General features: G+C 51.9%; 1 pseudogene; it reads left to right on the top strand.

The window, feature by feature from the left end:
* The first annotated feature begins 14,524 nt into the window (after nt 1-14,524).
* On the top strand, nt 14,525-35,669 carry LOC141996207 (butyrophilin subfamily 1 member A1-like; annotated as a pseudogene).
* Nucleotides 35,670-60,959: the final 25,290 nt, after the last annotated feature.

The raw sequence follows: 60,959 nt of genomic DNA, 5'->3' as shown, positions 1-60,959 counted from the left end.
GAGGAAAAGGAGGCGGGTGGGCTGACCACACGAGACAGAATAAAGATGCACAGCAGCGCATGGGGAATACAGCCACTGAGCCCACAACCTCTCACAGGCAAAGCAACCGCTCTTCCATGTGAGCTAATTCCCCACCTTTGGCTGTGTGGCTAGGTACCAGCCAGAAAAGGAAGGGCTCCAGGGTCTCAAACTCCAAACCTTGCTTGTTGTAATCCCATGAGATATTCTGACCAGACTACGCCAGAGAGAGGGAGCTAGATGACGGTGTCATCTCCACTGGTTCCAACTGAATCCCAAACACCACCTGGGATGTGTGACTAAGGGCTTGTCTCCACTGCAAACACTACTGTAGCACAGCTGTGTGCCTCCATGGAGACACCCCCGTGCCAACGGAAGGCCATCGCCGGCTGCGGAGAGCTGGGGGACGGAAGAATTCTCTCCTGGACCGAGCACCGTCTCCGGGTCGGGGCGCGGGGAGAGGAGGGACGTCTGTTGGCTCCGCTAGGCTGCGCAGGGGTGTGGATTTCACCCTTGAATGATGTCGTTCTGTCGACCTCATTTTCTAGTGTAGCCAGGCCGAAGTAAGACACCTCCACCCCCAGCCTCTCTTTTCCCTTCCGTATCGCTTTTTCTTTCTCCTCTCCCTCTCCTTCTGCTTCTGTTCAATCAACATTTGACTCAGCTGGCCAAGACTGCATGTTTTGCAACACTGCTGTAAGCCTGTGACCAGAACGACAGCTAAATGCCATGTCCCAAGCAGCCTGAGGTGAAACAAGTTTGCCAGGTCTCGGAGTGGCTGGAAGGCCTTGTGCTAGGCTTGTGTTTCTCTGGCAGTGAAGCTGCAAGAGAAGGTCAACACCAGAGCCAGAAGCTGCATCTTCTATCTTTGCTGTTCTTTTCTTTCCCCATTTGGGTGTGTGTTTGCCTTATCTTGCCACCTAGGAAATGGGATTGGACTTTTACAAGAAAGACCACAACATTGACAGCTCCAGCCCATCTCAGCGAACCTCTTCTATTTCCCCAGAAGGACAGCTCTTACCATCTTAAATACCATCTAAGAGACTGTCACATAAGGAACTTTCCTTCTAAAAACTCTCCCAGCTAAAGAGAAAGGGCACAAGGGACGCTGTAGAAAGAAAAGTCTTATTGAATATTTTACATTTCTATTGCTTTATCTCTTTCTCTTTTTTCCTCTGTATTTTAATAAAACACTAACAAGGATTTTAGAGGGGTGTTTGCCTTGGGAGTAAGCAGGCTGAAGTCTCTAAATACCAAACTGCAAGCCTTGTTTCACCTGTTTAATGTTGGACAGTGACAGGGTGACGTTAACACCTTTGTCTCTCTTTGAGCCCCTTGATTCTCTTTAAATTACCACCAAAGTTCCCACCCCCTGTGTGAGTGGCATGGGGGACTCAGCGTCTTTTCTCCTTTCTCCCCTCTAGGATGTCAGAAGCACCATAGACAGGTGCCTGGCTCCTTCCCTTCACACCTCATTATTCTGGCCACAGGCTGAGACAAAACAACTATCCCAGGGCACAACTGCAAAGTGGGGAAGGTGACTCGTGGGGTCGGAATCTCCTTTGGTTTACTACGAACCTGGGGTTCCTGCATTTCCTCCAAAACTAAAGCGGTTTTCTTAATCGCTTCTCTGCTAAGGCTGCGTCTACACTCCCCTTGTGTCGGTAGAACGTATGTGGCTCAGGGGTGTGAATAAGCCACGCCCCGAGTGACACAAGTTACACCGACCTAAGCGCCGGTGTGGACAGTGCTATGGTGCTGGGAGAGCTTCTCCTGCCAACATGGCTATGGCTGCTCGTTGAGGGTGGAGAGCTCCCTCCGGTCGGCTTCCAGCGGCTCCACTAGAGACTGCCACTGTAAACTCCCCAGTGCAGCCACAGCCTTCGGGCAGGGACGATGCCCCGGGACTCCGGGGACACAGTCCGGGCCTGTCACCTCCAGGGCACTGGGGTTCTCTTCTGATGACGATTCAGAGACTGGTAAGGAATGAACGTGTCATGAGGGAGTGAATCTTGGTCCAGATGCAGGTGGTCAGATGTCCACAGAACAAAGACCAGCAGGAACATTGGAATCTATTGGTCACTGAAGCATGGAGGCCGAGGAGTGAATTGCCCACGGGGACTGAACTCCCGTCCTGTCCCCAGAGCTGGTCTCAGTCAATCAGGGCTGAAGCACATTGACGGGACACCTCGGGGAAGCTTGCCCAGCCATTGCTGGGGCTGTAGCTATTCTGTGGCTGGCTACAAAGAGATTCATTCTCCAGGCCCCTCAATTCAGCATTTTTCAGTGGCAAGAAATTCACAGTAAAATACAAAAATAAAATAAATCATGATTATTGGGAAAAAAACCTGTTTCTTTCTTGATGTGAAAAAGGAAAATTCCAGCAGCTGGAGGACACGTCTCCTGACCTGGAAATCAGACCTGGTTATTGGTGCCAACAAACCAGTGATCTGAAGGAGACTCTGAGGAAAATCAAAGGTCCCGAGAAGGGAGCTAGATGGGGAAACTGAGGCACGCGTCTGGGACTTTCGGAAGTGACAGGTTCTGACCAATTAGTTGCATTAGATGCGAACATAAAACTGAAACAAATCAGAGTGAACCAATAAACCATAATTCCTGACTCAGGGGAAGAGGCTGGGGCGGGGGGGTTGGGGGGTGGAGAGCAGTGTTTCAAGGCAACAAAAATAAGTGGGGGCCCCGCCTGCACCCCGCTCCCCTCTGCCTCTTAGCCCGATGCCCTGCTCTTGCTCTGCCTCTTCCCATCCCCCCTCCGCCTCTTCCCCCAAAACCTGCGCCCCACCCCCCCTCGGCCTTTTCCCCCGCGGCCCCGTCTTCTCGTGCCTCTTCCTGTCCTGCTCCACCTCCTTCCCCAAGGACCCCACGGCCCCCCGCTCACCGAAGACAGAGAAAAGGGACGGGTGCCTGGCCCCATGGCCCCCCGGTAGCCCCCCTTAGGGGAAAGGGGCAGAGAGGAGCAAGCAGGGGGTGAGTGGAGTCTTGGGGGAAGAGGCGGAGAGGAGCGAGGGGCAGGTAGGGGGACCTCGGGGGCCAGAGGAGTGAACAGTGGGTGGGCGGGGCCTCGGGGGAAGAGGATGACCGGGGGTGGGGCCTCTGTGGCAGGGCCATGCTCTAGGTGCCGGTGGCCCCCCAACTTCTCGGGGTCATCGCAAACCCAGGATGAAGGTGACACAGGGCCTGGTTCCTGTTTGGGCGAAGATTCCATCACACCTCTCCCTTCCTGGCAGTGTGAAGGGGCTGGACGGGGCATAAAGCCCTCCAGACACGGCCGGAGACAGGGAAAGGGCCGTCAATGCGGAAGAGAATCGGGCCCAGAGTTAGACAAGGGGTGCAGAGAATATTCTGGATTCTGGTCATTGCACTTCGCCCTTGCTCGAAATGCTTCCTGTATTTTCTCCATTTCACTCCCTGACTCTCGATCTCTGCCCCTTTCCCCGTTTCGTCCTCAGAATTAGCACGTTCAGCCAGTTAATCGCAGCAATCCCGCCATAACACGGCAGCCTGAAATCTCAGCTCTCCCCCGCCCCTCGCACGAGACCTGCTGCCAGCTGAACTGGAGAAAGAATGGGGAACGTCTCTGGCGAAGGGTGTGAAACAGACCCCCGGAAAAGGTGAGTTTTCACAGGGATTTCCTCAAATTAGGAGAAACTTGGAGTCCCAGTTAGTGCCCAGAAAACCCTTCAGGGATCAAACAAACCAGAGGCCCAGCCCACCCCGATCTGGGCTCCACGTGGGAGTGAGCAGGGGGCTGCTGAGACACACAGAGACTGCTGGGCACGCACGGACTGTGGCTGGGGAGGGGGCTGCCAGACCTCCCTCGGGTGACCAGACAGCAAGTGTGAAAAATCGGGACGGGGTGGGAGGTAATCGGAGCCTATATAAGAAAAAGACCCAAAAATCGGGACTGTGCCTCTAAAATCGGGACCTCTGGCCACCCTAGACCTCCCCCACAGACTGCCACTGAGGGAGGAGGGGGCAGATGCACAGACCTGCAGTGACCACACGGATTGTGAGGTTTGCTCCCCTCCTGTCTCCAGTGGAGCTGAGGTTTCTCCCTGAGCCTGCTGAGCCCTGTGGCCCTTCCCAGCCACGCCCGTGGGAGCAGAAAACACCGAGAGACCAGGCCGGGGAGGTCATATGGTTTATTGGACCAGCTTCTGTTGGGGAGAGAGACCAGGGCCTGAGGACGAGCTCTGCGGAGCTCGAAGGCTGGTCTCTCCCCAGCAGAAGTTGGAGAATGAAAGAGATCCCCTCCCCGCCTTGTCTCTCTAATCTCCTGGCACCGACCTTGCAAACAGAGAACTCTGAGGCAGTTCAGTGCTTCCGACCGAGCACCCGGAGCCCGTATGTAACACGGACGTTGCATTCATTCAAACAGTGCCTAGCGCAGCTCGGGGACGGGCTTCAAGCTGCTGCCAGCCACAGCCCCTTCTGTGCCCCAAACCGGGGGCGACTGTACCTACCGGCCAGACCCCTCTCTTCCAGAACGGAGGTGCCCTTTGGTCTCTCAGCCCGGCGCTCTCACACAACCACAGCAGCTCCAGTCACCAGGTCCCCTCTTGGCGCAGTGGGAGCGGGCAGCAGGACAGAGCAGGCAGGCCACCGAGGGGGAACTGTACTCCGGGAAGCCGTGACTCTGTCAAGGATTTAGGTGTCATACCGGGCGAGCCGCTCAACATCCGCTCCCGGTGCGATGCTGTGGGGAACAGGGCCAAAGCCATCGGTGATGACGGGGGGATTTTCTTGGTTTTTCAATGGTTTGCATGCCACGTGTGGGACTCAGTTTCCCTGGGTGCTGTTTGTTTAACGAGGTGGCACTGGTGGGAGAGGTCGTTTGTTGTTACAGAGGACCAGCGGTGATCTCGCCTGTCAGTTGGGCCCTCAGGCAAAGGTCTGGAGAATGGATACCCCAGCGACTGGTGAGCGGGAGGCCCAGCTTGGAAGTCACAGCCAGGTCGGGCCAGTAGTAGGACAGTGGGCTGAGGAGAGAAGACCCGGTGACTGCTTCCAGCCTGGGGGAAAGAAAAGAGGGAGGAGAGGAGAGGCTGAGATAGAGGAGACCCAGGCAGCCTGTTCACCTGGGACAGAAGACAAAGGACACAGGCTTGTGGGAAGCTGATATCGGACGCTTAGCTGGAAGGAGGGGGCTTCTGGACTGGGGAGAGAAAACAGCCAGAGCCCACACGGGTGCAGGAGAGACCTAGATGGACTGTGCTGAGGGAGGTTAGGCCTGAGGCCCTGAGAGTTTGCTGTGCTGTGTTCAGATGCTCAATAAACCCCTCTCTTTTACGCTGGCTGAGAGTCACGGCAGTCTCGGGATCGGGGTTGCGTTCTTCCCTCTGGGAGTAGAGGCCCCAGGGGTCCAGAGTGAGGGGACTCCCTGAGGGGACCCACGGCAGACAGGCATGCTCAAGGCTCAGAGAAGAGGGGTTCCAGGAGGCGGAAGGGCCTACGGCTTAACCCTCGAGAGAGTGGATTTCCGAGAAGGGCTGTCACACTGAAGGAGGTTCCTCCCAAGGACTGTACGAGGCTGAGAGAGAGCACAAGTCCTGTGAGTCCGTGACGCCATCCATGGATAGATAAACAGAGGATGGAACGGGAGGTGATTCAGCAGTGGGGAGACTGACACTGGAATACCGCATCCCGTTCTGGTGTCCACATTTCAAAAATAACGTTAAAAAAAACTGGAGAGGGTGCAGAAAAGAGCCATATTTGAGGGATGGAGAAGACTTATAAGGAGGGATTGAAAAACTCAGTCTGTTTAGTTTTCAAAAAGATGGAGAGGTGAGCTGATGGCAGCCTGCAGTGCCTTCGCTGAGAGAAAACAGCAAGTATTTAAAGGGCTCTTTAGTCTTGCAAAGAAAGGCAGAACAAGAACCAATGGCTGGAAGCAGAAATCAGAAAAATTCTCCTTAGAACAAGGCAGAGATTTGTAAGAGGGAGGGCGACTCATCACTGGAACAAACTGCCAAGAGAAGTGATGGATTCTCCATCTCTTGATGTCTTCCAGTGAAGACTAGATGCCTTTCGGGAAGGTGCTTTCATCAAAAAGCAGCTCTTGTGATACACGGGAGGGCTGGGAGATACAGGGCGTCATATTAGATGCTCCAATGGTCCCTTCTGGCCTTAAATCGACTAATTTATGAAAAATTGGTGTTTTATTGTATAGCCGGCTCCACCCCCGACTCACCAGTCATTGAGTGCGGAGATCCGGGGGCAACAACTCCAAGCTCCACAGAGGCTGGGCAGGGGCAGGACATCAGCTTGGAGGGGAGGGGAGGGGGGGCAGTGACATCACAAAGGCCTTTTGCAGGACCTCAGCCCATTGGGCAAAGGTGGTGGGGAGGGGGTGACCTCACAAAGAGACCCCGACATCAGCGGGGCAGGGCCGAGGTGCAGGGCCAGGGCAGTCGCTGAGACCCCCCCGGCTTTGCAGCCGCACGTCTCCTTCGCCAGGTCTCCCCTCGAGGACGGGGAGAGAATTAGGATTCAAGTCGTGAGCATGAGGAGGAGCCTCTGTGGAGTTTCTCCTTTTCCACCACTGATTGTGCCAGAAAACGAACTTCCTTTGACAAGGTCGGAGGCTGCGAGAGGTTTGGAACCTGTTGGGTCTGATGCACCTGCTGCAGGCAGAATTCTCGGCACAGAAAACACTGGCTTAAGGGGGCAGAATGTGATTTCCTACCGAGCACTTTGACGCTTGGAATCACTGGGGACCTTGGGGTTTATCCTTTTTGGTTTCCCTTTTCCTCTTTCCTCCCTCCTTTCTCCTCTTCTCTTGCTTCTTTTTTCCCTGTTTCCCTCTCTCTACCAAGGAGGGGTGAATGTGGAGGGTGGGCGGGGAGGGGGTTGCTCTTATCGCGGGAGGTCCTCACAAAGAGGTGGGTCTGGATCTGAGAGCGATCCGCTCTGATGGTGACCTGGGCCGTCCTGTGGGACCTCTGGTGAGACCTCTCAGCCGCCCGCACCTCAGCGTCTCAGTGCTGGTTGGCCAAGCGGGGGGCTATCGACAGCGAGGAGACTCAGGTCCTTTAGGTCTCGTTTCAAATCAGGCAAATAAGTCACCATCAATGCAATGTATGGGATTATTCTTGCTGCTTCAGGGGTGGAAGGAGGCAGGGTCTTGGGGGAAGGGGTGGAGTGGGGCGGGGTCTGGGGCGGAGGGGGGGTTTGCCCCGGGCCCACACCTCCCTCGTGACGGCCTTGGCAGCAGTATTGGTCCCACCCCGCGGCAGGGCCGGGCTGGAGCCAGGTACGGCCAGGGCAGGGGAGGGCAGGGCAGGGGGTGGGGGAAAGCTGGGCGGGCGGGAGCCAGGGGAGGTACCTCTCTCCAAGCCAGACCTCGTAACCTGAGATCCAGAGAGGGGTGGGGCTCAGGGCACACCCCTCCCATCGGCCTTTCCCGTTGGTTAGCGTCGGTGTGGAGATGCCTCGCACGCTGAGTTTTGTGGGTCCTACTTTCAGGCACCTCCTTCTTCCTGTAAGCGGGGGAATAGTCCCGCTCTTGTGGGGAACTTTCCGAGCTTCTGCACGACCCCGGTGAAGTGGGCTAGCGAAAGGATCTGAGTCCTCGCTCCCACTTCCTTTACCCAGTGGCCTCCCTGCCCTCGAGGACTCCCCTTCCGCTCTCCTGTCTGGCAGAGTCCTCGTAACCCCAACAAGGCTGGGCGCAGGAGTCCTGGGGGGCTCGACCCCCAACCCTGTGGTAGTCACCTAGGACAGGGGCTAGGGTGTCCCCACTCCGGGGTACTCTCTGCACTGGGCACTTCTCTGACCCACTGACCACTACATACAATTTAAAGCAAATGCAAGTTATTTAATCAACAATTAATTTTAAAAAGAATAAGGGAAAATGGGAAAGGTGAAAGGAAACACATCACCCCGCTCTGTGGCAGGGAACATCACAAACAGCGTCTCTGGAACGTCAGGGCAGTTCACAGCCTGCTCCTTGTAGGTCCCAGGCCCCTTCTCTGGCCCTGGCCGTGCTGCAGAGATGCTGTGGGTTGGACACTCGCTCTGGTGGTGGCCACACGCTCTCAGGCTCGAAGTGGCAGGACCCTTCTGCCCAGTGTCGCCCCCGCCCTGTCGGGGTTACAATCCAAGCCTGGCCTGCAGAGCCTCTGGGCTGAGAAGTCTCCCTGTGCGGGGCCCACTCCCCAGGGTCCCCCTTGCTCTCCCCAGCTGCTCACCACACCCAGCTCCGGACGGCTCCCGCCCCAGCCCCACCACTCGGTCTCTGCCCGGCTGCTGCTCTGCCTCCCGCTCCCTGGGCTGCTTCTCTGGCCCCTCGGGCTCTGGTTGCTCCCAGGACAGGTCTGCTGTCTCTGGGCTGCTTTACTGGCCCCTCTGGATCGGCACAGCTCTTCCCCCCAGCTCAGCTCGGGCCCCTGCTTTCTCCTTAGCTCGGCCCCACTCTGTCTGTCTGACCCAGGCAACTCCAGCTCACATGGAGGACGGGACTCCCCTGGCCTCCTGACTCCCTCATTAGCCTGCCCGCCCTGTCATTCAGGCTGACCTGGAGCGTTGGCCTCTCCCCATTGTTCCTGGGGACTATCAGTCTCAGGGTCCTGGTTTCCCATTGACCCTTCCCCCTTTTAGGACTGGGAGCTAGCCAACCAAAACACCCCCACTGACTGTTAGTAAGGGGGCAACAGTCCCCTTACATTTAGGCCGTAGCTGTGGGGGGGTTGAGGATCGGCAGCATCTCAGTGTCAGATTTAGGTAGCTAAAGTGAAAGTAGCAGCCAAGCCCACCTCAATATTTTTGTGGAGCTAGCCCCTGGTGCCTAACCTGTTTTGAACAACCCACTAGGCCCCCATCTGTGTTGTCAGGTGCCCGATCCCAGACCTACATTATTTTAAACAGATGCTTTTGAAAAACGTACCAAAAGTCTAACGGGCTCTAAAAATCAGCTGAATACATTCCGGGCCTACAAGCACTAAAATACCTTCCTCAAACCAGTGTATGGGGCTTTGAACGGTATCACGACATGGCAGGGGCTGACAGTCAGTGCTAACTGTGTGAAGGCCCATTTTTCATGATTCTTGCTAAAGCCAGTCAGCAAATGTCGTCTAGGAGTAAGTGCTGTAATTATGGGGAAGAAAAATCTGCATTTTTCACACCTAACAGAAGTGGAATAACTGCATTCAAAGATAAAACGATGAAAAACTTGAAAGGCCACAAGCCCACTCAGTCCTACTACTTGTTCAGCCAGTCGCTCAGACAAACAGGTTTGTTGACATTTGCAGGAGCTCATGTTGCCCACTTCTCGTTTACAGTGTCACCTAAAAGGGAGACCAGGCATTCACAGGGCACTGTTGTAGCTGGCATCGCAGCATATTGACAGCCCAGATGTGCTGAAGAATCATACGTCCCTTCACGTTTCAACCACCATTCCAGAGGTCATGCGTCCGCGTTGATGACAGATTGAGATGTCACCAGCGGAAGGTTGATTTTCTTGTTCGGTGGTTTGGATCTTGTTGTTTCCACATTGGCGTGTTGCTCTTTTCAGACTTCTGAAAGCATGCGCCACACCTCATCCCGCTCAAATTTTGGAGTCCAATTTCAGACTCTTAATTCTTGGGTCAAGTCCTGTGGCTATCTTTAGAAATCTCACATTGGTCCTTCTTTGCCTTTTGTCAGATCTGCAGTGAAAGTGTTCTTAAAACGAACACCACGTGTTGGGTCATCATCCGAGATGGCTAGGATATGAAATCTGTGGCAGAGTGCAGGAAAAACAGAGCAGGAGACAGACAATTCTCCCCCAAGGAGCTGAGTCACCGATTTAATTAACACATTACTTTTTTTTAACGAGTGTCATCAGCATGGAAGCATGTCCTCTGGAATGGTGGCAAAGGCATGCAGGGGCATACGAATGTTTAGCATCCCTGGCACATAACTACCATGCAATGCTGGCTGCAAAAGTGCCATGCGAACGCCTCTTCTCAACGTCCGGTGGCCTTGTAGGCGCTAAACCTTTACACTGTTTTCCTTTTGAGTGCAGTTCTGGAACAAAACAAAAAATCTACATTTGTAAGTTGCCAGGAGCTCCTGCTCCCTCCATGGCCCCGCCCCTGCCCCCCCTCTTTCCCTCAAGGCCCTGCCCCCCAGCCAAGCTGGAAGCCGGAGCAGGGCTGGGGAGCCACAGACCCCCCGTGTGCCCAGGCTGGGCGGGCCTGAGAACAGCCCCCAGCCCATATCCCTATCCTCCATCCCCCGGCCCAGGGCAGGTGGAGGGTCTGCAGCTCCCCACAGCTGTCTGCACGGCTCTTCCCCCGACCTAGTTCCAGATGGGGCCGGGCCTCAGAGCCACAGCTGGGTTATGGTAAGAGCCCCCCCCGGGCAGCTGGTGACTCAGGAGGGTGCTCGAACCATGGGGCTATGCTGATGTGAGGCGTTCTCTGTCTCTCCAGTTAAAGCTGCGCTGGAGACACAGGCCTGGACGCTGGTCAGTGCTGTAACCCCCCGGCAAGCGGGTCCTACTCATGTTTATGTTCCCTCTCTCAGGCTCTGGCCCAGATCACTCTTTGAAGGAGAGGGAGAGAGCACAAGAAAACACACGCATGAGACTGACGCTATCGGAGGGTGGTTAGCATACCCACCCACAAGGTGGGAGACCAGAGTCCAGTCCCCCTGCTCCAATTCAGCTTTAATTATTGATCCAGAGGGCAACAGCTTCACTAGGACAGACTGACGGGGCCTCACAGCACAGTATCCCATAGCTTAGTGCTCAGAGCACGCTCCTGAAAAGAGCGGATCCCTGTCCAAATCCCTTCTCACCCTCAGGCAGAGGGGGGCTGTCACCTGGGTCGCTCACATCCCAGGTGAGTGCTCTAACCAGGGGGCTACAAAGGTGGGAGGGACGTGTCGTTTCCCCTGGCTTCTTGCAAACCCAGCAGATGCGGGTATATCCAAAGAGGGTTCCTGGCTGTGGCTGGCACCTCCCATTGTCAGCGTAGGCAGGTCCATGCGTAGCGTGCTGGCTTTTGTGAGTCACATTCCAGGGTTGTGTTTACGCTTCACTTTTATCAGTACAACTTTTGTGTCGGTCAAGAGTTTGAAAAAAACACACCCTGGGCCAACGAAAGTTTTACTGACGAAAAGCGCCTAAATCTTTCTGAACCTAGCCCTAAGTCTAGGAGCAAAGAGGACCAGGGAATTGTAGACTCACGTTTTAGTGGGTTTCTCTCACCAACTGAACGTCAGATTGTGATAGGGGGGCTGTTTGTCAAAGGGGGCCACGCTCATAGATCCAGTGTGGAGGTCGCACACTTCCTCACACAGAGGTAGTGGGTATCGAAGGTCGAGAAAGGCTGAGCCTCCCCAAACAGCCTTGCATGGCCCCACTGACGCTCCACCCGCAGGCCTCTTCCTGCTTCCTGGTGCTGTGCTGTGGGGGGCTCTTCCCCCCATGGCCAGGGCCCCAGGCTGGGGCTAGTGGGGGCCGGCCTGTGCTTGGTGCTGGTGCGGGGGCATCCTGCCTGCCCTCCCACCCAGCACTCCGGGGCTGAGGGGGTGCTCTGGGGCTAAGGGGAGGTGCCCACCTGGTGCTCCAGGGCTGGAGGAGGGGGACCATGTTGCCTGCCCAACTGCCCGTGCTCTGGGACTGGGGTAGGGGGGCCACGCCACCCACCCCACTGCCTGGTGCTCCGGGGCTGCGGGAGCAGGGCTGCGCCACCCGCCTGGCTCTCTGGGGCTGGGGGCACTCAGGCAGCCCGGGGGTGGGGGGAGGTGGTGGTGGCCGTGCAGGGTGGGGCTCTGGGCTCTGGTGGGAGGGGAAGAGCCTGAGGCAGAAGGGATGGGCCAGGCCAGGGGCTAGCGTCCCCAAGCCCAGGTTCCACCCGCCCCCCATGCCGTCACACACGTGTCTGGCCTCCCTGTGGGATCAAATAATTGCAACCGTGGGGTCTCAGGATCCCTGGCAGGGCTGAGCAAATATCAACCCGCAGGCAGGGTAGAACAAGCAGTCTGTAGCCTCCGAGCCTCCTGCCCGTGGCCGACAGTAACAGTTCGGGTTCCTGACCTTCTGGGCTGGGCAGAACAAATAGTCAGTTCATCGCCCCCGGGGGGGCAAAACAAACAAACAAACAAACAGTCTGTGGCCCCTGAGCATCCTGGCTGGAGGAGGCAACCACCGTTGGGGTTCTGGCCCTCTGGGCCGGGCAGAACAAACAGTAGCCAAACGTAGCGGGAAGTGAGGGAGTGGCAGGGTCACCCGGGCCCATCCAGCTCCACCGGGTGCCGACCCAGGGCCCGATGAAGCCAGGGAATTGCACGTTAAGGGATGAACCATCAGCTCCTACTACGTTCCCTGGGTCTCTTCCTACCCCAGGGCGCTTCTCATACACCTCTCGGCTTGCCGCAGCTCAGCATCCCTGTCAACCTCTGCGCTTGCCTGGCCGCTCACAGTGCAGTCCGGGTCTCAGGTTCCCACTGCTTGGGGAGCCTCCGGCCTCTCTGCAGGAGCTTGCAACACACGTCCTTCCTCCTCCTCAGCCGGCCCAGGCTGGGCTGGGCCGCCTCCTTTTATCTGTCGCTTCCACTGGGAGCGGGTGCAGCAAGGCTGAGGGGACGTGGCCTTCTGAGGCCTGCAGCGACTGGTCTGTCCCTGGTGGCCTAACGAGGGGTCGTACACCCCTTCACACAGATCCTGAAAAGACCAGGAACTAAAATCGAAACTTCTCCTTATGGAGGAAGCCATCCAAGAGGCGGCTGACCTGGTCCCAAGTCTCCTTGGCCATGCGTGCCAGCGCCCCGGCCTTCTCCCTCCAGATGGTGAACGTAGGAAAAAGACTCCAAAAAGAGACCCACGAACCCTCCAGTGAGCCCCCAACCAGCCAGAGGTGATGCCCAGCGTATGCAGTCACTTGGGCACGCCTACGCCCGGTACCCGCAGATTGCAGACACACCTAGGAAGCCTAAGGACCCGACAGGCATAGGCACCGAAGCCGTGTTACCGGCTCTCAGAGACAGGAGCACAGACCAGACCGCCTCTGGGAATCTCACTTTAGAATTGTTTAAACGTTGCGGAGCTGAGGGGCCACAGAGATGTGGTGACCTTGATCCTAATTCAACCCTGACATTGCACCAGCACTGGAGATGTTGGGTGGGTCACTGACATGTAAAATCACTGGGGCCTGGGGCTGATTTGCTCTTCGGGAGATCCTCCGAGAGCCCTCACCTATGGGCAGCACGTGACCTGCCCGTTGCAGGACCCTAGCCCCGGGCCTCTCCCATTCTGCCCAAGTCCCCGCCCCCCTCCCTGCCGGTGCCCCCCCACCATAGCCACTGGCCCCCCAGTCCCAGGCCACCCCAGCCACCCCCAGCCCCGGAGCACCACCCTGAGTCCTGGCCATAGGCCGGTTCTTGTACCGGCCCCAGCTGCCCCAAGTCCCAGCCACATGCTGGCTGCCCCTGCCCAAGTCCCAGCGGAAAAGAGGGAACTGGAAGCAGGCAGGTGGGGGCTGGGGGCAGAGCATGGGCTGGGCTGGGCAGGCTGGGCTGTTTGGGGAGGCTGAGCCTCCCCTGGCCTGTGATACCTGCTGCCCATGCCCTCACCCAAGACAGGTGTGGCTGGGAGATGGCGCTGCTTTCTCCTACAGCAATTAGGGGCCATTCCTACCACGCTCAGAGGCATTGCGTGCACCCACTTGCTCTCCTTAATACCTCCTTTCTTATTTATTTATTTATATTACAGTAACTCCTAAATGGCCCAACCAAGATGCGGGCCCCATTGTGCTCTGCCCTGGACACACCAGTAGTGAGGAACCATCCTTGCCCTGGAGAGTTTACAGATTTAAAATTTTTATTAAGATGATGTTTTTTAAAAAAGTGAACGGTACAGAATTTAAGCACAGAAGTTTCAGGTTATCAGGGAATAACGTACAGATTACCAAGGGCTGCGAAGTTCGGTTTAAGATCAGGTGGCTAAGGAATACATAATCAGCAATATTCCCGACTGGGGGTAAAAGGTTAACGGGTCAAAGGACAGACATTGAGATATGAGGGCATGTTGTTCATATAATGGCTATGTTCAGGTGTGGAGTATAGTGAGTGAATACGATGATGAGGATGGATTGACCCTCATTTGATGAGATTTAACGTTCAGTGAGTTTATGGCTCCAGTTCATATGGTCCAACGGACAAAGTCTCTCGGTCCCTCTCTCATAGTTGATGCACCATGTCGCTCCAGCTCATGCCTCCTGGCACTGTCGGTGGCCGGTGATGTGTTCAGTGTAGATGTCCTATTGCAATCTAAATTACACCAGACATCTCCACAGGTGCAGCCATGGTGTGAGTGTGGTATGGACCGGCTGCTGGCCCAGTGACATCTGACCTTGCTCGGAGCCAGGCAGGCGAGACCTGTGGGGGAAATCCCTTCCCTTCTGGTGCTTGTTACCTCCTCCCCACTGCCCTGTGTCGCTGTCACCGCGTCCCACTCACTCACCATCTGGTTGGTTATTTCTCCTGTTCCCCAGACCCAGCTACGATGATGGGGAAGGTTCCCTCGTTCTCTCCCGGCTCCACAGTGAGCTCCGCTCTGCCCGGCTACGTCGCTCTCTGCCTCGCTCTACAGGTTCACAGTCTGGTGTCAGGTAGGAGCTCTGGGCTCCTCGCTGGGTTTGCTGATGTTCTCTTGCTGGTCATCACCATCCACCTCCCTTCCCTGCCTTGTCTCGTAAACCACGTCTGCTTTTTGCAGGGCCAGCCCTAGACCAAATGGTGCCCTCGGCGAGGAGCGTTTCTTTGTTGCCCCCCCCCTTCCATTTGTTAAATTTTTGAATACTTTTCTCTTATTGTATTTGTAGCCCATTTCATGGCTTTGATGCACGATTTGCATGCATGATTTATCCCTGTCATATAAGACAATAAATGGGCATGCTAGGATCTCTACATCTGTATCTATTCATGCCTATAGAAGCAAAAAAAAAAAGTTTCCTCAAAGAAAATTTTTAATTGTAGGAATAACTGGAATGTACTAACATCTATACTTGAAACATTTCACTTCAAACATTCTGTTTTCCCTTTTGTCACTAACAGACACAGGACCCCAAGCCTGGCACCCCCCGAGCCTGGCGCCCACCAATCCTGGCACTCCAGGTGGTTGGCTGGGTCGCCTGCCCCTAAATCCAGCCCTGGTCTTTTGCTCTTTACACAACGACCATAAACCGCAGAGCACAGCTGGGTCCTAGTGATGGTGTTTATCTATACACAATCTAGTCAGGCCTAGTTATACACACGCTGCTGCTCTGACTGGAGGCTTCTAAGACATAGAACATGGTGAGCGCCGTTACTGGGCTCACAAACTATTTAAAGGGACACTACACAATTCCGCTACACTACACCGCTGGACCATGTAAGTCACAGATCAGACTCTTCAGCCACAAACAAATCATGACTTCCCAACTCCCCAGTTATGAAATTAAAACCCACAAGTCATTCACACTGCACTAGGCACAGCCGTCTAGGGGTGAGAGTGAGGCCTTCTTCATTCTGTGCCCTCAGTGAAAGTCTTATCGTATCCCATGGCACCCCCGGGGCTGCCCCCACAGCTACACAGACATTTTGGTTCCCTCCTGCTGTGGTTTCCATTCTGCTAATTTAACCAGCTCTCTTTGTCGCTCTGGATGCTGAGTCTCTGCCCAGAGACCCCCCCCCCCCTTTCTGTTCAGTTCCACAATGGCTGGTTCTCTGCCCCCTGCACTTTTCTATCTGCCTCCTTCTCCCTCTTCATTATCTGACTTCTGACTTTACCTGCACAGTGGCAATGATCTCTTTTCACATCCTGCTGGCCCTTACACCATCCTTACAGCAGTCAGGGAGGGCACTGCACTGGAGCAGCATGAAAAGTCTTTGGTTTGTCAGGGAACCAGGCCCGCCCCCCCATTACCCATTATACCCAAGGTGCTTGTGAGAAGTGTTCAGCCCTATTCAGCGATGATAGGGACAGTGTATAACATTCACCTGTGAACTCTGGGTGACAGATATGGCAACCACATGCCGTATTTGGGGACTATCAAATTAACATCATGAATATTCTGTCTATTTTGCACCCCCTCCATAGATAGTATCTGTGATGGGTTCGGTCACAGAGACCCCCTGGAGACTGTCACTTGATGCTCTGGGGTACCACAGAGAACAACCCTCCTGCCAGAACGGGTGCCCCTCCACTCTTGTCTTGCTGAGCCAGACACTCCAATTCGGCTCCAGCCCAGACTCAGAGGTTGGGCCACGCCCCTCTGCAGTTCGCAGAAACTGAGATTCACTCAGCCGTGGGGCTTCTCAGTTAACAGGGACTTTCCCAGCGCCCAGTGTTCAGCCTTTCTGGGAGCCTGAACCCCAAATAAATCCGTTTTACTCTGTATAAAGCTTATACAGGGTAAACTCATAAAATGTTCGCCCTCTATATCACTGAAAGAGAGACGTGCACAACTGTTTTTCCCCCAGGTAACAATTACTTGCACTGGGTTTATTAATAAACAAAAGCGATTTTATTAAGTATAAAAAGTAGGATTTAAGTGGTTTTAAGTAATAACAGACAGAACAAAGTAAATCATAAAGCAAGATAAACCAAAACACGCACGGCTCAGCTTAATACATTAAGAAATCAGTTACAGATGATAACTTCTCACCCTCGATGTTATTTCAAGTAAAATGCTTCCCAGGTCAGTTGCCTTTTCTGACCTGGGTCCAGCCTGTTCTCTCCCACCCCTGTAGTTACAGTTCTTTTGTTTCCAGATACTTTCAGGTATCTCCTTGGGGTGGGGAGGCCATCTCTTAAGCCAGATGAAGACCCTCATTGTTTACTTCCCCCGCCTTATATAGAATTTCCCTAAGGCGGGGAAACCCTTGTTTGGAATCCCACCCCCACTCTGGAAAAGTACCAGCTTCAAGATGGATTTCAGTATCAGGTGACATGGTCACATGTCTGTGTAAGACCCTAGTCTCCATTCTTCCTAGGTTGCCTGACCCATACACAGGAAGGCTTTAAGGTAAACCAGGCCATTTACAGCCAATTGTCCTGTCAATGGGAGTCACCAAGTTCCCGATGCCCCATTGACGGCCCTCACCTGGTCTGACTACACCAGTAATACAAGTTCATACCTCATATTTCTATAAGAACGATACATGCATACAAATAGGAAAATCAAATGCAGCACATTATAACTTTGTCAATGATATGTTACAAGAGACCTTTTGCATAAAGCACATTCCAGCTATGTCATTTTCAGATTCATAAGCCTATTTTCATAAAGCATACGGAGTGGAACTTCACAGTATCGATCCGTTCTATATGTATCTTTGTGGGCTCCAGATTGTAATCTACTCTGTGGGGGAGGGTTACCCCATCTCCTGCAGGATATACAAATGATGGGGCGTAATTTCTTGTGGGACAGATAACAGCTCCAGAGAAGTACCACCCCAGGCAGTGAAACTAGTTCAGAGCAGGTTCCAGAAACCAAAGAGAATGAAGATTTTTGGTATGAAAAGCTGATTTAAGCTAACCAGAAGCCTGGGATCTTGGGCTACAAACTGAGAGAAACCCTTAGAGAAAGGTTTGACAGAGAGTCTGTCCCCATGTGCCAGATGAGAATGCTTTGCGATAAGTGTAAGATGTTTGATTGGTTTGTGGTAACTTTTCTCTCTCGGGCTTTTGTCCATAAATGTTCCCTGCTTTGGAAAACCTGTTTGGTTACTGGTAACCGCTTGCACACACTGTTCATAGCCCTGGGATGGAAAGCAAAGCATAGGTGGTGGACTTTGGTCAGACCTGGTGGGAAAACCTGCAAGCCTTATTCCCCAGTGGAGAGAGAGGGCCATGGGTCCCTGCCCAGAGAGAGGTGACAGCTGGAGGCCTGAGACCTAAGGGACAATCCTTAAGCAGACCCCAGAGGGAGTCAAAGATGCAGCTACCCCAAGCATGTGACTCTCTGCACTTATAGACATGCCTAGGGCACTGCATGGAGACGGGGTGTTCACTTCTAATGCAGGACGCTCTTTTATTTTGTCTTACTGCTGAATTAATGCCACCTTCAGCCCCCTGTCAATTTAATTTCTATTTTCATTGCATTTTTCTCAGCACAGTTCACAGTAACTGGACCTGCCCATCCAATCACCGCTTCCTTAGGTGGGGAGGCCATCCTGCCCTGCCACCTTTCCCCCAGGATGGATGCTCAGAGCATGGAGGTGAGATGGTTCAGGTCCCCGTACTCTGCAGTTGTGCATCTGTACCACGATGGGCAGGATCAGTGTGGGGAGCAGATGCCAGAATATCAAGGAAGGACTGAGCTCTGAAAAGACCACATCACGGATGGGAGTGTTTCCCTGAGAATACGCGATATCCGACCCTCCGACGATGGACAGTACAAGTGTTTTTTTCAGTCTAGAGTGGCTTATGAAGACGCTTTATTGGAACTACAGGTGGCAGGTCAGTAACTTGTTGTGATACTTTGATGTCTTCAGTAGGGTCATAAGTGGATCAAAGATTCATGGTGAGATGACACCTGATTTATCTCATTACAGAGGGGCAGCAGCTCTGCTCTGGTGAAGGTTTATTCTAGTTGACTGTTTTTTCTAAGGGCTCTAAAATCCACGCAAATACTCAGATTGTCTCGAAGAGTGTTGTGACTCTTTGGAGTCTGGGGTAGCATTCATGGGTTACATTTACGGGGTAAATAAAATACACAAACACGCCTAAAAAGTTGGGTGATATGAATATGTTGTGTTTATTACAACTCTCTTGTGCACCCCTGGGGCCAAACAATAGCTGATCCTCCTCACACTAATGTCTGGCCTCATGTCTGGCACTCACAGGGTAACCGTGGTTGATATACAGGGTCCTGTAGCCCACCGCCTGCCACTGGGGCTTGGCTGCCCGTGGGTGCACCCACTAATTTTTCTCCATGGGTGCTCCAGCCCCGCAGCACCCACGGAGTCAGCGCCTACGCCCCTGTCCTCTCCCTCTCTCCACCCTCCTCCCTCTGGAACACCCAGCCCTTCCTCTGCCTGAGGCAGGTCTTAAAGGGGCTTCTCTAAGCCCAAGGGGATTACAAATATGTTTCTAAAATTACCTTTGCAAGTGAAAGTAGTGGAAGAGTTTAGCCTCCCTGCCCATCAGTTCAACTGTGCACAGCTCCTTCCAGTGGTTCTTATTCAACCCTTCAGACCTGCCGCGAAGTGTCTGTGGCGAGAGGCACGGTCTGTGTTCATCAACGGGAAAGCCAGTCCCTTGTCCCTGCTCAGGAGCTGGCAGGATTATGAGGCCGCTCACCCAGCCTCACTGGAGAATGTGAAGCAGGTGCACATATGCTAGACCAGCAATACGTGAGAGGCAGGGTTACCTGGTGGATAGAGCCGTCGACTGAGCGTCAAGGGACAGGGTTCCAGTCTTGCCTTTGCTACTGAGCTGTGCAAGAATTTGGGCAGGTCTCTGTGCCTCTGTTTCCTCGCTCACCCTTTCTCCATCATGCCTGTTGAGACTGTAAACTCTTCAGCGCAGACTGTCTCCTAGGATGTGTGCACCATGCCCAGCCCGCTGGGGACGCAGTCTCACCTGGGACCTCTAATTGCTTCTGTAAGACAAACAATCATAGCCCACAGCTCTGGCACACTTGTACGTGTGTTTTTCGTCATTTCCATGTGCCTCTGGAGACATGTGGGGCCAGTGTGAATGGCACTGGAGGAGGCTCTTGTCAGCAGGGTTTGGTCACTGAGGCACTCCCCTGGGCAGTTGCCCGGCTGCCACCCGGCCAAGGCATGGGGAGGCTGGGACTTTGCAGCTGGCCAGTGAGTTCCTGACTCACCTTCCTCAGGGTGGGCTATTGCTTAAGGGCTGCAGGTCGGAGAGGGGTTTTTCAGAGTGGCCACCAGAGTGGCTGCGCACACTTAGGCCACCAAAAAAATTATTGTGAGAACCCCTGCTAGCCTGTGCTTTTCTGGTGAAGACTCCCGAGTGGAAATGGCACCAGACACCCATCCCTTCTTTGTCTCTCCTGGGCGGTTGTTTTCCCTTTCTCGGATGGTCTGTATGCAATTTCCAAGCAACCTAAGGGCCTCTCTGCCCACAGACTGACCCCGCAATAAAGAAATCCATTTGAATTCACAAGACACTTGCTTCAAATTAAGATAATTTTATTTCAGTTCAGCTCATCAGTAATAAAAAATCCCCAGTGTGACCTTATCTAGTGTTTGCGACAGCCCCCATCTCTCCCCCGACCCAGCCCTGCCCCTTCCACCCGAGGCCTCATCCCCTCTGTGCTATGTGGAGCCCGGCTCACATTGTGGGCTTGGCCCCTGCCCTGTGCCCCCAGCCCCCTTCCATTGTGGCCACTGGTCCCTGCTCCAGGTTAGCCCCCTCCTCCCCCCGACCCCGAGAACCAGGAGGCCCGGCAGTGCAGCTCCAGCCTTTCCAAGCTGGAGTGCCAATGTAATGGCAAAAACAGCAGCCAGCAAATTTTCCTACCCCTGGTGCTCCGGGGCCGGGAGGGCTGGAGTAGGAAAATTTGCTGGCTGTTGTTTTTGCCATTACACTGGGCAGTGTGGCCACAGCCCTCCTGGCCCCAAAGCACCAGGCTGTCGACCAGTACATTGGGAGGGCCCAAGGGACCAGCCCTCCCGGCCACGGAGCACCACGCGGCCCTGGAGTGTGGGGAGGCCAGACAGCGTGGCCGCAGCCCTCCTGGCCCCAAAGCACTGGGCTGTTGGGCAGCAAGTCCCCTGCCTTCCCGGCCCCGGTGTGCCAGGACTCCGAAGCCGGGCAGAGCAGCCCCAGCCCCCCTGGCCCCAGAGTATCAGCAGGCTGGCAGCCCCGGAAGAGCCGGACACCTGCAGAGTGAGAAGCAGGATGGGGAGAAGGGGCGGAGTGTGGATGGGCCACATCCTGGCTGTTTGGGAAGGCTCAGCTTTCCCTGCCGCCCATGGTTTGTGTTTCTGTTTTGGTGAGTGTATTTCCCGGCTCTGAGAGGTATCAGTTTTCTGCTACCCATTTCAGCATTCTGGAAGGATACAAGGCCCTGCCAAGGCAACCTGAATTCCCCTATAATAAAGTTTTTTATTAGTGAATTATTTAAGGCTTGTTTACACATACACATACACTGGTTTCAATGAACTAGTGAAGAGTTTTTCAAACTGGGTCCGTGGACCCCCAGGTACGCCAGGGGGTGCACGGACCCCACTGATCAACTCCTTCCCCTTCCTTCCTCAACACCACCTCCTCCCTCCCAGTGCTTCCTGTGTGCTGGGGAACAGCTGTTCAGCGGTGTGCAGCAGGGCCTGGGAGGGACAGGAAGGAGCAGAGACGGGGTGTGCTCAGGGGAGGGGATAGAAAGAGGTGGGGAAGAGGAGGGGCAGGGGTGGAGCAGGGGCAGGAAGAGGTGGGGCGAGGATGGGGTCTTGGGGGAAGGGGTGGAGTGAGAGCAGGGCCTGGTGCTGAGCGGGTTGGGCTAGGGGGTTTGCTGAAAATTTGAAATCAAAATGGGGGTCCTTAGGTTGCTAAAATTTGAGAACTGCTGAACTAGGGCAAACATCCAGGTGGACCCTCTGAAACGAGTTTGGAAATGGCTTATATTGATTTAGTTTAAGTCTTGATTTAAGGGATTTGCACTTGATTAACTAAACCAGGTTAACTAAACTGGAGAAAGTTTGTGCATAGAACAGCACTGACATTAACATTAATTCTACTCTACATCAAATAGGAATCTGGCCAAATTAGGTGATCAGCTGCACTCGTGGACTCACATTCAATTATTAGTTTGATAGGAAATGGCTTTTGATAACAGTGTAATAAAGCTTTTGGCTCATTACTGGGTTATCACAAATTTATTTATTTCTTCTGTAGGTTTGGGCTCCGATCCTGACATCTCTGTAGAGGGCCATCAGGATGGAGGGATCCAGGTGGTGTGTCGATCATCTGGATGGTACCCAGAGCCTGAGGCTCAGTGGAGAGATCTCCAGGGGAAGCTCTTACCATCAGCCTCTGAAAAAATATCCCAAGAGGCCGGTGGCCTGTTTCAAACAGAGATTGCCATTGTTCTAACAGAAGAGTCCAACCATAAAGTGTCCTGCTGTGTCAGGAACCCCCGACTCGACCAGGAGAGAGAGTCAGCGATTTCCATAGCAGGTCAGTGCCCGTCCGTGCCGCACATGGCTGGACTGAGATGCCACAGACATGGGCAGAAAGTATTTATCATTTTGTCTCCTATTTATTGGCCTGGAACTTCAACATGTTGAGCACTTCTTGGAAAATTCTGAATAAGCTTAGTTCTCTTTGGATATGTCTACGTGGCAATTCAAAACCCATGGCTGGCCCATGCCAGCTGACTCAGGCTTGTGGAGCTTGGCCTAAGGGACTGTTAAATTGCAGTGTAGACATTTGGGCCTGGGCTAGAGACTGAGCTCTAGGGCCCTGCAAGGTGGAAGTTGTGCCTGCTGCCTTAGGGAGCAGCCCCTCTCTGTTTTGGGTTCTTGGGTGTTAAGATTCTGGATTCTAAAAAACAAAACATTGTGTTACGCTGCAAGCTTCAAGCAAGAGTATTTCGGTTTGTATCTGACTTCTCTCTGTGCTGGAACATCGCAGTTCTCAAGGGGGTGATGAAGAGAATTCTTATTTAAAAACAAAAAGTCTCCAGAACCGAGCCTGGCAGCTACAGCCTAACTTCAGTACCAGACAAATTGGTTGATACTATGGTAAAGAACAGAAGTACCAGACACATAGGTGAACATGATTTGTTGGGGGAAAAGTCAACGTGGCATTTGTAGAGGGAAATCATGCTGCATTAATCTATTAGAATTTTTTGAAGGGGGTCAACAAACATGTGGAGAAGGGTGATCCAGTACATGCAGGGTACCTTGACTTTCAGAAAGCCTTTGGCAAGGCCCCTCACCAAAGGCTCTTAAGCAAAGTAAGCTGCTATGGGATAAGAGGGAAGGCGCTTTCATGGATCAGTACCTGCTTAAAAGACAGGACACAAAGAGTAGGAATAGATGGTCAGTTTTCAGAAAGAAGAGAGGTAAATTGTGATGTCCTTCAGGAATCTGTACTGGGACCAGTGTTGTTCAACATACGAATAAAAGGTCTGAAAAAGAGGTAAAAAATGAGATGGTAAAACTTGCAGATGATACAAAATTACTCAAGATAGTTAAGTCCAAAACAGACTGTGAAGAATTATGAAGGGATCTCAAAAAACTGGGGAACAAAGTGGCAGATGAAATTCAATGTGGATAAATGCAAAGTGATGCACATTGGAAAACATAATCCCAACTAGACATATAAAATGATCAGGCCTTACTTACCTGTTTCTACTCAAGAAAGAGATCTTGGACTCATTGTGGATAGTTCTCTGAAAACATCCACTCAATGTGCAGTGGTATTAATAAAAGCTAACAGAATGTTAGGAACTATTAGAAAGGGGGTAGATCATAAGACAGTAAATATCATAATAAATTTATATAAACCCATGGTACGCTCATATCTTGAATACCGTAGGCAGTTCTGGTTGCCCTATCTCAGAAAAGCTATATTAGAAATGGAAAGGTGCAGAGAATGGCAACAAAAATGTTTAAGGGCCTGGAACAGCTTCACTCTGAGGAGAAATTAAAATGACTGGGACTTTTCAGCTTGGGAAAGAGACGGCTAAGGGGGGATAGGGCAGAGGTCTATAAAATTGTGAGGGGTGTGGAGAAAGTGAACAAGGAAGTGTTACTTACCCCTTCACATAATACAAGAACCAAGGAATGAAACTAATAGGCAGCAGGTTTAAAGCAAACAAAACGAAATATTTCTTCACACAACGCACAGTCAACGTGTGGAGCTCATTGCCATCTAGTGAAGGCCAAAAGTATAACTGGTTTCAGAAAAGAAGCAGGTGTGTTCATGGAGGACGGGTCCACCAATGGCTACTAGCCAAGATGGGCAGGGATGTGGCCCCTTGCTCTGGGTGTCCTTAAACCTCTGACTGCCAGAAGCTGGGTGTGGGTGACAGGGGATGGATCACTTGATTATTGCCCTGTTCTGTTCATTCCCTCTGCAGCATCTGGCTTTGGCCACTGTCAGAAGACAGGATACTGGGCTCCATGGAACATTTGTTTGACCCAGTCTGGCTGTTCTAATATTCTTATGTACGTATTTGTTCCCAAGTCAATAACACTTTCTCTTGCAGAGCTGTTTTTCCCAAGAGTCGATGCCTGGACTGTGGTTCTGGGGGTGATCCTGGCTCTCCTGGTGGTTCTCACTGCCCTGGCCGGTTACTGCTTCTGGAGGCAACACAGAGAGAAAGGTAAAGTGACAAGAGGGGAGAAAATAAATAAATGAATTAATTTATAATGTATCAGAACCCCGCAGAAGGGGAAATTTATTTTATGTGCTTTGGCCTATGAAAAACCATAGGGAGCCCCAGGATAGAAATGAGGGTGGTGTGCGTGCAAGTCACCGTATGCTAGAAGACGGTGTTCTGGAGATGACATCACTGCAGCACCCATGTGGACTAGCCCTGACTTACCTCAGGGGCTGCTTTGGCACCAGAGCAGCCCAGGAGCCGGCGGATGCCAGGAATGTTAAAAGTCACAGTGACGTTGCACGCTGTATGATTTTATGAAAATATGCTAATGAGTATGAATATAATGTAACTGGAATATGCTTCATGCAAAAGGTCTCTTGTAAGGTATCATTCCAAAGCTTATAATCTACTGAGTGTGGTCATCCTATTTGTATAAATGTATCACTCTTGTATCTGAAACTAGAAATAGAAAATATAACTCTGAGGGCCGATTGTAATTATGCAAAGTGTGGGCCATTAATGGTGGTTTGGAATCTTGATGGCTCCCATCAACCAGGACAATTGACGGTGGATGGCTCTGTTTGCAGGCAGGCCTTCCTGTGAGCCAGGCTGGGAGCAATGAAGGCTTGGGGGGGTCTCACAGTGACAGGTGACCATGTCACCTGGTACCGGACTCCATCTTAAACTTGGTGCTTTTCCATTTAGAAGTGGGGGTGGGGACCCAGAGAGACAAAAGATTCCCACCTTATGCCAACGCCATATAAGGGGGTGGAACAGAACACAGGGGGCGGCCATCATGAGAAAGCCCCTCGCTACCACCTGGGCTGGAACAAGGGCTGAACCAGGGGAAAGGATTGTGCCCAGACTGGGAAGGGGCCAGTCTGTGAAATAAACTTATTGAAACATCTCAGAGGGTGAGATTTTATCTGTATTCAGTTTTATTACTGTACTAGGCTTAGATTTGCATGTTTTATTTTATTTTGCTTGGTAATTCACTTTTTTCTGTCTGTTATTACTTGGAACCACTTAAATCCTACTTTCTATATTTAATAAAATCACTTTTTACTTATTAATTAACCCAGAGTATGTATTAATACCTGCGGGGGGGGGGGGGCAAACAGCTGTGCATATCTCTCTATCAGTGCTATAGAGGGCTAACAATTTCTGAGTTTACCCTGTGTAAGCTTTATACAGGGTAAAACTGATTTATTTGGGGTTTGGACCCCATTGGGAGTTGGGCTTCTGAGTGTTAAAGACAGGAACACTTCTTAAGTTGCTTTCAGTTAAGCCTGCAGCTTTGGGGCATGTGGCTCAGACCCTGGTCTGTGTTGGAGCAGACTGGTGTGTCTGGCTCCACAGGACAGGGTGCTGGAGTCCCAAGTTGGCAAGGTAAGCAGGGGCAGACGTAGTCTTGGCACATCAGTTGGCAGCCCCCAGGGGGTTTCTGTGATCCAACCCGTCACGGTCACCTTAGCTCTTCCCTGCACCGATGCTGCAGGTTCCGAGCACAGAATCTCACGGTGAAAATTTAGATCATGGAGCAAAATTATGTGGCTTTTTTTCAACTAGAAGGTTGCATACTTCATTGCTTATGTAGGCTGAGCCCCTCACCCCGCACTCTGGTCAGAACCCTGTAGATTTTGTCGAAAATCAGATTCCTGAAATTCCTCTCTAGTGGCTACATGCAGCTGGTTTGCAAACTTAGGCATCACTGTCCAATTTACGAAGTCATAACTGGACACCAAAGCCTGCTGGCGTACAATTCCCATTTGCAGGGAGGAGCAAGTGTAAATCTTCCTGCCCATTTAATCCATCCTGTTGGAGAATTTGTCCTTCAGAATGGACTTAAACCTGCCCTGCTGGGCTCTATCATTCACAGCAGTCATGACGAGGGAGTTTATGCCAAAGTGAGAGAAGAAGCCCTTTCTGTGCACTTTCATAGAATCATAGAACTGGAAGGGACCTCGAGAGGTCATTAAGTCCAGTCCCCTGCACTCATGGCAGGACCAGCACCATCTAGAACATCCCTGACAGGTGTTTGTCTAACGTGCTCTTAAAAATCTCCAGTGATGGAGACTCCATAACCTCCCTAGGCTATTTATTCCCGTGCTTAACCACCCTGGCAGGTAGGAAGTTTTTCCTAATGTCCAACCTAAACCTCCCTGGCTGCAATTTAAGTCCATTGATTCTTGTCCTATCATCAGAGGTTAAGGAGACCAATTTTTCTCTCTCCTGCTTGTAACAACCTTTTAGGCATTTGAAAACTGTTATCAGGTCCCCTCTCAGTCTTCTCTTTTCCAGACTAAACAAACTCAGTTCTTTCAATCTTCCCTCATAGGTCATGTTTTCCAGACCCCTAATCATCCTTATTGCTCTTCTCTGAACTCTCTCCAATTTGTCCACATCTTTCCTGAAATGTGGCGCCCAGAGCAGGACACAATACTCCAGTTGAGGCCAAATCAATGCAGTGTGGTGGGCAGTATGGAAGTCAGCAGGCTCCAGAAAACCTTTGCAGACTCCAGTGGTGCATCATTGATCGGGAGGGCTACGCTACCAGGAGCAGATGGCTGCAGGGCATCCACTAACTGATGGACATTCATTGAAGGAACTCTGCCTGAATCCCCAGTGAAGCAGGGGACAAGAGGTCCTGATAGGCCTCGAAATACTCCATGGGTAAAGCTCACCAGTGCTGGGACAGCAATACAGCGGTGCATAGACAATCCAGGAAGTTTTTGGAAAGCGTAGGGGACAATTTCCTGGCGCAAGTGCTAGGGGAGCCAACTAGGGGGGGGCGCTTTTCTTGACCTGCTGCTCACAAACCGGGTAGAATTAGTGGGGGAAGCAAAAGTGGATGGGAATCTGGGAGGCAGTGACCATGAGTTGGTTGAGTTCAGGATCCTGACGCAGGGAAGAAAGGTAAGCAGCAGGATACGGACCCTGGACTTCAGGAAAGCAGACTTCGACTCCCTCAGGGAACAGATGGCCAGGATCCCCTGGGGGACTAACATGAAGGGGAAGGGAGTCCAGGAGAGCTGGCTGTATTTCAAGGAATCCCTGTTGAGGTTACAGGGACAAACCATCCCGATGAGTCGAAAGAATAGTAAACATGGCAGGCGACCAGCTTGGCTTAATGGTGAAATCCTAGCGGATCTTAAACATAAAAAAGAAGCTTACAAGAAGTGGAAGGTTGGACATATGACCAGGGAAGAGTATAAAAATATTGCTCGGGCATGTAGGAAAGATATCAGGAGGGCCAAATCGCACCTGGAGCTGCAGCTAGCAAGAGATGTCAAGAGTAACAAGAAGGGTTTCTTCAGGTATGTTGGCAACAAGAAGAAAGCCAAGGAAAGTGTGGGCCCCTTACTGAATGAGGGAGGCAACCTAGTGACAGAGGATGTGGAAAAAGCTAATGTACTCAATGCTTTTTTTGCCTCTGTTTTCACTAACAAGGTCAGCTCCCAGACTGCTGCGCTGGGCATCACAAAATGGGGAAGAGATGGCCAGCCCTCTGTGGAGATAGAGGTGGTTAGGGACTATTTAGAAAAGCTGGACGTGCACAAGTCCATGGGGCCGGACGAGTTGCATCCGAGAGTGCTGAAGGAATTGGCGGCTGTGATTGCAGAGCCCTTGGCCATTATCTTTGAAAACTCGTGGCGAACGGGGGAAGTCCCAGATGACTGGAAAAAGGCTAATGTAGTGCCAATCTTTAAAAAAGGGAAGAAGGAGGATCCTGGGAACTACAGGCCAGTCAGCCTCACCTCAGTCCCTGGAAAAATCATGGAGCAGGTCCTCAAAGAATCAATCCTGAAGCACTTACATGAGAGGAAAGTGATCTGGAACAGTCAGCATGGATTCACCAAGGGAAGGTCATGCCTGACTAATCTAATCGCCTTTTATGATGAGATTACTGGTTCTGTGGATGAAGGGAAAGCAGTGGATGTATTGTTTCTTGACTTTAGCAAAGCTTTTGACACGGTCTCCCACAGTATTCTTGTCAGCAAGTTAAGGAAGTATGGGCTGGATGAATGCACTATAAGGTGGGTAGAAAGCTGGCTAGATTGTCGGGCTCAACGGGTAGTGATCAATGGCTCCATGTCTAGTTGGCAGCCGGTGTCAAGTGGAGTGCCCCAGGGGTCGGTCCTGGGGCCGGTTTTGTTCAATATCTTCATAAATGATCTGGAGGATGGTGTGGATTGCACTCTCAGCAAATTTGCGGATGATACTAAACTGGGAGGAGTGGTAGATACGCTGGAGGGGAGGGATAGGATACAGAAGGACCTAGACAAATTGGAGGATTGGGCCAAAAGAAATCTGATGAGGTTCAATAAGGATAAGTGCAGGGTCCTACACTTAGGATGGAAGAATCCCATGCACCGCTACAGACTAGGGACCGAATGGCTAGGCAGCAGTTCTGCGGAAAAGGACCTAGGGGTGACAGTGGACGAGAAGCTGGATATGAGTCAGCAGTGTGCCCTTGTTGCCAAGAAGGCCCATGGCATTTTGGGATGTATAAGTAGGGGCATAGCGAGCAGATCGAGGGACGTGATCGTTCCCCTCTATTCGACACTGGTGAGGCCTCATCTGGAGTACTGTGTCCAGTTTTGGGCCCCACACTACAAGAAGGATGTGGATAAATTGGAGAGAGTCCAGCGAAGGGCAACAAAAATGATTAGGGATCTAGAGCACATGACTTATGAGGAGAGGCTGAGGGAGCTGGGATTGTTTAGTCTGCAGAAGAGAAGAATGAGGGGGGATTTGATAGCTGCTTTCAACTACCTGAAAGGGGGTTCCAAAGAGGATGGCTCTAGACTGTTCTCAATGGTAGCAGATGACAGAACGAGGAGTAATGGTCTCAAGTTGCAATGGGGGAGGTTTAGATTGGATATTAGGAAAAACTTTTTCACTAAGAGGGTGGTGAAACACTGGAATGCGTTACCTAGGGAGGTGGTAGAATCTCCTTCCTTAGAGGTTTTTAAGGTCAGGCTTGACAAAGCCCTGGCTGGGATGATTTAACTGGGAATTGGTCCTGCTTCGAGCAGGGGGTTGGACTAGATGACCTTCTGGGGTCCCTTCCAACCCTGATATTCTATGATTCTATGATTCTATGATTCTATGAACCTGTGGTGGGCCTATATTTCCTACTGCTGATCTGACCAGCAATGTCACCTTTGCTTGAGCTAAGCAGTATGACCTCCATCACCGAGGAAGGTCCCACAGATTCCATGGAGGCCTCTGGTAAGGATAAGGCATTGTGGCCCGAGACCCCCATCTTGACCATGAGAGAAGCACCAGTCCTGATGCCTATAATGCTCTGTAAACAGTCCCCGATGCTGGTTTGGCGATGGAGACCAGGAGAAGGAAGATCCCAACCTTGAAACTGAGAAGCCTTGGGATTCCAGGAATAAAGTCAGAGCCAGACCAGAGGGAGCAAGTACCTGGCCTGACTCATCTGTGACCCATAACAAGGCAGGGACCAGGGCTGATAATGGAAGCAGCTCCACCTGCACTGAGTATGCCAAGGCTGGAAGCAGTATCAGTCCCAAAGTCATCAGTTGTACTGGACTGGTTGACAGTGCCGAAGTCAAGGACGGTGAAAGCTGTTGAGATCTCCCACACCAACCTCGATACTGGCCCTGATTCAACAGCCTGTTCAGCCAATGGGGCGATAGATGGCATAGCCCTGGGCCAAAGGAGAGGTTGGGGTGAAAGGCAAAGGAGGTCTGTGGCTGCCTGGAATGCCACCGACACGGAGACAGTCAGTGCCACCATCATCCTCTTTGGTACCAGACTCCACAGATGCCCTGGGGCCGGAACCAGAGCCCATAATACCAGGTCTCTAATCTCTCCACATGGTACCAGGGAAAGGTTAGAGGCACCCATGCCATATCGCACATGAGCACCAACCCTGTGCAAAGTGAAAGAGTCTCCTGGAGTCTCAGTTGGTCTTATGAGATCCTTTCCTTGGTGCATGCAATGGGGAACAGCTCCCCCGTTTCTTGAGAGAGGCACCTGCTCTGGACTGCGAAGCAGCAGTGCTCTCAGAGCCCGAGGGCCACTTCCAGTCAGACAAGGACCTCACAACGAAAGGAGGTCACATAGCCTGGTCAAGCAGGTGCTGCTTTAGGCAAAGGTCTCGAGCCACTTGAGTCCATTTCATGACTGAGCAACGCTTCTTTAACGTGGGCCTCACACAGGCACGGCAAGCACCATGTGTGAGGATCACTGCTGGGGACATGAACGACAATGTTTGTCCCTGATGAGGGCATCACCGAGGAAAAACTTATCTAATACCACCATAGGCGCTGACTTCCCCGTTTCCCCTGTGTGCTCGACCTCCCTCTACCCCTGGCCCTGACCCCACTCCACCCCTTCCATACGGCCCCGCCCCACCCCACCTCTTCCCACCCTAGCCCCACCCCCCATGCCAACCCCTTACCCCAAGGCCCCACCCCAACTCTGCCTCCTCCCTGCCCCTATTCCAACCCCTTCCCCAAGGCTCACTGAGCTGTCATTCTCAGGACAAGTCCTACCAAAATTTGAAAAGCTGGTTACAACATTCCGATTCTCCAGAAGAGTAGCTGATTTTAATGAGATGCATATTATTGTTAACAGCTCCGCCATAGCGCTCTTAGGTCATTTCACAACTCTTGGGCATTTGCAACCTGGCAAGGATCTCCTCTGGTCTTGGTGACGTCTGGCTCTTTCATTAATCAGTCTGTTCAATTATCTGCTTCACACCTCAAGCCCTGATGTTCATTTCTTGAAAAGAGCAGCTCCAGGGCTGGTCTCTTCCCACCACACTCAGTGTGGTAAAAACTGTTGCAAAGAAATCAGTCTCTCAGCATTGTCATTACCCTCCTCAATTGTTCCCTTTATTTGTTTTATATTTTTGGCTATTCCCTCTTCTAATTCCATTTTAACCCTCTAATTCCTATCATTCGCTTCACCCAATGTACTTAATGTGGCTTTCTACTGGCTTCACAGGGTTAATACTTTTCATTTGCTGAAGGATCCCTCTTTAGCTCTAACAACCTCTTGCTCCTGAGCAGGTGGCCAGATGAGGTTACTGTACTGTATTTCTTCCTTTCCTTTTCCTTTGCTGCCCAGGAGGCTTCCTTGCTTTAAGGTCTTTTTCACTCACTTCCCTTCTGCAAGGTAATGTGACACTGACTCATTTCTCTCTCTTTTATTTTCAGACAAACTCCAGGCTGAGCTCAGTAAGTTCCATTCCCCCCAGTACGACCCTTGGGTGACATTGTCTCCTGCTCAGTGTGTCTGTGTCCAGGGGCGTTCTTACCCCTCTGTCTGTGTTTGGTTGCAGGGTGGAGGAGCGCCCGGCTCTACACAGATACTGTACATACCGCTGGCATTGTATCCATGGTGAGACCCACCTTCCCCTGGGAGCTCTCTGCTCCTTTCCCTGCACAGAGTGTTTCCCTGTGACATTCAGTCGGCTGGAAATAGCAATGTCACTGGGGGCAGACGAAACGCAGATTTATTGCTGAGCACAGGGACACACTCCCTTTGGGAAAGGGCTGATTAGTGGTGAAATATGTCCCCTAGTGTCCCCTTCCCAGGGCTGTACCTGGGTTCTGCAGGATGGGCATTCTTATCTGCCCATCACTGGCACTGAACGGCTCAGCTCTCTCTTCCCAACGGCAGGATTTCCATGCTCAGACCGAGCTCTACCCACAATGTTCTTCTCGTGTAACAGGACCAGACAAGAGCTGTTCAGCGTCCCCCTGGCTCTGGGGTGAGGCAGGCCCTGTCCCCACTGCAAGGGCAGACAGGTTTTTATAACCAGCTTGTGACACTCCCCTGACCCAGTTGCCACAAATTGTGCCATACAGCAGCTTTTCTGCCTCACACCTGTGGCTATGTGCGTGTTTTCACCTGGCTCTCAGCCTGACCATGTGCGTGTACTCGAGCAGGCTGGGAGAGTCTGGCAGCTCCAGCAGGGATGAGAGAGTCCAGAGGATGTGCACGCACATTGTAACACCGGGAGCCCCGGGCTCCTCGCACGCCAGGGTATCCTAATGCACTGAGCCGGGGAGGGCGGGGCTGGATGAACTAAACTGATGGGAAAAGCTCCTTCCTCTCAGTTTAGAGCATCTCCGTGAAAGTGCTACGGCGGCACAGCTGCATCGGTGCAGGATTTTAAGCGAAGACCTGCCCTTAGACTGTGATTCACAAACGCCAAGACATGAGGTGAGGAGATGCCTATGCTAGACAGTAGGAGATGCGGATGAAAGGGGTGTGTGCTAAGCCCTGCCTCTCTCGTGGAGATGGGCACCTATCTCTGCTCAGTGATCCACAAAGGGAACCCCTTTCTTGGAGTCAGGCTGCTTAGCACCTACGGCAGATCTTGTGGGAATGAATTGGACGCCTTCCTCACGCCACACAAACCGGCCAGGGTGGAGGAGCTGGCAATGACTTGTAGCCCCGTGGTTAAAGCCATCACCTGGGAGACCCTGCTTCAATTCCCGCTTCTGCCCAAGGCAGGGAAGGATTTGAACAGGGGCCTTCTAGCTCTCAGGGGAGGGCCCTAACCCCTGGGGTATGAGTTAGTCTGTTCTGAGACCTCCTCTCTCTGGAAGCTGTTCCACGACAGACTGAATAATTAAAGATCATTGGGCACAGGTGCCGACTTTCTTCTTTCTGGGTGGGTGCTCCACCCCCACCCCAAGGCCCTGCCCACACTCTGCCCCTTCCCCCAAGGCCCTGCCCTTGCTCCATCTCTTCCTGCCCCCGCTCTGCCCCACACCAGCACCTCCCGCCCACTGCCAAACAGCTGGGCCCACCAAACAGCTGATTGGAGGGTGGCTGATGGGCACCCACTGTTTTGTTTCTGAGGGTGCTCTAGCCCCGGAGCAGCCTCGGAGTCGGCACCTGTGATTGGGTCAGAGAGCGCAAGTATGCGGCTGACTCTACAGCTGGGGGGTTAGAGCACCCCCCGGCGAGGGGGGAAGCCAGGGTCCGTCCCTGCACCAATGGCCCTTTATTTATCCACCATGGAAAATCCTCAGCAGGAGAGAGTGCGGGAGCCCCCCACCTCCGCCTCGCCTCGTGGTCAAAGCGCTCTCCTGAGACTGGCGGAGCCCTGTTTCAGTTTAAGCTCCCCCTCTGCCCGAGGGGAGCAGGGACTGGGAGTCCCCCCATCCTAGGGGAATGCTCTAGCCCCTGGGTTAAAATGTATGAGGGAAGCCCTCCCCAGCCAGCTGCTGCGTGGCCTCGCCTGAGGGACCCGGTCTGAGAGCGCCCCTGAGCTCGCCTACCAAACTAGCTGGGACGGCTGGACCCCGATCTTCCCCCAGCCTGTGGATCACGCTGGGGCTCAGGCCGGGGAATAGGCGTCCACGCGCCTGGAGGGAGGCAGCCGTGGTCATGGCTGGAGGGAGAAACACAGGCACCGAGGGAACTTTTACTGCACAAACTTCGACTGCGAGTGAGTTTTGGCAGCTCCGGGGTCAGCAGGAGGTTTGTGCCTCACCGTGGAGCTGAAACCAGGGACTTAGGCCCCGAGCTCCTTTTGTGCCGCCCTAGGTGACCCCGGAGCCCGTGGACTGTCCTGTTGACAGCCCCTGGGATCTGTGCCCTCAGTCATTCCGATCCAGGTGAAGATCCCCCTCCGCCCGTGTAGCAACCAGCACAACGGGGAACCGGCTTGAGTGGCCTCAGACCCCCCAGCAGCTCCCACAGTACCTGCCCCTCCCCTTCCTTTGCTGCCCCCCCATGTCTGCCTCCTGCCCCAGCCCTGAGCACCTTCCTCTGCCCCCGGCACCTGCCGTCATGAGCAGTGGGCGCAGCTTCCCTTGGGGGAGGCTAGCCCCCCGTCTCACCTCTTCCACCCGCTGCCCTGCCCACACTCCACCCCCACTCGCCCCAGGCCTCTCCCCCCACCTCCCTCCCCCACTTGGCCGTCACTCGATGCATCCCACCTCACCCCCTGCCCCCGTGAGACCCCCGCCCACCGCTCACCGCATCTCGTCCTCGGGATGGCGAGCGGTGGGCGGGGGGTGAGGAGGGACACAGTGAGGGGCGGGGGGGGCTCATGGGGAGGGGGGGAGGAGAGGAGGGAGGTGGGGGGCGGCAGGGACCTCGGGAGCGGAAGGGGGGGAAGTGGGGAGGGGCTCCCTCACCTGGTGGCAGCGGCTGTGCCAGGGGTGTTCTCCACCGCCCAAGCCTGCCCTTCCCGCTCCCCTAACCCTTCCCCCTCTGCCTGTGCCAGTCCTACCCCCGCCACTCCTCTGCCCCCATTACTTCCCTCCTCCCAGCCCCATGGCACCTGCCCCTCCTCTCTGCTCCCCTCGTGCAACCCACCCTCAGCCCCCTCAACACACCCTCCCCCGACTCCCCTCCGTCCCTGTCTCCCCTCCCCCCATGTCCTTCCCCTTGACCTGACCCCCTGGCACCTGCCCCTCCCCTCCCCCCTTTGGTGCCCACCCCTCCCCTTCCCCATCACCCTGGCACCCACTCCTCCCTTCACCCTCTGCACCCCGGTACGTGCCCTCCCTGGTGCCTGCTCCATCCCCTGGCCCCCACCCTTTCGTCACCCTCTGGTTCCTTGGTGTCTGCCTCATGCCCCCCTATTGCCCCTGGAGATCTCCCCCTTCCTTCCCTTCCACTCCTGCTCCCCACCCCCTCCCCCTGCCCCTGTCCCCCGGCATTAGCTGAGCTCCTGACTCCCCTTAAGGGTGAGGAACCCCATATCACAGTGATTAATGGGCACGTGGGTGAATTGCCCTTTGATCCCAGTGACCAGCCCCTGCCCCCAGCACTGACTCTGATTCTCTCCCCAGTGGATGTGACTCTGGATCCAAACACGGCTCATCCCAGCCTCGTCCTGTCTGAGGATCAGAAAACTGTGACATACGATGAGAGACGACAGGATCGACCTGACAATCCTGAGAGATTCAATACTTATCCGATTGTCCTGGGCACAAATGGATTCACAGGCGGCAGGTTTTACTGGGAAGTGGAGGTGGGAGACAAAATAAACTGGACTGTGGGGGTTTGTAGGGAATCTGTGATCAGGACAGGGAAGGTCAGACTCACTCCTGGGAATGGATACTGGGCTGTGTGGCTGAGGGATGGGAAATATGAGGCCTGCACCTCCCCCCCAAGATCCCCCTCCCCACAGGCATCAGGCCCAGCCCGGTGCGGGTTTTCCTGGACTATGAAGCAGGCGAGGTCTCATTTTACAGTGTGACTGACAGGTCCCATCTCTTCCCTTTCACTGACACCTTCTCCGGGACGCTCCGTCCTTATTTTTATGTTGGTTACAAAGAGGAGGGTAAAAACACTGCTCCCCTAATAATCTGTCCTGTCCCAGCTCAGGCCAAAGGGAATCTTTGTCCCTGAGAGTGACAGCCGTGGCAGAGACTATCCCCTCCCAGCGCTGACCAGCCCCCAGCCCTGTTCCCATGGGGATGGTACAAAGGGTATCACCTGCCTGCCCCCTCCCTCAGTTCCCAGTCCCAGGCCTGTGAGCTGGGGGAGAGGAGGGGGCAGAGAAGGGGGTGCGGGGAGCAGGCTGCTGGGCTGTGGGGGTGCAGGGAGAGAGGGGGATGTGGGGGTGCAATGTCAGGGGTGGATGCTGTGGCCAAGGGGGGCGTGGAGTGGGGAGGGGGCTGCAGCAGCAGGAAGGGAAGAGCCCAGATCATGAGAGAGACTCTGGGGAGGGGGTTGGGGGATGTAATGAGAGGGGAGGGGAGAGGAGGGGGGGGGAGGGGAGAGAGACCACAAGGAGGAAGAGAACCATGGCAGAAATGACAAAGGGGAGAAGACCCCAGTGTGAGGAGCAGGAGGATCTTGGGCAGGGTAAGAGTTGGCAGAAGGGAGGGATCCAGGAGCGGGGAAGGCTGGAGTCAGAGGAGGGAGGGATGCGTGAGGAGGGATTGGCCCTGTCTGCACTCTCCGATTCTTGTTCCTGCAGGAGCCACTGAGCGCACGGTGGCTGCCAACACCCTCAGAGCGCGGCCGGGCGCTGCAGTGTAGACAGGACTAACCTCGGTCTCGTCTGTGCCCTGAGCTGCGCTGGCCCGGGAGGCACCTGCAGGGCCCTGCATGGCTCAGGGGAAGGTGAACATAGATCAGAACCATGTTCCATTGCAAACCCCACCCAGCGCTAGCCAGGACGGGGCAGATCTGTGCCGTGACTAGATTCCAAGACAGGGGGTTTGATGGAGAGGAGATAGCTGCATAGAGGGGGAGGGGGGATAAGTGGGGCGTTGGATGGAAAACAGTTTCTGGGACTGATGGTGAAAAGGCAGCTGCCAGGGGAGCAGGGAGACATCTGGCAGAGAGAGAAAATGGGACAGAGAGCAGGGAGTGACAGTGGACAGCGCTGTACAGCAACGCCAGGGCCAAAATATTCCTGAGGTGCTGCATGAGCCCTTCAATGCCAACTGGCAGAGCACCCACTGTACAGCAACTCAAATCAGGTCTGACACACTCATTACCCCCCCACGCGGTTCTCCTCATAGGTATCCAGACGGTGTCATATATAAACTGGTCACAGGCTGGTCCCCAAAATCATTCTGTGATGTCTGTGTGGGCTGTGTACAAAAGAGTGATACGTGAGTGCTGGAAATATGTTCTGAATGTGTTTGGGAGGCAGTGCGTAAAGCCAGCCAGCCCTAGCCAGAGGAACGTCTGACTGGCTTGGGGACAGGCAGAGAACAACGAAAGTACATTTACAGATAAGGTAAACGAAGCAATGCGGCCAGCAGGAAAGGGCTTAGTGAGCACGCTGGGGACAGAGTCCGCACCCCCAGGAAGTCTTCCTGGCTCCTGAAAAAATGCAGTCGACTTCCAGGACATACTGTTAGTTAGGGAAGAAAGAGAACGGCCCCCTCCGAGCCCGTGGAAGCTGGGTCCCCTGGCCTGGGTGGCTAGTGATGTCAACTTCTTAGGTAACGATTGTAACGTGCTAAAACTGAGTTGTAGTCACTAGAAAGTCTGCTTTGTTTAGTTTTGTTTGGAACCAATCTGTTCTCTTCTTCTCTTGCTTAGCATCACTTAAATGGCTGTTCTTTGTTAATAAACTCAGTCTTATTTTTCCTACCTATCAGTGCTGTTATACTGGAGTGTAGACTGAGTCCTCAGCTCAGCTCACAGGCTGGTGTGTGCTGTGTGTCTCTTTGGAGACAGAAAACTTAATAACGTTTTCCAGTGTCCTGTGAGAGCGACTGGACGCTGCAGAGAAATGTCTCTGGGGAACTCGGGAAGTGGAGATCATTGATTTGTTACCTGCAAGCTATGGTAAAGACTGGCAGAGTCTCGAGGAGTTTGCTGGTGAATTGAATGGGAAGATGTGGCAGGGAGCGGACACAGTCTAATCTCCAGTAAAGCTCACTCTTTCTAAAACAGAGGGGTAACACTTCGGTTTACAGTTCTGGGTGTCCGGAACAGAACTTTACACCCCTCCCACATAGGTTTGATTTCTCTCTCAGGAGATGTGGAGGGAGATGCTTCTGTAGGTGGGGGCTCAGGGAGACCGGTTTATTGCTGGGAGACAGGCCCCCCACCCAAGTGATCCCTCCCTCTTGCTCCACATATCTATTCAGGGGACACCATCACAGGGCCTAATAACATCAGATGTCAAGAATTAGAACATTCATAAACCAGTCGGAGAACACTTCAATCTCTCTGGTCACGCGATTACAGACATGAAAGTTGCGATATTACAACAGAAAAACTTCAAAACCAGACTCTAGCGAGAGACTGTTGAATTGGAATTCATTTGCAAATTGGATACAGTTAACTTAGGCTTGAATAGAGACTGGGAGTGGTTAAGTCATTATGCAAGGTAACCTATTTCCCCTTGTTTTTTCCTACCCCACCTCCGCCCCGCCCCCTCAGACGTTCTTGTTAAACCCTGGATTTGTGCTGGAAATGGCCCACCTTGATTATCATACACATTGTAAGGAGAGTGATCACTTTAGATAAGCTATTACCAGCAGGAGAGTGGGGTGGCGGGAGAGAAAACCTTTTGTAGTGTTAAACACCCATTTTTTCATGGTCTGTGTGTATAAAAATATCCTCACTGCATTTTCCACTTTATGCGTCCGACGAAGTGAGCTGTAGCTCACGAAAGCTTATGCTCAAATAAATTGGTTAGTCTCGAAGGTGCCACAAGTCCTCCGTTTCTTTTTGCGAATACAGACTAACACGGTTGCTACTCTGAAACTTTTTAAAATATTTAACATTATAATAAATGCTGGAGGTGAAGCAGGGTTTTGGGTGGAGGCTGACAGCTCACAACCCCCCAGGTAATAATTGCATGACCCCCCGAGGGGTCACGACCCGCAGTTTGAGAACCCCTGCTGTAAACTGATGGTGAGAGATTCCCTCCCACACCTCCCTGAAACCAACTGTCTGGCTGAGGCAGCTTCCCACTCGGAGCGCTGGCTTTTGTTGATCCCATTCTTAGGCCCCTAACTCTCCCCATCCCTTGTACAGGGAGCCTAGGTGCCTAACTCAAGGCTCTGGGTTCCACTGGGTGGCAACTGCTGAGTCTGGGTCCCCTTTGTGAATTGGGACCTTTCTGCCTCCCTCACACAGAAATCCTCAAATGCTGCTGAGCAAGGTTCAGGTGCAGCCCGTTTGTGGAAAGAGGAAAATGAAACTCAGCTCCTCTCTTCCCTGCATTGGGGCTGATGAGAATCCAGCAAAACCTCTCCAAATTCAACGGACCTGCTCCGTCTGCCTGGAGCTTTCCAAGGATCCAGCGAGCACAGCCTGTGGGCACAGTTTCTGCTGCGTGTGTGACAGAGCAGCTAGATGCTAACGCCAGACGGTCTCACTCTCTGTGGTCATGGTGTTCCCCTGGATTTGAGGTGTGTTTGTGTAACCCAGTATGTGATCAAGCTAACTGCAGCCATATTATCTGCACTCAGTCACCATGAATTAATGAAATAGAACACCATATATTGAAGGGTTAATTTGAAAGCAGGCTTTTAGAGGCAAGGTCAAAACTAGCTGCAGTTTCTGCTAATCAGAATGGGAGGAGGGAAAAGACAAGTCAACATTTGAGACTGAAAGTAAACAAGTGGACAGAAAGCTTGGAGTCTGGGCACCTTTGATATAGAAGTTTATTATGACTAAAATGGTTAGGAAAAGTGATGACGTAGTAGGGGTCACTATGACCTATGTGTTTTGTAGAAGTTAATTATAAAAAGGGTTAGATATAGAATGTTCTTTGGAGCAGTCCTCTGCAGCCATCCTCAGAGAGATGTTCCAGAGGAACAGCCGTGTTCGTCTGTATTCGCAAAAAGAAAAGGAGGACTTGTGGCACCTTAGAGTTAGTCCTTTTCTTTTTCCTAAGAGAGATGTTTTTCTGACACCTTTTCCCCCAGGAGGGAAGTGTTTGGCCACCCCTGACCTACCATTAATTACCCAAATACTGTCTCACATTTTAGGAAAATACCCGGGATGTTCTAAATCTATTCCTTAGGTCTGTGTGGGCTTAAATGTAATAAACTGCAGTTTTAGAAAGCGCATACGTACTTGTATTAATCATTTATCAGACGGAATCTCTGTGTTCCCATTGATTTATTCCCGACACTGCCTGGAGTGAAACAGTGAAGTTACCATCGCTGCGGGTTCTGAAACCCCCAGGCAACAATGATGTTGAGAGGACCAGCTGAGGCATAGCCACTAAAATTCACACAAACAGGCAAAGCTCATTGTCCAGGTGAATTAGGTCTCAGTTTCCCTGATTGTAAATAAATCATTTTTTAAAACTTCCCTTTCTACAAGGAGGGTATTGTATCGCCTGATTTATTTTGGGGGTGGGATCAAACAAGTACTGACCAGGTTCTCTTTTCACTGTGAGGGGAAACATGGACCTTGCCATTCCCAGGCTGCCCTGTGGCACTCTGCATTCCCAGAGGGAGAGGGAAGGGGAGGGGGCAGAGATGCCATGAATAGCCTAGAACCCAGCCTCTGGGGGTGAAAAGACAGAGCCAGTGTAGGGGAAGCTGTGGGCTGAGAAGACAGCTAAATTCAGGGACAGCATCTCCCACTCAGAGAAAGAGGAGCAGATGGTGGCTGAATTGCAGAATCTGTGCAGTGAGACCCATCTCAAAAAAGATATACTGGAATTGGAAAAGATTCAGAAAAGAACAAAAATGATTGGGGGTACGGAACGGCTTCCGTATGAGGAGAGATTAATGAGACTGGGACTTTTCAGCTTGGAAAAGAGATGGCTAAGGGGAGATATGATTGAGGTCTATAAAACTATGACTGGTGTAGAGAAAGTAGATAAGGAAGTGCTGTTTACTACTTCTCATAACACAAGAACTAGGGGTCACCAAATGAAATTAATAGGCAGCAGGTTTAAAACAAATAAAAGGAAGTATTTCTTCACACAACGCACAGTCAACCTGTGGTACTCCTTGCCAGGATGCTGTGATGGCCAAGACCATAACAGGGTTCAAAAAAGAACTAGACAAATTCATGGAGGATAGGTCCATCAATGGCTATTAGCCAGGATGGGCAGGGACGGTGTCCCTAGCCTCCTTTTGCCAGAAGCTGGGAATGAGCAACAGACTGAGGTTGACACAGTGTGTGTGAGGATACTGCATGACCCAGGTCAACCCTAACGGACCTCCAGAAGCTGTCCCCCAGTGCCCAACACACCTCTCTGCTTACAGCTGTGAACTCCACTACCCAGGAGTCATGAAGACCAGGAGCCGTCACTGTATTTAAACCCCCCCATATTTTTGAAATGCCGTTTCTGCATTGCCCAGCTGAGTGAGCGCACACTTAGCAGCTCTCCCAGGGCGCGTGCCGCTGCCCATCTGCGCACTCCAGTTACACATTCTAGACGCACCGATGGCTGGAGTAGGCAGGAAATGCTGGATCTCCTGAGCCTGAGGAGAGAAGAGCTCTGCAGGCAGAGCGACAGAGCAGTGGTATCCGGTATCCGTGAGCAGGTTGCTCGGGGGATGCCGGGGAAGGGGTAAGGCAGGGATCGGCAGCAGCGCCATGGGAACGTGAAGAAACTGCAGCAGGCACACCAGACAGTCAGGGAAGCCAACAGTTGACCTGGTGCTGAGCCACAGACCTGCTGCTTCTCCAATAAGCTGCATGAAATACTTGGCAGAGACCAACACCCCACATCTCACTGTGGATACCTCTGAGGAGTCTGAGTCACAGGCCCCAGCCGTAAACAGCAGGGATGGGAACGAGGAAGAGTAGCAGACGGGGGGACATGCAATTGGGGATCCCGTTATGATGTTCGAGAATGCACTACAGTCAGACCTGGCTGTCAAGAACTGGCGAGCCTGATGCGGGGGGGGACCCTCAGGTAAATGTGTAAATTTATTTCCCATGACAGTGACGGTGGCCATGAACTTGGCAGGACACAGCTATTGACTTTTCTTTAATTCACTCACACTGGAAGAGGAGGTGGTACCACACAGTGAGGTAGCGTTGGGGGAGCACGTGGAGCAGTTTGCTTCTGACACAGGGAGGACCCTCGAATCCTCCTGAGCAATCCTGATGAAATTTCTGTGCAGGTACTCTGCAATCCTCTGCCCAAGGTTTCGAGGGATTGCAGCCTCGTTTCTTCCTCCACGGTAGGGCACTTTCCCACATCAGTCACTGATAACTTCGGCAGGCACCATCACAGCAAAGAGACGAGCAGCAAGTAGGTGGCTTTGGGGTGCTATCAGTAGCCAGGCTCCCTGGACCTTCGTCACACGCAGGAGGGAGATATCAGCTGTTAGCGACCAAAGGGGAAATAGAATGTCTGAGGTAACATGTGTCAGGTGTTCTGTAGCTGGGTTCATTTTTCACGAACCTCCTACAATATTCTGGATCTTTGTAGAATCTTGTGGCACCTTCCAGACTTTCTGAGAACTACATTTTCCTTGAACTTCCTAGAATGCTGTCAGCCTCGCCCTCACGGGTAGATAAGGGGCAGGCGTCGCCAGGCACCCAGTGAGATAGAAGAAAAAAATGAAGTGACGTGAGAGCCATGCTACAATAGTGTGAACCTTATTTTATTGCGGAATCGTGGAAGTGAACTTGTGTTATAAGACTCCAAGAGTGTAAGCAGCAACTAATAAAAGACACATCTAATGAGACGCCAGAGACATCTATCGAACACCTATCGATGCAACAACATAAAAGAACCACTGTTCCTTCTTTTGCCCTGCTTAACACAGAATGTTGGATGACTTTCTAAGACTGCAGAGCATAGACTTTTGGTCTCCATGAAACTGTCTGTTTCCCCTGTAGAAAATAAAAGATGATCCCAAAGAAGCCTTCAGGAGCTCAGTATAGGAAGCAAAAAGCTCAGCTGCCATCTACTTTGCAGCAAGGGGCAAATGTGATGGGACAATATCTGAAGCAGATCCACACAGACCAGGTTGTAGGCAGTAGCAATTGTCCCCGTGCAGAAGAAACTGAGGAGTGAAGCGTAAATGATGGAAGCCCCATTACTAAGGAATTAGCAGATTCGCCTGAAGATGAGGAATGGGAATGTGAGGAAAGTGATGGAGAATCGTCTAGTTTTCCTGGTGGCGTAAAGGAGAGGGATGATAAAGAAGAATGTGGCTCCCATGAAAAGGGGAGTAATGACAAAGAAAAATCTGGTTTACATGAAAAGGAGAGAAACGATAAAGAAGAATCAGCCTCGCATGATGACAGAAACAGCAGTAAAAAAAAATTGCACGCCACAAATCGATACATCAGAGTCTGCTTTATGGCCAGCGATCCTAAACTCTGCCAATATTGATCGTACAATTTTGAATGGTCTGGGCAAGATTGAGGATATGACATTTCTAGTAAATGAGCAGAAGTGTCCTGTCTCAAAGTCACACTGAGGAAGAGTGCTCGAGAATGGTGAGCAACTGAATCGGCATTGACTAGTTTACTCAAAATCAGCTGACAAAGTGTTCTGTTTTTGTTGCAAAATATTTGACAAGAATGCCAAATCCTTGCTTGCGCGTTCCGGGTACAGTTACTACCAAAACTTGGCTGATGCTCTGAAGCAACATGAAAAGTCACCCAGCCATTTTAGGGCCTACTCCAAATGGATGGAGGTCAAGTCCAGGATCAAGCTGAATAAATGTATAGATGCAGAAAACCAGTGCATTATTAATGTAGAAACCCAGCATTGGAGGAACGTGCTTGAGCATCTGATCTCAATTACCCTCCCCCTTGCAAAGAATAATTTGACTTTCCATGGCTCGTCGGATAAGTTGCTCACTGAACATAACAGTAATTTCCTCAGTTTGGTGAAGCTCCTTGGGAAATACGACAATATCATGCATGAGCACTGGCATCGAGGAATTCAACACGAGGTGCAAAACCTGGCAAAACAGATCACTGACTTCAAATTGATGGTCTCAGCTGTGGTCTGGCACAATATCCTGTTCCAAGTAAACATTGTAAGCAAGGCATTACAAACTCATTCGATGGACAACCACTACTACTTTGATGAGACGCTACCTTGATTTCGCTCTGGCCTATGGAGACAACAGATTTGAAGATGCCGTCACTGCTGCCAAAGAAATTTTGGAAGACTTAGGAGTTGAGCCTGTCTTCAAGGGAACTTGTATTCATTGGAAGAAGAGACATGTTGCTTACGAGGGCAGAGATAAGGGGATGAGAAGCTCGGAAGAAAAATTTAAGAGGGAGGTTTTTTGCTCACTTGTTGACACTGCTTGAGTGCCCATCGAAGAAAGGTTTGGACAAATGAAGCACCACAAAGAGACCTGGGGTTTATTTGTATGACCTTCGTAAACTGCCAGCAGACCGGAAAACACTCTTGAACAATTGTATGGACCTTCACCGGACACTGACACAGGGGGAATGTTCAGATAAAGAGCTCTATATCAAATTGGACAACATCTGTCACATTTTGCCACACAGGAAGCACTCTCCACTCCAAGTTCTCCAATTCAAGGGATCAAATCAGGGTCTCAGAAGATAAAGCTCCTAGCCCCATTAACCATGCAGTTAGCAAATGATTTAAATGGGCGGCAGGGAAAAACAAACATAATTACAATGAATGGGTCCTTCCCAGGATCCTTTTCATTCTGAATTCCCTCCCTATCCATATTCCTCCTTTTTATTTTACCAAAATCGACACCATGTCCAGGTCATTGTTGTAGGTACTGGTAACAAACCCAGAATCTCCTTACACAGATTCCAGCTCCCTGTCAAAACAGATGGATTTAAATTTCCTAACTTTAACATCAGGCAATAATTCTTAGCCAAGCAGCACAATGGCTCATTCCCCCGGGCTGCAGAGCTCCAGCTGGAAACAGAAATGGCTGCACCTTTGCACCTTGCCAATGCACTGTACTTGGATTGATACCGATTCCCTAAAGAACAATTACCAGCTATTGGGGCAGCCAGAAATACTAGTCATATAGTGTCTACTAAATTTAAAAAATCCCTCCCTTCTTCATCTCAGGGCTTCAGGCTGGGGTAACTCAAAACTCTGTCTAGCAGGCAACCCCATCGTTTGGCCAGATTGGATTAGGACTGGAATTTTGACCATCAGTCAATTTATTGAAAATGACACTTTCCTCCCTTTTACAATCTTAAAAGAAAGGTTCAATCTAGAGTCTAAGAAGGAGTGGCAATACATCCAACTTAACCATGCCATCTCCCATCTGTATGGCCCTGATACCTTTGCTACCCCAACTCATCTCAACTGCTTTCTTTTCTCCAAATATTACCCAGATTGCCAAGATCTATGGCAACACTATATGCATACCTGGCCAGCAAATTTGAATTAAACAAGGATCCTCTAAAGAACGAAATGGGAGGAGGAATAGACCAATTATTCTCTGCTAACCAAGGGAAACAAATTGTAGCCGGAGCTCTGAACTGCTCCTTGGATCTCTGTTTAAGATAAATCCAGTAGAAAATGATATGGCAGATGCATTGGACCCCTCTCTGACTGTTCAAAAGAGGTGCCACTGAGTCCGACAAATGTTGGTGCTCTGATTCAGTGTGTGCTAAGGTAGCCCATATGTCGGGGAATGCTCCTGTGCCCTTAGGTTTTGGGCAGAACTTAACTGCAGAGTTATTTTTGTCCGATAAAATACAATTGTGTTACAAGCTGAGCGTGTAATTTTAAGCCTAATGGATGTTAACTGGAAGCTGAATAAATCTGAAAAAACTTTGGCTGAGCAGAGCACTAAGAATTACTAAAAGACTAATACCTCAAACACGGACATCCCCAAAGCAACCAGCAGTTGAGACCTGGAGCATAAACATTGTAAGCCTGGCCACCATGGAAAGTAAACAAAAACACAATCTGAGCTTAGTATACTACATAGATCAGATATGAATAGCAAATTCTCACCCTAAGTGATGATACCAGCGGGTGCAGATTCTTAAGGGGCCAGCTTGGAATCCCCAGCTGTTTCATTCATAGGCTAAAACTCCCGTAAGCCTGGGTCCGGAACTTGCTCCAGTTCCGTCTCTGTTCCTTAGGTGTTTCCAAGAGTCTCTTTGGGTGGGGAGTCAGTGAAGAACCCTGCCTTAAATAGCTTTTGCATATGGCGGGAACCCTTTCTTTCAAAGCTTAGTTCCCAGATCAGTCTGGGGAAAAACACTGATATTCCAAGATGGAAACCAGAACCAGGTGACCTGGTCACATGTTACAGTAGCCATAACTCAGAGGCTGTCTGTAGCATCCTCAGGAAGGCTCCCCAGGTTCAGGAAGAGAAGCTTCTTCTAAGGCCTACTGTTTTCCGAATGGCTCATTAACCTGAATGGGCCCTTCCCAGCCAGCCATTCTGAATGAAAGCAGCTTGTCTAGGGGGCGTTCCCCAAGTGTAAACACAGTTGAAATACAGTTACATAGTCAATAGTCCTAACTTCAGATACAGAAATGATGCATGCATACAACTAGGATAATCACAGTCAGCACATCATACCCTATGCAATGACATCTCCCATGACTTCTCTTGCATAAAATACATCATAACTATGTCGGAATCATCTCACGATAATGTCAGTGTGAAGAATCTGGGGGTGCACTGTCCCGGCGGCTTCCATAGCACTGCTGGGGAATGTTACATGTTACACCGGGGAGGGCACGGTTATGTTAATTTCCAAACAAAAGGAAAAAAAGAAAACCACGTCATGTGCTCCATGACCTTCACGCCACCGGGGAAGGAAAACACACGTGTCAATAGTCCGACAAAGTCTAGGAAAAGTTGTTTCCCAGGCAGCACTGTCAGCCTGTGGTGCATACAAGTGTGTAAGTATCATGAATTTGTTTTCGATGTGCTGCAGGAAACTATTTGCAGATTTCACACAAATAGTTTTGGTCGGTCACAAAAAGGCCAGAGGAATTCATACTATCCCCCCCACATCCCCATTTCACCCAGTGGCTATGGCACTCACCTGGTGTGTGAGGCACCCAGGCTTGAATCTCCAGAATAGCCCCAAAATTGACTTTTTTGATTCACTGGAAATTCCAGAAAAGACCGATGAGTTGGACCTGAAATGATTTTTATTCTGAACTGCCACGGAACCAAAAAGAGCAATCTCCTCAACACTGCCGTTGTCTTCAGCCAAAGGGAGGCACTTGAAAATGCGAGTCTCCTGCTGCCAACCCTTGCAGCTCAGTAGAACTAACGGTGGGTGGTTCTTTAAGGATACCTCTCCTCTCACGTTAATTAACTGGAATTACTGTAACTATCCAATTAATCAGCTGCTTTCGCAAACCAGCTCAGGAGAGCTGATGGAATTTAAAAAGCCAAGTGATCTTAAAACTTCTCAGAAGCTTCATTCCAGGATCCAGGAGGGACACAAAAGTGGCACCAGCTAAAGGCGGGTGGGGGGGAATGTCAGCCTGTCACATGAACCCCCACGTGACTCCTCCCCACCCTGCCCCCCGCGCTCTCCCTGTCCCTCCCACCCATCCCATGTTACCTGAGGGGGGCCTCTGTCCTGAGCCACAAGGCTCTGGCCGCAGCGGACTCCTGGCCCAGGGGTCTGTACAGCCCTGTCGGAAGACAGAGCTGGGGGTGCTCTAGGGATCAGCGGCCCCATGTTCTGCTCCTCTCGCCGCTGCGGTTTGCGGTGGAGCTGCAGGGCTCTCCCAGGAACAGCAGTGGCGAAAGCAGCACAAAGTGGGGCTGCCTGGCGGCCTCACACTGGCAGCTCCTCCGGCACAGCTGTTCCGTACCATCCCTAGCCCTGACGCGGCTCCATCTCTCGGCATCTGTCCAGCCCCGCCGGAAGACAGGGCTTGGGGCGGGGCTGGGGCGGTACCAGAAGAGCCGCGCTGGAGAGCTGCTGGCATGGGGCTACTCCTGTGCCCCCCACGGCGTCTGGGGAGGGGCATGTGGCGCTTGCCCCTCCCCTCATCGCCTCTGCATCTACTTGGTGAGTACTGGCTGCTTGAATATCACCCAAGTGAGCCTTTATCTATTCCATGGGGGAAACGCTGAGATCAAATCTCCCACGTTAAATTTGTCTGACACATACATATATCTCATGAGAAATAGAAATTCAAAGCAATATAAACTATATTTCAGTTCACTTCCCTTGTAACTTGTCGGCGAGGTGCCATGGCCTGCAACGTGCAGGAGGTCAGACTAGATGATCACGATGGTCCCCTCTGACTTCAAAGTCCATGAGCCTATGAGATCTTTGCCCCAGACTTTCAGACCACAGAACATTAGTGAGGAAATAATTGTTTCACACATTATTCATGAAGACAGGACTGAATGACCTCAAAGGGAAATCTGTAATTATCTACTTCTTTTAATTCAGTTTACAACAACAGATTGATCCAAATTTGTCAGCATGGGACTGCTCCTTCTTTATTGCCATTGTAATGTTTCAGCTCCGGCTATGGGACTGACTCCGGTCATTTCTAATATTCTGAACAAATCAATTCATCAAAGTATTTCCCTGAACCAGTCCCTACCAAGAGTTCTGGTTGGTCTGCGTTCCTTGAAATACTGAGTGGAAAGTCCCCAAGCGAAGATTTTAGGAGGGAACCTATAAGTATTCAGGTTTCAGAGTAGCAGCCGTGTTAGTCTGTATTCGCAAAAAGAACAGGAGGGCTGGTGGCACCTTAGAGACTAACCAATTGATTTGAGCATAAGCTTTCGTGAGCTACAGCTCACTTCATCGGATGCATTCAGTGGAAAATACAGTGGGGAGATTTATATACACAGAGAACATGAAACAATGGGTGTTACCATACAGACGGTAAGGAGAGTGATCACTTAAGATGAGCTATTACCAGCAGGAGAGCGGGGTGGGGGGGAGAAGACAGGAGTGAAGGGGTACCTTTTCTGGCAGGGGGGTTGTTCTCAGTGGTATCCCCAGCACATCGAGTGACCGTCTCGAGGGGGTCTCTGTGACTGAACCCGTCACAGGTGGGTTATGTGCTCCAATCAGGCCTGGGGTAGCCAAAACAGAGGCCTATGGAGGCCAGAGGGAGGAGGTCTGTGTAAAAGGCAGAGGAGGCCTTGAATCTTCTTCACGGTGATAAGGCCAAACTCCAGAAAAAAAGTCCTGGGAGTCCTTGCTGGGAGAGCAGGGGTGTTATTGACCACAACCCTTTGTGGATTATTTCTGGGAACCTCAGAGGGAAACTGAGGCAGGGCCTCTGCAGAGCCACCCTGGGCCATGAGGGGACACGCTGGAGGCGGTGACCCTGCTACAGTGCCCTATTGCTGTGCTGCTCCCTCCCACCCAGTCCCTGCTTCCTGCAATCCCACCCCTGATTTTATCAAACAGACTTGCTCGGGTCTGTAGGATGGGAGCACCACTTCAGTGCCCCCGCTAAGTCTCATGAGGGTGGGGCTCCCTTCCTGCCTGCGTGAGGAGTTCTGCAGGGAAAGCGTGATGGCGAATGTGCGCCCAGAGTGTTGCGGTTCAAATACAAGACAGGACAAGGCTTTAAGCAAGCAAGCAGGCTGGTCTGCCGACGGGCTGCTCTGCCTGTCAGCTTTTCCACCCTCTCCTTTATTTCTCTCTCTTCCCCCGTGCATCACATATTCCAACAGATAAAAGGAATACACTGGCTTTGTATAATATTCTTATTTACCAATTTCTATCTACCGCATTCCTTGCTCTCGGGCCTTGAGCCCAGTCCTGGGAGGCTTCCCACGGTTCATGTCATCTGGGCGAGATTCCAAGGTTCATGCCCTTGAGGGGAGCCGTGTGTGCACTGCTCCTACACAACACTCCGGGCGTGCCCTGAATGTTGCCAAGTGCATGAACCTTCCATGAATGCTACATCCCCTCCTTTTTTGTTTATTTGTGCTCGGCCATCTCATGGTAGCCATCAATTTGCTTTTGCAAGCCATTTAACTCCCGTACAGACAAGATCATAACTCGTGGAGCCTGCCAGGGCGGTTCTCGACAAAGCCTTAACAAAAAGGAAATACATTGCACACAGCAACAGCAAAAAATAAGCTTAAGAAGGTAAAGTGTAATTGGCTGGGCCCCAATTAGCCATGCTAGAGTACTGGGAAGAGAGGTTCGCGTAAGCAGCGAGCATCATCTCATTCCCTATTTCCTCAGGGTGATGACATACTGGAATAAGGCACGTACCTAACAATTCTTCAGCTGCTACAAAATCAAATAAACAAAAGTGGGTAACATTTGCTATTGAAGCCAATCTTTCCCATAGGTTATATGTCATTCGGGCCCGTAACGGAGGAGGCGCTCCCAAGTCAACCCCTCCAGGAAATAGCAGGCACAAAAGGCATACAATCAGTACAGAATTAGCAGTGATTTGGGCGAGAATCGCCACAAACAGAGTCTCAGGAGTCTCTGGCTGTTGGTTTGCTGCCAGTCTTCGTTGAGCCGCGGCGACCAATGCTTTCACTGCTCCGCATGTCACGGGCTGGCTTGGGACGCTACGTCTCCTCCATCTCCGTCCCGTCATTGTCGACCCGGGAGGCACCGCGTTCTCCTCCAAGGTCAGCTGAAACTCCGGTATGGGGTTTGACAGCCCCTGGTGCCACGCCATGCTGTTTCAGTGCCAGTCGCACACACCGGGCCGGAACCCACAACGGTCCTGCAGGGAGAGACACAGCAGCATATCCCCGACCCCAAGTGATTAAAGGCACTGGGCCCAACCATTGCGGATCGGGCAGCTGATTGTAATAGACACACGGTCTTTCCGGTACCTCGGACTTATGAAAATGCCAATCCGCGGGGGTCTGCTGATCTGCGTTCAGCGTTAAATTATTTAAAGTAAACAAAAGGATATGCAGTTGTTGCTGAATCTCTCCTAAGGTTCGGAGACGCAGCTCCCCTTGTTTTAATTGTTTGTCAAGCAAGGTTTTTAGCGTGCGATTTGCACTTTCAACAATAGCTTGGCCTGTGGAATTATAAGGGATCCCGTGTTTGAGACGGACGTCCCATTGGGCACAAAAGGTGGAGAGGGATGTGGAGCAATAGGCTGGGGCATTATCCGTTTATATCTGGCTCGGGTGACCCATAACAGCAAAACAGGCTAGCAAATGGTGAATAACTTTGGGAGTGGCTTCCCCACGCTGTGGGGTCGCCCAGAGGAATCCCGAATAGGTATCAATGGAAACATGTGAAAACGAATAGGGGCAGAACTGTGGCACGTGAGTGACATCCATTTGCCACAGCTGATTCGCTGCGGCACCTCTGGGGTTAACGGCATAAGAAAAGGCAGGGGCAGCAGCGGCACGGTGGGGGCAGGAACGAACAATGGAACGGGCACGATCAGCAGGAATGTGAAACTGCCGGGCCAAGACAGAGGCAGACTGATGAAAAAAGGCATGGCTTTCAATGGGGTCAGAGAAAAGGGAATTTACCTGACCACGTAACGCGCGATCGGCGCGCGCATTGCCTTCAGTGAGTGGCCCAGGCAGAGGGGTGTGACTGCGAATATGAGCAACAAAATAAGGGAAATTACGAGTGGTGAGGAGATACTGTAAGGACAAAAACAGGCGAAGAAGGTCCGCATTGACCTGAGGGGTGATGAGGGCAAGGGGTAAATGATCAATTACCTGATGAACATAATGCGTGTCCACAATCAAATTAAAGGGACAATCAGCAAAAAGTTGAAAGGCCAAAATAACAGCAGCTAGTTCCGAGCGCTGCGCGGAACGCTGGGGCAGCGTAAAACGAGAATGCCAACGAGGGGGGTCACCGGATTGATAGGTGACAACACCGCGACGTGGAGAGCCATCAGTAAAAAGAGTGATAGCTGAAACAATCGGTCGAGAGCGGCTAAGACGATGTACGATTAGTGGCACCTTTTGTGTGATCACCAACCGAGGATCTTTTGGGGGATTATAAGAAATCTCTCTCACATAATCACAAAGAGCAACCTGCCAGGCCAAGGAGGTGTGATACAAGGAATCAAATTCACTACGTGACAAGGGGAACACAATGGCAACTAAATCAGTGCCCGTGAGTTGCACTGCACGGTGGCGGGCTTTACGAACAAGGTCAGACAGGGCGTCTAAATAAGGATAAATGTTCCGAGGAGGAGTGGAAGACAAATATATCCACTCTATGATAGAGACGGCTGTGTCTGTACGAGGTACAAACAGAGCAGCAGTAGGCGTATGAGGGGTAGCAAGGAGAACTAATCGCAGGGGACGAACCTCAGTAAGTCTATCCACAAACTGCTGACTCAACACTGCATTGATCTGTTGAATGCAGGCAATGTGCTCCTCAGTGATGGCAATAACTGCGCCAGGTGCCCGAGCTCCACGTAGAAGCTCGAACAACGGCTGCAGCATCGATGTGGGGAGACGGAAGTAGGGTCGAATCCAATTTAAATGACCCAAAATTTGCTGTAATTTAACGAGGGTTAGGGGTTGGGGTACCACTTCCGGGCGAACAGGGGGAGCATAGGTTTGTAAAACCTTATGCCCGAGGTATTGGTAGGGATAAGAGCGTTGGATTTTTTCTGGTGCCACTAACAGGCCATTTTGGCCGAGAATCTGGGACAAATATTCAAGCTGTTGTGCCGTGACCTGGGGACCGCTAAGCAAAATGTCATCCATATAATGGTAGACCTTTAATGTGGGGTATCTGGCACGAAAAGGGGCGAGGGCCCGATCCACAAAAAGTTGACACAAGGTTGGACTATTTTGCATTCCCTGGGGCAAGACCTTCCACTGATACCTTTGAGAGGGTCGTTGATTATTATATTCTGGCACCGTAAACGTGAATTTTTCGCAATCTTGTGGGCAAAGGGGGATTGTGAAGAAACAATCTTTTAAATCTAACACACAAAGCTGATCGGTTTGAGGAATTAAATTCCGGTTTGGCAACCCAAACTGCAAGGGGCCCATGGGTTGGATGCATTTATTTATTTCCCTTAAATCATGTAACAGCCTCCATGCACCAGATTTTTTCTTAATAACAAACACCGGGGTGTTCCAGGGACTAGTAGAGCTCTCCAAGCGCTGTGCCTGCAAATGCTGCTGCACAAGCGAATGAAGCGCTTTCAGCTTTTCTAGGGGGAGGGGCCACTGGTCAATCCATACGGGCTCTAAGGATTGCCATACCAAGGGTAATGCGGAGGGCAAGGTGGGTGGGGGAGGGTTTTGGGCCATTATATATTAATATCGAGGGTGGTGTCCAGCTTTACAAGTAAGTCACGGCCCCAAATATTGAGGTGGACAGGGAGCACAAAAGGGCGGATCGTAGCAAGGGCATGGCCTCCTGGTTTAGAGACTGTGACCCAAGACAAACTTTGGCGCCCGGGTTTGCTACCCCCGATCCCTCACAACTCTTTAGAAGGAACTGTTGGCCAACCGACCGGCCACTCCGGATCACGAATCACCGTAACGTCAGCTCCAGTGTCCACCAGCCCTGTAAAAGGGAAATTATTTAAAAGAAGTGTTAACTGAGGTTTCGAGGGGCGGACCAACATTATTAGAGCAACAAATTGAGAGGACGTGTCGTGAGGCGGCGACTGAGACAGCGTCGATCCAAAGTCGCCTCTGCCCCGGGCTCGATCCTCTGCGGCTGGCACCTGATAGGGGACTAAAATCAATTGTGCAATTGACCGTCCACGCGGGAGGACTGCGGAAGATGGGTCCACACCTGAACCTTAATAACGCTGGTGTAATCGGCGTCAGTGACTCCTGGGATGACAAAAAAACCCTGTTTCCCAGCGTGTGAGCGAGGGAGAACCAGACCCACAAATCCAGCAGGGAGAGGTCCCGTCACCTGTGTAGGTATGGCGCAAACCTCCCCCGGCAACTGAAAATCAGCGTCCTCCTGCATAATCAAATCAAGCCCTGCACTTCCGGCAGTCGCCGCCCTCATGGAGTCTATGGATTGTAAGGCAGAGGAACAGTTGTCTGAGTGGGAAACACCCCCGTTTGGCCCTGGGTTCGGGGGGGACCCGTCGTGTGGTTTCCCGACCCGCTACGACACTGATTAGCCCAGTGATAGCCCTTCCGACACTTGGGGCACTTCTTTGAGGGGCGGGCGGGCGCCGTCGATGAGCTTTTGGTAGGCCTGCCCGAATCCGGGACCTTCCGGAAAGCATGCTGGGCGCAGGTGGAAATAATGGGGAAGACGGCCTGAGGGAGTTGAGACTGCAGCTGAACAGTAGCAAACGGGCCCTCCCCTGCCAACTGCTCATAAATGACACCTTGCTCTCTATATACCTGGGCTTGGCGTTCCGCCGTCTGCCGATACTCACTAAGCCAAATAACATACTGACTGGGCGTCAGCATCATGCGCAACAGCGCCTTCCAGTCTTCAGGGACCAGGGAGTACCCAGAACCTAGCCCTTCAATGAGACCACGCACATACGTGCTAGTCAGGCCGAACTCGCGAATCGCTTTCTTTACCTCCCGGATCACTGAGTAAGGCAAACTGACCCAGTCTGCAACCTGGTTGCCCTGGCCATCATCCTGCCAGGTCACCGGGCAAACTGAGACCAGATCAGCTAATTCCTCTGCTGTAAGATCTGGGCGAGTCTTCGCTGCGTGAACCATTTGTTGCACCAGCGAAAGCCCCTGAGCAGACGCAGACGACCCCCCGGGGGGCCCCGGAGCATGGGGCCCCACAGGGGGACGGTGATCACACACCGGCTCCGGTGGGGAAGGCAAGGGAGGCGGTGGTAATTGAGGAACTGGGGGCGAAGCAGAGGGAGGGATGGCTGCAGGAGTGGACGGGGGTGGCGGGATCGGCAGCCCCTCTGTTGGCGCAGGAGAGGGTCTTTCCGAGGCGACACGCTGTGTCGCATCGCCAGGAGGGGGGATGGCTGCAGGAGCGGACGGGCGTGGCGAGATCACCAGCCTCGCGAGGGAGGGCCTGTCCGGGGCGACACACTGTATCGAGTCGCGGCAGAGGTGCCAGGCATGTAAAGCCTGCACGGACGCCCGAGGCTCTTTGTGCAATGTCTGGCTCAACCGCTCCCAGTCCGCTAGCTTAAGGGCTCCGGCTTCAGGGTACCACGGGCATTGGGCACTCACCTCCTGTAGCAGGAGAGTGAGTTCTCGAGTGGGGCAGTCATGCTGAGCCTTACGCAGCAAATTCTGTAGCTCATTGCGGTGTTGCACTTGCAAAGCAGAGAGGGAGCTTCCCATACTTACCACGACGAAAAATACTCACCGGGATCCGCGAGGCGGATGAGTGACGCGTCTGAAACCCTTGCCGGGCGAGGTGAGTTCTGAGGGCCCCACGTTGGGCGCCAGTTGTTGCGGTTCAAATACAAGACAGGACAAAGCTTTAAGCAAGCAAGCAGGCTGGTCTGCCGACGGGCTGCTCTGCCTGTCAGCTTTTCCACCCTCTCCTTTATTTCTCTCTCTCCCCCCGCGCATTACATACTCCAACAGATAAAAGGAATACACTGGCTTTGTATAATATTCTTATTTACCAATTTCTATCTACCGCATTCCTTGCTCTCGGGCCTTGAGCCCAGTCCTGGGAGGCTTCCCACGGTTCATGTCATCTGGGCGAGATTCCAAGGTTCATGCCCTTGAGAGGAGCCGTGTGTGCACTGCTCCTACACAACACTCCGGGCGTGCCCTGAATGTTGCCAAGTGCATGAACCTTGCATGAATGCTTCACTTGAGGACAGCCCCAGCAGCATCCTACTGCTTCCTCGGCCCCAAGAGGGGAGAAGCAATGAAAGGGAGTTTGTGTCTCTGGGATGTGGTGGGAGGGGCAGAGCAGGTGAGTTTCCCAAGGCTGAAGCTATAAAAATGATGGTTAGTCAGTAAATTCCTACCTTGAATTCTTCAGCAGCAACCTCCTCTGCAGGAATCACAGAGTGATCTCTGTGCTCCTTGGATTTGTCACACACGACACAGATGAGGATTTTATCCTTTTTGAAGAACAGTTTCAGAGGCTCCTTGTGTTTCTCACACAATGTCTCTGCTTCTGGTTCCTTCACTGACTGCAACCTCAATTCTCTGACTGCTTCTGCAACATTCCTGAGCTTCTTGTTAAGTCTGAGGTTCCTCTGGGGAAAGGCCTCTCTGCACTGAGGGCAGGAGACCTCTGTATCCAAGCTCTCCCAGCACTGGGTGATGCAGGCTCTGCAGAAATTGTGACTGAACTTGGCTTAGTCATTGGGCATTTCCTTTCTGGGCACAGTCTCGTATTCTCTGGTTTTTGCGGACTGCAGAGTAGCTTTGAACTAAGTGTGATGAGTCCAAACTGAGACTAACTCCTCCCTTTGTTAACCCAGAAATCCATGGCGTAGATACCCCATTGCCCTGCGACTTCCCTTGTCCTTTACTCACTCACGTATACAAATTAGAGCTGGTCAAAAAAAAAAATTCTAATGGAACAATTTTTCTGTTGCAAAAAGTTATTTTGATTAAATCAAAACTTTGCATGGGAATGTGCCATTGTTGTAACAAAAATATACAAAAATGCTTGTTGTATATTGCATTATCAATTATAAAATGAAATAGTCAAAATCAGAATATAACATTACAATGTATCGAAAAGAAATATTTAAATTGATCCCAAATTATTAACCTTTATTTGGTTTTGCAGGAAGTTTCTCTTTTTTTCTTCTTTTTTCTTTTGGATTCAAAACAAAAAATAGAACTGGAATTTCCCCCAAAGGGAATTTCTGGTTCCTGCAAAGCTCTAATGAAAAGCACCAACTCCTTCTACGTCTTACCAGACATCATATCCAGCACACTAACCACATAGACAGCAACATCAAAAGGTCTGTGACGGAACTTTCTCACCCATATCACTCACTCCTTTGCACTTCCTTCAGTGAGACAGCCAGTAACTACACAGCTCACTCTACCTTCCTTCAAGAACCTGTACCCACTCCTTCCCTTCCCTCCTGAAAGTTTCAACTTTTCAATGAAAAACTGAATACCGAACTATTTTGTCCAAACCCCAAAGTATTTCAGTTTGGAAATGTCACTGCATGGGAGTTGTAATTTACGTTCCTCCTGCATCCATCCACCATGGACTGGGCTCCCTGATAGCACTCTCCCACAATGCACCACGGTCTCTCCTTTGCGTGAGTCATTGAATGAGGGGAGTCCAATAACCATGATGCATCATGGGAGATGAAGTCCATCTGGGGAACCTAGCCCGTACAATAAAAAGGGGACATCAAGCAGCCCCACGACATCTCCCATGGGACATAGTAGTGGCATGCCCAAATCGATCTGTTTGGTTTCCTGGTGAACTAGTTCAGCTTTGGAGCTTTTATTTTTATTTTTTTTTGGATGAAAAATATCAAAACCATTAACGGATGGCAGCCGTTTTTTGTGAAAACTTTTTAAAATCAAAACCGCAGTTTTTCATCAAAACCAACAAAATTTTCAAGCAGCCTTAATCATAGGACCATCCCATGAGCTCTTCCGTAGATTAGCTAGTCCTGCCAAGCACTTTCATCTCCTTTCATAATTCACAAGGGGCCATCATGTTCTAATGATGATCCACCGACGGTTTGTCACTCTTCTCTGGTCCATGTGGCAAACTGCAATTTGCAAAGCCTCCTGTCCTAAGATATTTGGACATAAGGTGACCAGATAGAAAGTGTGAAAAATCGGGATGGGGTGAGGGGTAATTGGCGCCTGTATAAGAAAAAGCCCTGAATATCTGGACTGTCCCTATAAAATCGGGACATCTGGTCACCCTATTTGGACACCCAAGTCAATTGGAATGTTCTGGCTTTCTCACTTCTTCCTTCACCTATATAAAATAAACATAAGCAAATCAGAAGCATAGCCACAGTCCTCATGCCAAATTATCCATTGTTTGGTCTGTGGTTAAATACTTAGGGTTGTATTTTCAAAACTGCAAACAGAGTTCAGTGCACAGGTCTTGCTCCCAGTCAATGGGACTTGTGCTCCTTACTCTGTTGGGTCTGCAAAACCATCGAAAGCCGGGGCACTTGGCACTGGCCCCTGTCGGGACACTGGGCTAGATGGACCTTTGGCTTGACCCCGTCTGGCCGTTCTTCTGTTAAAGCAAGGGAGCGATCAAGGCGGAGAAGCCCATCTCCTTGCTTCAGGAATTTTGCAGTTTTTTGGTCACAGTCCTCTCTAGTCCAGGATGACTCTGATCGTCCAGGCTCGGATTGTGTCGCTGAGACAACAGGGAGTCCGGCGAGCATGAAAAATACAGGCTTCTCTCGCTGCAGTTAGCCCAGTCTCTCTGATCCTGGAGGACTCCCATCTATCCAGCACCATGGCTCGTCACCTGTATAGCCCCTGGAAGCTCCTCTGCACCCTTCTCAGCAGCATCAGGGATGAGAGGGACGAAGGAGACCTGCAGCTGCAGGAGGAGCAGAGGGGCCCTGTGGGGCAGGGGTAGGGGCGGCTCTAGGGGGAGCTAGCAGGGTCCATAGCAATCCCAAAATTTGCCTTAGCCCCTCCCCCGTAGCCATCCCTCCCAACTGCTGGTAGCACTGCCTTCAGATCCGGGCACCCGGCTGAGAGCCACTGCTCTCTGGCTGCCCCTTTCTGAAGGCAGAGCAGAGAGAGCTCCCCACAGCAGAAACACTCACTTCTCCTGCCCCAGGTTCACGGACTCTCACTTCCCCTTCTGCACACTCTTGCCCACAAACAGCAGCAGCTAGGGGAAGCGGACTGGCACGTGGCTGGGACAGTGTCCCACACAAGCTCCCCCTACACACACACCTGATCTGCCGAGAAGAGGCTTCAGACACCTGCCTAGACTGGAGGAAATGTCTCCTTCTTCCATTCAGTCCCTTTGCACTCAGGTGGGGCCTGACCCATTTGTAGCCCTGCTGCACTCCAGACACAGGTGCCGACGCAGAGGGTGCTCCAGACCCAGAGCACCCACAGGAAAACATAGCGGGTGCTCGGCACCCACCAGCCACAGCTGTTGGGCTGGCCCCTGCTGATCAGCTCTTTGAGCTGTCTGGCAGCTGGGGAAGGGGCTTGGGGGAGGGTGGAGAGCGGGGAGTGGTGGACGGGCAGGCAGGGACCTATGGGGAGGGGAAGGAGCCAGGGTGGGACCTTGGGGAAGCGGTGGAGGTGGCATCCCCAGGAAAAATAGGTCCGTGCCTGCGGCCCCAGAGATCTGCACAGTCAGCTCCCCTGCTGATGCTAGCCTGGGCCAAGCTCTACACCGGCTCCTCGGCAGCCGGCACTGCAGAGGCTGCAAGCCCCACGTTTACACGTCAGTCTCCCTTTCGCTGGGAAGCTGATGCACGGCTGGCTGGGCACTGGGGGATTCCGCCCGCTACGAGAGGTGGCCATGCCCAGGTGGGTCTCCGCTGAGCTGGGGAGCATGGGGCAGGAGCCTGTCTGCGCTGAGGCCTTTCACTCAGGAGTGGGAGCTGCAAGTCTTCAGGCTCAGGAGTGCCTGGCTTAAAGAGACAGTGTGCTGACACACACGCAGTCTCCCCCACACAGGGCCAGATTAACCTTTTGTGGGCCTGGTTCCAAACACATTTGTGGGCCCCCTTGGGCCGGGAGATTGACACAGGAGCTGTGTTTGACACAGCACACAGCTGTACCGGTTTTATTTACAATATTTACAAGTTTAAACGGAGAGGGCTCCCAGCAATGGCAGCCCTAGGGCAAAAAGTTACACACAGGTACATCCGATGCGTTATGAAAGAAAACATGCAAAAGAAACCACAGTGGGTAAAACCAGGGAACAAAAGCCTGAGCAGCCAAAACACCAGCCAGCTGTTGCTCCCACGAAGAGGGAGCAGTTACAAATATCTCATCCTTCACATTTCTCATAGGAACTACCAGGGCCTGATGAAACTGGGGCAGATTGAAAAGTGTGAAAATATTTTAAAAATAAAAACATCCACAACTTTATTCCATTTTATTTACAGCATCATTTTTCGTACTCGCCTGGCTTGGCCTTCTCTGCCAGAAGAGAGGCAGACAGACTAGGATCAGGACCACCAGCTGTGCCCCCAAAAGACTGGGCTCTGGGCCAATCCTCCAAATATCTGAGACCCACATCCTGCCCCAGAACAACCCCCCCAAACTGGACCAGCCCCACATCCCCCCCCAGAATGACCATCCGTGACCTGGACAGTGCACCCAGCTCAGCCAGGAAGGAGAACTCTTGAAACTTTCTTTGGGTTTTTATCTACGGCTTTGGCTACACTTGCATGTTACACCGCAATAAAGCCTCCCAGAGTGCTCTACCTTACTCCCGTCCACACTGGCCAGGCCCGTAGCGCGCTCTGACTCCCTGGCTGGAGCGCTCCTGGTACTCCACCTCCCCGAGAGGATTAACAGCTGTTGCGCATCGGCTGAGACGCTCCAGCTCCAGTGGAAACGGGGAGTAAGGTTATTAGGCACTGATTGACCTCCGGAAACTCCCCATAATCCTTTTAACTGACGCGTCCTCTCTTGTTCGGTTGTGAACTCCGGACGTGGCCGTGCCGTTTCAAAGCTCCGTTTCGGGGGCTGCTTATCAAACAAACACACACGGCTCCCGTTGGCTTTGAATGAGTGAGAGGCAGGCGGGGGGCTCCGTTTGGAGCGCCGGCCGCTCCTGTTTGCTTGCAGAGCGAGGCGGCGGCGAGGCGGGGTTGGGGTCCATTTCAGCGAGCGGCTGCTTCTCTCGTCTATGAGGAAAAAAGAAAGAACGGCCGTTTGCTTTCAGTGAGTGAGAGAGAGGCGGGGGAGGGAGGGAGGGAGGTCTGGACTTACAAGACAGCACGCTGACACACTCTCAGCCCCCCAAACCCACTCTCTCTCCCCCCACGCTCCCTGTCACACTCCACCCCACCCCCGTTGGAAAAGCACGTTGCAGCCACGGGAACGCTGGGATGGCTGCCCCAATGCGCCCCTCCCACTGCAGCGGCAAACGTGGCCAGGACAGTGGGCTGGCAGCTGCCAGTGTGGACAGGCTGCAGCGCTCCCCCTGCGCGGCTGTAGAAGGCAGGTTTAACTCACAGCACCGTGCATCTGCAAGCGTGGCCACGGCCTGCCTGTCCTTCCCCTAATTGTCAGGGTCTCAAAATCTCCCACTGTGGGAAGCGAAGATGCAGGCCCTGGACTCTACCTGCCGGCAGCCAACCGGACACACACAGACGGTCGCCTGCGGTCTGGTGCCATGCTGGAAGTGCCATTTCCAAGTGGTTGAGTTTTAAAGCTAGATTTGGCTGTTGGTTTCTGGCCCAAAGTTCTGAGGCCTGACAATTTCAGCAATGGCCAAATGTGGCTTGTTGTTGTAAGGGTCTGATTCTCACTTTGGGTGCCAAGGGGC

The sequence above is a fragment of the Natator depressus genome, chromosome 11 (genome assembly GCF_965152275.1).
Source record: "Natator depressus isolate rNatDep1 chromosome 11, rNatDep2.hap1, whole genome shotgun sequence".
NCBI lineage: Eukaryota > Metazoa > Chordata > Testudines > Cheloniidae > Natator > Natator depressus.
The sequence above is the reverse complement of the archived record's forward strand: the minus strand, read 5'-3'. Positions and strand labels throughout refer to the sequence as shown.